The sequence below is a fragment of the Bombina bombina genome, chromosome 6 (genome assembly GCF_027579735.1).
Source record: "Bombina bombina isolate aBomBom1 chromosome 6, aBomBom1.pri, whole genome shotgun sequence".
In the NCBI taxonomy this organism is placed as follows: domain Eukaryota; kingdom Metazoa; phylum Chordata; class Amphibia; order Anura; family Bombinatoridae; genus Bombina; species Bombina bombina.
Window position 1 is genome coordinate 514,514,233 of NC_069504.1, and position 72,089 is coordinate 514,586,321.

The following is a 72,089-nucleotide window of genomic DNA, read 5'->3' on the forward strand; positions in this document are numbered from 1 at the left end:
TAGCTACAGGAAATGCATAGGTAGAAATTATTCTTAAAACCCATTTTAATTATCAATGTGGTGCAGTTACGTTATACATTATATATACTGTATATATATGTATATATAAACGCACACACACACATATATATATATACTATATGTATGTATGTATATGTATATATATAAGCCCTATATGTATGTATGTATATATATATATATATATATATATATATATATATATATATATATATATATATATATATATATATATATATATATATATATATATATATATATATATATATATGTTTGTGTGTGTGTGTGTGTATCATTACCATTATGGAGTAATGCTATTACTTTGAAAATCCATTGAGTGCAGTCTCTCTTTTGCTTCATATTCTAATGTTTTTGGTTCTGGAGGAGCTGTATATATACACAAATATTAAGCAGCAGCTCCTTTTGACAACCAGTCCAAAAATATCCAGTCCTTAGCAGCAATGAATAGGACAAAAGAGACTTATTCCACAGTGTAAATCTGCCATTTAAAACTGCAAATACTCAGTCCGGGCTTGTTAGCTCTCCCCAGCTGACTGGCCTCTGGCTGTACTGCAGGGATTAAACTATTCCCAGACACACTTTATTCTCTGTTACAAATCCATAATGGCCACACTGCTGGAGGGGGAACAGACTACATGTGCACCACACTGTGGCAGCGGTGGAACAAAACCGCATATGATGCATATAAACAAAAATATAAATTGCTGCACTCTAAAATAAAAAATCAAAGCTTTATTCTTACAATTAAAAATACATGGAGCGTTTGCCAATATCTTGTGACTGTTGCACACTCATGGATTAAACCATCACGTCCAGATCAGGTTGAGAATATGAAGATAGACAGTTGCCAAGTGGTATAAAAGGCTAATATTCCTTTTTTTTCAATTGCATTAAACAATAATATTGCTGTATTTGCTCAGATATTTATGTGTTGCACTTTTGCACTATAAAATCTGGGGTTGTAATTGGCTGAATGCCACTGGCTGTGGCCATTTTCGGCATTAATTTCTATAATGATCTGTATTAGAGATGTGCATTTCTTTTTGTATGAATGCACATTCATTACAAAAATCGGATTTTCATTTAATTTAAACAAAATGAATGCACAACGAAAATTAAAGAAAATGAAAAAATACTGACAAAAATCTTTGATACTGCACATAGCAAAACATGTTCTATTTATTCTTAAAGATGTATTTAAATATGCATCTCCAATGCCAGGGGATTTAAAAAATCTCATTAGGAATTAGAGGGGGCAAGTTAGAACAAGCTCTACTTAGGGCTGAGTGTAGGTGGGTATACCTATTAGATTGTGTCCACCCTAAAGGGCTCAATTAGCAAAATAACTACTATTGCTTCTTATGAACAATTGTATATCTAATTTTTATATATAAATATATCACACAATGGAATGGTACAAACCAGTCCCTAGACGATTTATTATTTACTTACTACAAGGGATGCTAGATAATTATTGCACGCATATTCATGCCCTATGGACTTTAGCCACTCTAACATTAGAGTATCACCTTTACCTTAATCCCAAGTGTTTTATTTCAATTGTCTCTCCACCCCCCTCCCTTCACCCTTTCACCCCATCAACCCCTCTTTTTTTCCCCCATTCTATTTTTGGTCATATTCACATGTTTCATCACAATTAGATCACGATTTTAGTATCGCTTTAATCCAACTGGTCGTTATTTTGTATGCCAATATATAATTCAGTTTTCTATACTTCACTTACCTTGTATTATTCAATTTTAATAATAGATATTGATATGACATTGCATATCTGAGCACTGTCGAACACATTACTTCAAATCACCTCTACCCTTAGCGGGCTCGTGTTAGAGTATACCAGTCTGATGTCCTAGGACAATATCAATCCAGCACATAAGAGTGTATAAATATATTCATTTTTTGCCCCTTTTAACAACTAGTTATATTTCTGTTTATCCATTCCGTTATACCCTATAATACTTTCATATAAATTGCCTTCATTGTCCCCTCATTTCTTTTTCCTAATCAGGAATTTCCTCACCGGTCAAATATTTTAATTGATCATATTCTACACAAACGAAACCTCTGAATGAACATAAATACAATTAAACTTCCGTTTGCTAAGCAACCTACAAATGTGTAGCATTTTCTGTTCAGTACTATCTGGCATTCACCCCCCCCAAGGGGACCTATAAGCAACCGTTCTTCCTAGGACCAATCAGCATCCTCACATGCAGGGCGAAACATGTCAGGGAGAATGGGGACGTTGTAGTCTCTCTCTTGTGTATTTTTATTATTATGTGCACATAATTATTAATAATTTGCTTATCGCTTTACTCTATTATTGGCAGACAAATGGTGTCGCCGTAATCTAAATAAATATAACTTGGTTTTAGTAATACCCCTTCTGGGAAGCTGGTATGCTCTTTGTAAGCAGGTATAACAGTGTGCACTTCTGACACTGTTGATTTGTAAGGAACCCCACTATTAACTATACATTGTTATGGTAGAAATTACAATTGGCTGACAAATTGTGTCGCCTAGATACTTTAGTTAAATATATTAACAGTATAACTATAGTCATATTGTGGAGCCTGGAAAGTGTCTAATAGATATTTTTAGTACCTCTGTTACCTGTAGGATGTTGTTATGCTCTGTACAGTGGGTCCAACAGTGTACATTGCAGACACCCTCCTCATTTACAGACTCCTACTACATTAACCCTTACTGTTACTGATATAATTATTAGGGGCCAATTATTTATTGTAACTGATACAATTATTATTGGATGACAAATTGTGTTGCCTAGATATTTAAGTCACAATATTAAAAATACAATCATAAGCTTAGTGTGGAGTTTGGAGAGTGTCTAACTGTAAGTCCAGTACTTTATTCACCTGTGGGACGTTATTACCCTTTCCATAGCAGGTTTAAAGTGTATACTTTAGACACCTCTTATGGTTTTCTATTATACATATGACTCACTGTAACTTATGTAATTAGCACTGGTTGACGAATTGTGTCACCTAGATATTTATGTTATGATATAACCATCAATACTCCAGTCACATTGTGCAATTGGGCTGGTGCCCAATAGGAACTTTAGTACCACATTTATCTTTAGTATATACCAGCTGGCCATTACCATATGTGGAGTTGTCACCTTATGTTCTAACTTCCTGTGCTAATCATTACAGCACCACACTACTATATTATAGCTACAATTCCATTTGAAATTTGAAACAAAAAAAGAAAGGGCGCCTCCTAGTGTAGCCAATTTTTGTAAGTAGATAATATATATTAGCAGATTTTGTACTCACATGTAGTGAAGGCAACGATAATGCCTAGGTAGATGGTCTGGAAACTTATCAGTGTCCCAGTTGACTGTGCACCATGAGAAGGGCTGCTCCTCTTGAATGGAAAAGATCTGGAAAACTGGAAAAATATACAGAGGGCGACTCCTAGTGCAAATCAGTTGATACAGTTGTAAGCCCCAAATGATCCCTTTAGAGAGATACTCACATATTATGGAGCACACTATAGTGCTAATGAGGCAAGCTGGGTATATTATGGTGGCCCAGCGCACATAACACTCTGGCAAGCAGTGGATCAATGTAGCAAATAAAAGATAGGAGACTCCAGAAGTATATCAAAAATGAGTTTTATAAAAATAAATAAATGCACATAAAAACAATCAGTAAAACATGCTACGTGTTTCTCAGAGCTCACCACTCTGTTTCCTCAGGCAAGTTCTACTGAAATATGACTGAAGTCTCCTATTTAAACCCAAAAGAACTAATTGGGATGTCGGTTACACCCATTACACACCCTTTTAATTAGCTCTTGCTACTATTACCATAGCAACTCTGCTGACTCCACCTAACATTCCTTAAATGGCATATACAACATGTTTTATATATTTACTACAGAGATCTGATAAAGATAACTTCGTATGTTATTCAACATTGGTTAAATTCTTAGTGCAATGTAACAGATCATCCTATAAAACTAAGGAACACTTACATTTGTATAGATAAATCTATCAACCAAAAACCTATATTTATCACAATATAGAGTGACTGTATTTATTTGTAGTTTATATACTTTCCAAATAAAAATAAGTATATGGTACTTAGCTTTATCTTCTTGTTTTTTGTTTGCAGTGCTAGAACCATCTTGTGTTGCAGTATGTGTGAGATATAGCTAATCGATGTATGTAGTTTTTCGCTCGACTTTTGTTTCCTTGTGTTGTCTTATGCAATTGACGGGATTTTCTTATGTTTACTCTTAAAATTCGCTGCGCTCTCTGCCGGAAGTGGTCATGAGCAGTTGCGATCTAGACCAATGTTATTGTATAATTACAGTGTTGTGCACTAAATGTCCAATGAAATATAGAGGTGTGTGCCAGTCATCCAATCAGTGATTTTCTAGAATGGGCCAATCAGTGTAAGTCTGTCGTTCTCTATGTTTGAAATTAGTGCTGATCTTTACCTGTATAGCCTTTAGCTTATATAGCTGTCACCGAACAGACTGAATATCCGGCTATATTGTTACTAGTTTTGATCCTTAAGTTCCTTACTATATATAGAAAAATACCCTTATCTATTAAGTCAAATTAATTTTTGATTGCAAATCATGAACTGAATAAAGGACAATTGTGCCGTAATCTCAATGTTGATGCTGAACTAAAAAAATGTTTTTCTTCACCCCCCATATAGTGGTGTGTCCGTATGAACCAATGATCTTTTATGGATGTTAATAACACTTGTATATATAGATTTAATGTGCTCACGGGCTGATCTTATGACATTAGCTAAACTTTACTTTTATGGATGTTAATAACACTTATATATATAGATTAAATGTGCTCACGAGCTGATATTATGACGTTAACTAAACTTTACTACCAATGGAGTGTCCGTTAGATTTCTATAAGGCTGCATTAAAAGTGTGATGTGAACTATTAACTTTTATGAAATTAATATATAAATTACTTTTAAGATGGAGCTAACCAAGTAATAGAATATTAGCTGTTCTAGTTCATAACTACTCACAGTGGGCACCAACATTTGATGTTGATGTCTATAAGCTATAATGTGTATTTATGAATATATGTGTGTATACAGTTTATTGATATATGACAAACTATTATAGTGACCCCATGTATAATAATTACCCTATTATAATGTGCTTGTGTATTATAAGTTGTTAACTAACTGTGAATTATTAATAAAGAATGAATATATGTGTGTATACAGTTTATTGATATATGACAAACTATTATAGTGACCCCATGTATAATAATTACCCTATTATAATGTGCTTGTGTATTATAAGTTGTTGCCTAACTGTGAATTATTAATAAAGAGATCATATAATATATATACTAATTATATGTGTGATGGTAGAAGGATATTCCACCTCTGTTTAAATAAACCTATAACGTGTATATCTGTGATATAATAATGTGATTAATAAAAATATTAATAAACAAAAAAAAAAAAAAAAAAAACATTGTTCTACCTATATAAACTAATTAAAATTACATGTGATGAATGAAATATTAATAAAATAAGTGTTCTACCTATATGAACAAATTGAAATTTAAGGACAAATTCCTCTAATGTGTATGTATATAAACATGGTATTTATTATATAAGATAATACTTGAATGTCACTAACAGTGTTGATATATGTATTAAAATGCTGCTGTGTCTATAACTTCATTAAGACCTTCTGGATATAGAGTCGAAAATTTATGAAGTTATAGACACAGCAGCATTTTAATACATATATCAACACTGTTAGTGACATTCAAGTATTATCTTATATAATAAATACCATGTTTATATACATACACATTAGAGGAATTTGTCCTTAAATTTCAATTTGTTCATATAGGTAGAACACTTATTGTATTAATATTTCATTCATCACATGTAATTTTAATTAGTTTATATAGGTAGAACAATGTTTTTTTTTTATTTATTTTTTTTTTTATTTTTTTATTAATATTTTTTTTATTAATATTTTTATTAATCACATTATTATATCACAGATATACACGTTATAGGTTTATTTAAACAGAGGTGGAATATCCTTCTACCATCACACATATAATTAGTATATATATTATATGATCTCTTTATTAATAATTCACAGTTAGGCAACAACTTATAATACACAAGCACATTATAATAGGGTAATTATTATACATGGGGTCACTATAATAGTTTGTCATATATCAATAAACTGTATACACACATATATTCATTCTTTATTAATAATTCACAGTTAGTTAACAACTTATAATACACAAGCACATTATAATAGGGTAATTATTATACATGGGGTCACTATAATAGTTTGTCATATATCAATAAACTGTATACACACATATATTCATAAATACACATTATAGCTTATAGACATCAACATCAAATGTTGGTGCCCACTGTGAGTAGTTATGAACTAGAACAGCTAATATTCTATTACTTGGTTAGCTCCATCTTAAAAGTAATTTATATATTAATTTCATAAAAGTTAATAGTTCACATCACACTTTTAATGCAGCCTTATAGAAATCTAACGGACACTCCATTGGTAGTAAAGTTTAGTTAACGTCATAATATCAGCTCGTGAGCACATTTAATCTATATATATAAGTGTTATTAACATCCATAAAAGTAAAGTTTAGCTAATGTCATAAGATCAGCCCGTGAGCACATTAAATCTATATATACAAGTGTTATTAACATCCATAAAAGATCATTGGTTCATACGGACACACCACTATATGGGGGGTGAAGAAAAACATTTTTTTAGTTCAGCATCAACATTGAGATTACGGCACAATTGTCCTTTATTCAGTTCATGATTTGCAATCAAAAATTAATTTGACTTAATAGATAAGGGTATTTTTCTATATATAGTAAGGAACTTAAGGATCAAAACTAGTAACAATATAGCCGGATATTCAGTCTGTTCGGTGACAGCTATATAAGCTAAAGGCTATACAGGTAAAGATCAGCACTAATTTCAAACATAGAGAACGACAGACTTACACTGATTGGCCCATTCTAGAAAATCACTGATTGGATGACTGGCACACACCTCTATATTTCATTGGACATTTAGTGCACAACACTGTAATTATACAATAACATTGGTCTAGATCGCAACTGCTCATGACCACTTCCGGCAGAGAGCGCAGCGAATTTTAAGAGTAAACATAAGAAAATCCCGTCAATTGCATAAGACAACACAAGGAAACAAAAGTCGAGCGAAAAACTACATACATCGATTAGCTATATCTCACACATACTGCAACACAAGATGGTTCTAGCACTGCAAACAAAAAACAAGAAGATAAAGCTAAGTACCATATACTTATTTTTATTTGGAAAGTATATAAACTACAAATAAATACAGTCACTCTATATTGTGATAAATATAGGTTTTTGGTTGATAGATTTATCTATACAAATGTAAGTGTTCCTTAGTTTTATAGGATGATCTGTTACATTGCACTAAGAATTTAACCAATGTTGAATAACATACGAAGTTATCTTTATCAGATCTCTGTAGTAAATATATAAAACATGTTGTATATGCCATTTAAGGAATGTTAGGTGGAGTCAGCAGAGTTGCTATGGTAATAGTAGCAAGAGCTAATTAAAAGGGTGTGTAATGGGTGTAACCGACATCCCAATTAGTTCTTTTGGGTTTAAATAGGAGACTTCAGTCATATTTCAGTAGAACTTGCCTGAGGAAACAGAGTGGTGAGCTCTGAGAAACGCGTAGCATGTTTTACTGATTGTTTTTATGTGCATTTATTTATTTTTATAAAACTCATTTTTGATATACTTCTGGAGTCTCCTATCTTTTATTTGCTACATTGATCCACTGCTTGCCAGAGTGTTATGTGCGCTGGGCCACCATAATATACCCAGCTTGCCTCATTAGCACTATAGTGTGCTCCATAATATGTGAGTATCTCTCTAAAGGGATCATTTGGGGCTTACAACTGTATCAACTGATTTGCACTAGGAGTCGCCCTCTGTATATTTTTCCAGTTTTCCATTTGAAATTTACCTCAGTATCCACATTTGTGGACCAACATAACAGGGTTGAATATTTGTCATAAATTTTATTTTGCATATTTGATGACATGTGTAATTGACTAGATCTTATACCCTGTAATCTACTAGAATCAGGTGCTATGATTGCATTTTGCTTATTCACAGTTACATTTTAACACTGATGGTTTATTGGGGTATTCCCATACCAAGGGGATACAGTAATTTCTATTTTTGTCGCATTGATATTACCACTCTGTGTTTTTATTTTATATTTCTTTTTTATCATTTATAGATTAATAAAACTAAGTTTTAACCGCTTCTTCCGGAGAATGATATTTTTTCCTCCACGTATTTATCTACCTTTAACTTACATCCAGTGTTGTAGAGTGCTATTCAGGTACATACTTTGCCAATGTTACATTGGTACTCCCTGAAGTATTTAAATAAATAGCTGATGGATTTTGCAAAAATATACAGGGAGTGCAGAATTATTAGGTAAGTTGTATTTTTGAGGATTAATTTTATTATTGACAACAACCATGTTCTCAATGAACCCAAAAAACTCATTAATATCAAAGTTGAATAGTTTTGGAAGTAGTTTTTAGTTTGTTTTTAGTTATAGCTATTTTAGGGGGATATCTGTGTGTGCAGGTGACTATTACTGTGCATAATTATTAGGCAACTTAACAAAAAACAAATATATACCCATTTCAATTATTTATTTTTACCAGTGAAACCAATATAACATCTCAACATTCACAAATATACATTTCTGACATTCAAAAACAAAACAAAAACAAATCAGTGACCAATATAGCCACCTTTCTTTGCAAGGACACTCAAAAGCCTGCCATCCATGGATTCTGTCAGTGTTTTGATCTGTTCACCATCAACATTGCGTGCAGCAGCAACCACAGCCTCCCAGACACTGTTCAGAGAGGTGTACTGTTTTCCCTCCTTGTAAATCTCACATTTGATGATGGACCACAGGTTCTCAATGGGGTTCAGATCAGGTGAACAAGGAGGCCATGTCATTAGATTTTCTTCTTTTATACCCTTTCTTGCCAGCCACGCTGTGGAGTACTTGGACGCGTGTGATGGAGCATTGTCCTGCATGAAAATCATGTTTTTCTTGAAGGATGCAGACTTCTTCCTGTACCACTGCTTGAAGAAGGTGTCTTCCAGAAAATGGCAGTAGGACTGGGAGTTGAGCTTGACTCCATCCTCAACCCGAAAAGGCCCCACAAGCTCATCTTTGATGATACCAGCCCAAACCAGTACTCCACCTCCACCTTGCTGGCGTTTGAGTCGGACTGGAGCTCCCTGCCCTTTACCAATCCAGCCACGGGCCCATCCGCCTGGCCCATCAAGACTCACTCTCATTTCATCAGTCCATAAAACCTTAGAAAAATCAGTCTTGAGATATTTCTTGGCCCAGTCTTGACGTTTCAGCTTGTGTGTCTTGTTCAGTGGTGGTCGTCTTTCAGCCTTTCTTACCTTGGCCATGTCTCTGAGTATTGCACACCTTGTGCTTTTGGGCACTCCAGTGATGTTGCAGCTCTGAAATATGTCCAAACTGGTGGCAAGTGGCATCTTGGCAGCTGCACGCTTGACTTTTCTCAGTTCATGGGCAGTTATTTTGCGCCTTGGTTTTTCCACACGCTTCTTGCGACCCTGTTGACTATTTTGAATGAAACGCTTGATTGTTCGATGATCACGCTTCAGAAGCTTTGCAATTTTAAGAGTGCTGCATCCCTCTGCAAGATATCTCACTATTTTTGACTTTTCTGAGCCTGTCAAGTCCTTCTTTTGACCCATTTTGCCAAAGGAAAGGAAGTTGCCTAATAATTATGCACACCTGATATAGGGTGTTGATTTTATTAGACCACACCCCTTCTCATTACAGAGATGCACATAACCTAATATGCTTAATTGGTAGTAGGCTTTCGAGCCTATACAGCTTGGAGTAAGACAACATACATAAAGAGGATGATGTGGTCAAAATACTCATTTGCCTAATAATTCTGCACTCCCTGTATATCTATACATATATTTAAACATGATTATATATAGGTATAGATATATACAGATATATATATGTAACTATCAATATAAAAAGACATAGAACATATTATGTGCTGAACATTGGAATGCAAAATACTTACTGCAAATACACAGTATAGCACTTTATTAAATATGAATATTGCATAAATATGATTTTACATGTTTTCATTGACTTGACTGCAAAGGGCTCTAATGCACTTTATATGACTATATATGTATACATAGATGTGCTTATATGTGTATGTAAATACATAAATACATATGTACACACATATAAACATATATATATATATTTATATATAAATAAAGTAGAAGCGCACTCTCTGGTTGATTCGTCATCCACCAGGATGCTAGCAGGAACAATTAGGTCTGAGAAAGGGGTGAAGACCCCTTAACTTAACATTCTTTTTTGATTAAACACTTTGAAAAAATCCAGTGAGTGCAAGCTGCTGTGTTGGAGATATATATATATATACACACAGATACATATTTAGACATGCATATGTATGTATCTAAATGTTAAAATCCTTTGTAGTCCTTTTTTCTTACACCTGAGACATCATATCTTTGAGCCCTTAAAACTTTTTTATGCAATTTTTTGTTTAATCATTTTTATTAGAAAGTGTTATTATGACTGTAACTATACTTTTAAATCTATTTTTTATGTGTTTTGTAACACTTTTTATTCGAGTGTAACAGTTAAGCAGAGCTCTGAGGTTGCGGGAATCATTCTAGGTTAAATAGTGATTGCGCTCACGCATTCACATTTACTTTTAACTTGCAATATGAGCGGAATTTAATTTGCATTCAAACAGCTGTGAAAACCCCTATATCGTTCACGCACAAATGATAGTGCTCCACTCGTAATCTAGCCCTCTATGTATAACATACAAATATTACATAAATATAATTAAAAAAAAAGATGTATTAAAAAACTACAATACAATAAGACTCCTATACCAGTAAAACCCAGTTAATAAATTTAAAATATGTTAGTATTACCATTACCAAATATTCAGCAGATTTCAGAAATATTCATTGGGCTAACACTATTTTAACCCCTGGTACGTTTTCTATTAGCACACCTTGGGGTCAATTTATTAATGTGCGAGCGGACATGATACGATGTAGCTTATCATGTCAGCCGCACATCGATAAATGCCGACAGCATACGCTGTCAGCATTTATCATTGCACCAGCAGTTCTTGTGAACTGCTGGTGCAATGCTGTCCCCTGCAGATTTGCGGCCAATCGGCCCGCTAGCAGGGGGTGTAAATCAACCTGATCGTATTCGATCAAGTTAATTTCTGTCTGCCGCCTCAAAGCAGGCGGATAGGTTATGGAGCAGCGGTCTTTAGACCGCCGGAAATAAGGGGCATCAAGCTCCATACGTAGCTTGATAAATTGACCCCCTTGTGTCTGTTGTCTTCTATTAGCACACCTGGTTTCCTTGCTTTAATTGGCTGCTGTCCCAATATACCAGTTAATCATACATTTTACCAACAAACATATAAAGTAAAAGCAAGCCTACTTGATAAAATTAAAAATTTCACATTTTTCAAAGACAATTGGTTTAAGTATCCAAACCCACTTCTCTGAAATCTTCTCATAGCATGTAAAGATATTGCACATTTAATTTATAAAGCAATTTTCTAGAATTAGCGTGCAGTGCTTTTACATATCATGAGATTTCATATATTTTACCCCAAAGAAAACTCACAGGATGTGAAATCAATGGTACCTATTTATATTTGTTCCTGAGTTTCTTATATATAGACAGTTTCTAGCATATTATACCAGGAATATCCCATGTAAAACTTATTGGTATCCCAAAATGTATATGGAAAGTTCTAATCTAAATAATATAAACATATACAGTGTCATTTAAGAAGATCTGGGCAAGCACGGTTCCCTGGAAACTATCTTGTGTGATCCCACTGTCTGCTCTCATGAAACCAATCCCATGAGAGCAGGGGGTAATATCAATCACCATGATTGGATCAGTCAGGGGTGATTTTGATTTACTACCTCAGAGGTCAGGAAGCAGCCATCTTAAAAGCAAGCCTGTACCACAATGACTGTAAAGCTTAATTTGCAGCTTCATAAATGGAGTTCTAATACATACTTACATAATGTGCATTTACAATATATATATATACACACACACATACATATATTTATATATATATACATGGAGTGCAGAATTATTAGGCAAGTTGTATTTTTGAGGATTAATTTTATTATTGAACAACAACCATGTTCTCAATGAACCCAAAAAACTCATTAATATCAAAGCTGAATAGTTTTGGAAGTAGTTTTTAGTTTGTTTTTAGTTATAGCTATTTTAGAGGGCTATCTGTGTGTGCAGGTGACTATTACTGTGCATAATTATTAGGCAACTTAACAAAAAACAAATATATACCCATTTCAATTATTTATTTTTACCAGTGAAACCAATATAACATCTCAACATTCACAAATATACATTTCTGACATTCAAAAACAAAACAAAAACAAATCAGTGACCAATATAGCCACCTTTCTTTGCAAGGACAATCAAAAGCCTGCCATCCATGGATTCTTTCAGTGTTTTGATCTGTTCACCATCAACATTGCGTGCAGCAGCAACCACAGCCTCCCAGACACTGTTCAGAGAGGTGTACTGTTTTCGCTCCTTGTAAATCTCACATTTGATGATGGACCACAGGTTCTCAATGGGGTTCAGATCAGGTGAACAAGGAGGCCATGTCATTAGATTTTCTTCTTTTATACCCTTTCTTGCCAGCCACGCTGTGGAGTACTTGGACGCGTGTGATGGAGCATTGTCCTGCATGAAAATCATGTTTTTCTTGAAGGATGCAGACTTCTTCCTGTACCACTGCTTGAAGAAGGTGTCTTCCAGAAACTGGCAGTAGGACTGGGAGTTGAGCTTGACTCCATCCTCAACCCGAAAAGGCCCCACAAGCTCATCTTTGATGATACCAGCCCAAACCAGTACTCCACCTCCACCTTGCTGGCGTCTGAGTCAGACTGGAGCTCTCTGCCCTTTACCAATCCAGCCACGTGCCCATCCATCTGGCCCATCAAGACTCACTCTCATTTCATCAGTCCATAAAACCTTAGAAAAATCAGTCTTGAGATATTTCTTGGCCCAGTCTTGACGTTTCAGCTTGTGTGTCTTGTTCAGTGGTGGTCGTCTTTCAGCCTTTCTTACCTTGGCCATGTCTCTGAGTATTGCACACCTTGTGCTTTTGGGCACTCCAGTGATGTTGCAGCTCTGAAATATGGCCAAACTGGTGGCAAGTGGCATCTTGGCAGCTGCACGCTTGACTTTTCTCAGTTCATGGGCAGTTATTTTGCGCCTTGGTTTTTCCACACGCTTCTTGCGACCCTGTTGACTATTTTGAATGAAACGCTTGATTGTTCGATGATCACGCTTCAGAAGCTTTGCAATTTTAAGAGTGCTGCATCCCTCTGCAAGATATCTCACTATTTTTGACTTTTCTGAGCCTGTCAAGTCCTTCTTTTGACCCATTTTGCCAAAGGAAAGGAAGTTGCCTAATAATTATGCACACCTGATATAGGGTGTTGATTTTATTAGACCACACCCCTTCTCATTACAGAGATGCACATCACCTAATATGCTTAATTGGTAGTAGGCTTTCGAGCCTATACAGCTTGGAGTAAGACAACATGCATAAAGAGGATGATGTGGTCAAAATACTCATTTGCCTAATAATTCTGCACTCCCTGTACACACAGTAAAGACCAGCACTCCAGACTCACTGTTCAAATGCCAGGGGTGCAACAGAAAAAGTACATAAACCGGAACAGAGAGTGCACTCACCAGGACTTTTTACTTGAAATTAATAAAACTTGTAAAAAGTCCTGGTGCGTGCACTCTCTGTTCCAGTTTATATATATATATATATATATATATATATATATATATATATATATATATATATATATATTCATTCATTCATTCATTCTATGGCAATGCGGCAGTGTTGCCATAGTTTAAGTTGAGGACGGAGTGGAATGACATATCTTGCTGAAATTTAGCAGTTTGAGCCAGGAATCACTACAAAAGTACAAACTTTCAAATGATTTGGTTAAGTAGTTTTTGAAATATTTGAGATTGACAAGACAGGGGTATGAGTTAAAATCCCATAGACTTAACATTGGAGATTTACGTTTATCTGACAATCGGCTGCATGGATTTGTTTGAAACTTGGCATTTGACTTGAATAAATTGTGTGTCGACGGTCTGCCGTTACATTGGGGAAAAATTTGTGTGATTAGTAGTTTTTCAGATATTTTGTGTTACTTTAAACTGAAATTTAAGATGGAGCCATAAGCACATTGTTGTGTGTGCATGTTTAATTGCTTTTGTAAACATTGATTCTTAAGGTGAGAGTGGATTTGTATTAGAAATTCGAGTTTTGAAATGCTCATATCTTTGGAGTGGAATGACATAGATGGCTGAAATTTGGCAGTTAGATAAGGACGACTGTGAATCACTAGAAAACTGGAAGATGTGATGTGATTTTGTTAAGTAGATTTTTAAATATTTGAGATTGAAAAAATGGGGTATGGGTTGAAAATCCCATAGACTTAATATTGGAGATACAGAATAGTTTATCTAAGAAACAGATGCATGGATTTGTTTGAAACTTAAAATCTCAGTATAGTAAACCAAAGTAACAAGCAACTATAAAGAAGGGCTTGAGTTATTGCAGAGCACACTTCCTCTTTTAGGCTATCCTTACCAATAGTTCATAATAATCTTCTATTATAAAGAAGTAGCATCATTGTAAGTAGTGCACAACCTAGGAAATGATAGAATTTACACAATTTATTATATCACTTAAAAAAACAATAGTGAAGAGAAATGTTAATTGGCTACATAAAGCAAGAAATACACTTAATCAAAGCTAATTAACTTTACTAATACATTTAATTTATCTTATTCTAAACATAACTGGTCAAATCAAATTTTAAATATCCAAATACATTACAAATTGTAAAATTATGAAAAGATTTACATTTATGCACATTAAACAATATCTCAGAGGGATTTTCAAAGCAATATTCGCATATAAATCTCAAGATAGCTAGACATATATATATATTCATATATATATATCGTTATAAATAGCTATATCTGTCCAAAAATGACCACATATATAGATAAATATTTATTTATAAATAAATAGAACATATTCCGTTACAAAAACAGTTTTGCAATATGAAATATTTGCATTTTCATGTACACTTTTCAAGGAGAATACGCCAAGGACTTTGCACAACATATTAGGGGTTTTGTGTGGTTTTTTTTTCTATTTGTCTTCTCCATTGTCTTCTATGGGGAATACGTAAACGCGTGAATGCGATTTGGCCATGTAGATTACGCGGCTTAACGGGTGCGCAAAATAAGTTGCTTTGCAACTTGTAATAGCTGTGAAACCCCAAATGTGAAAAAGCCATAATGCACGCAGTGTTTTAACAACTGATTTGCTGCACGGCTTGTAATCTTGCCCTTCATGTCCCAGTTTTCATAAAAAGATTCTGGGACCAACCAAACCTCACTGAGGAATGCCCAATCCATACTACTAGTACACATAGCCCATTCTGTACTGTATATTTGTTCCAACTCAACCTACACAATGCATCCTCAAATAATGTAATAGTATAAGTCCTACTGTATTCAGTAGTAATAAGAACATTCACCAAACAATCTCATTAAATTAGAAAATACATATCATTATATATTATGTTCTTAACATCCCTATAGAATGAATCTATAGCAAAATCAAATAGAGAGTTTGCATAAAATGGCACAAGCTGTATTACAATTTGAGTCTCTGGGAGATTTAAGTTTATAAATAAACCCTTTAAGACAAATTAATTCTGCTATTGGCTAGAAAGACAAAATAAAAAAAATATAATATGAAATATTTCATAGATAAAAAGGCAGCTGTTGGAAAAGCACACAAATGCAACATAAGTACAAAGAAGCTTACATCTTTTTTATTTCACAGAATTCCAGTAGCCTGTTATCTCTGAGGAAACAGGAACAAATGTTGCCATGGGATTGATGCAAAAGTTCTTTGATGAATTAAATATATCTGGAAAAAGTGCACATCACAGTTATGGCAAGTGACAAGATATCTGTCATAGATGTAATAATCAGGGTACTAAAGTTCACTGTAAATATCATTAAAAAATATTTTTTTTTCACTTTAACATGTCATAGTTTATATAATTCAATTACCCTTTCAGATATTCAATACCATTATATAACGACTGTAATTGTGTCCATTATTGTTGCACAAAAAAAGATGACTGTAAAAACCTTTACATGTTTCAGAAATAAAATATGTAAACAAATTGAAATAGCCAAAATATTCACAGTTTGCTGCAGGCATGTTGAAACATGAAAGTTAATATTCCTCAGTAGTCCATGAAATGTCATGGGCCAATTGTAAATCAGTAAGTTTTCCTAATATTTTCAACCAAAGCTTATCTTCTTTAATGCCAAGATTTCTAATGGAAAAACAAATCTAATGACATTATTTGACATAGGCAAAATTCCTTTTATGGCACAACACAATTACTTAGTACAGAAAGAGGGAGCTCCAAAAAAGGCTAAAGTCTCACTCTATTCAACTTAACACTCTATTGAAATTCTAAAATACAATTGCGTATTAAAAATCAACATTTATTAGAATAAAAATAGGGTACCCTATGTGGGACAAAATTATAAACAAAGTGAAATAACAATAACCTCAATGTCTCTGATGAGAAATGGCCAGTAGAAGAAGTGAAAATAAAATTAGTGATTATCTTCTATAATAGTGTCCAATAGGTGTAAAAGTTCCAAGTGAGTAGTGTCTAGGAAATCCAAACTGAAGTTCTTGAAGACAATGTTGGAAGAAAAAAGACAAAAAATGTGTAGAAAAATAAAGGTAAATAGAAAAATAGAAAAAATATAATAAAAATGGTAATGCAAAAATGAAGCAAAAATATATAGATAATCCCAAAGTGTCCAATGGTGTCAGAACCTGTGTAAAAAAGATCACATAGTGCAATAATGTAATAGATGCGGATAAAGACCTACTAAAACCAGGCTATTTGCCTTCATCGTTACTCCATTTCCTTTGTTGTTTGGGATTTTAGAATTAATGATTAGAAGGTATTGTGTAACTATAATTGTATCTCTATTCATATTGTGAGTTTGTCTGTTCCCACTCAACTCATTTCTACTGTTGGTTCTTAACTTACTTTCAGCTAGATTACAAGTCTGTGCGTTCGTCTTTTTTTTAAGACTGAAAATATGGTATTTTCAGAGTTAAATCAGCACCGCAAGCAAGTCTTTTAGCCTGTAACGCAACGTCAGTACCGCACTCTTAAAAATGACGTATTTTCATGGGATTTCTATAGCGCTGGTATTATGAATCTTGCTTTCTGGCTAAAAAAACGGCGTTCTAGCCTAAAACGACAAGATCGGTAACGCAATCTAAAAGTAGTAGTTATGAGTTTTGCGCTACAAATCTGTAACATAAAACTCATAACTAAACTGCTACAAAGTAAACTAAACACCCATACACTACCTATTAACCCCTAAACCGAGGCCCTCCCGAATCGCAAATACTATATTAAACTTATTAACCCCTAATCTGCCGCTCCCGACATCGTCACTACTAAAAAAAATATTAACCCCTATGCTGCTCCCACGACATCGTCACCACTATATTAAACTTATTAACCTCTAAACTGCCAGCCTCCTGCATCACAAACACTATTTAAATATTATTAACCCCTAATCTGCCGTCCCGCCCACATAGCCTCCACTATACTAAAAGTTATTAAGCCCTACACTGCAGCCACTATAATAAACCGGCGACCGTATGAAGAGGATGCTCTACACCGGATGTCTTCAGGATGGACCCGCTTGACGCCACCGGGATCAATATAGAAGATGCCACCTGGATGAAGATTGAAGAGGCTACCTGGATGAAGAATTCTCGCAGCCTGGATGAAGATCGTTCAAGCGGGACTTCAAAAACTGTAAGTGGATCATCTTGGGTTAGTATTAGGCTTTTTTAAAGTTTTTTTTGGGTGAGTTTTTATTTTAGATTAGGGTTTGGGCTTGTAAAAGAGCTAAATGCCCTTTTCAGAGCAATGGGTAGCTTAGGTTTTTTTAGATAGTATTTTTTATTTTATTTTTTTATTTTGTGGGTTGGGGGGGGTTTGTAAAAAAAATTCAGAAAAAAAGCTGATATCTTTAGGGCAATGCCCTACAAAAGACTCTTTTAAGGGCCATTGGTAGTTTATTCTAGATTATTTTTTTTTATTTTGGGGTGGGTTTATTTTAAATGAATATTAGAATAGGATAGGGGTATTTGTTTGTTTTTTGTAGCAAAAGAGATATTAACTTTAGGACAATGCCCTACAAAAGGCCCTTTTAAGGGCCCTTGGTAGTTTGGGGATGGAGGTTTGTATACTGTTAGGGGGTATTTGTTTGTTTTTTTGTAGCAAAAGAGATATTAACTTTAGGACAATGCCCTACAAAAGGCCCTTTTAAGGGACCTTGGTAGTTTGGAGGGTGGGGGTTTGTATACTGTTAGGGGGTGTTTGTTTTCTTTTGTAGCAAAAGAGCTGTTAACTTTAGGACAATGCCCTACAAAAGACCCCTTTTAAGGGCCCTTGGTATAAATAGGTATTATTTAGTTAATAATTGTAAGTTTAATTTAGCTCTATTTTAATTATGTTAAAGTTAGGGGGAGTTAGGGTTAGGGTTACGTTAGGGTTAGGTTTAGGGGTTAATATAGTTTAAATTATGTTTTTGCGATGTGGGAGGCTGGCGGTTTAGGGGTTAATAGGTTTATTTAGTGGTAGTGATGAGGGAGGGCAGAGTTTTAGGGGTTAACAGCTTTATTTAGTGGCGGCGATGTCGGGGAGCGGCGGAATAGGGGTTAATAGATTTATTTTAGTGTAGGCGAAATCGGGAGCAGCAGATTAGGGATTAATAGTTTTATTTAGGTGGCGGCGATATCGGGGGTGGCAGATTAGGGGTTAATAACATTATGTAGGTGTTGGCGGTGTCGGGGGCAGTAGATTAGGGGTGTTAGATTTAAACTGTATTTTTTCTTTCCCCATAGACATCAATTGTGCTGCGTTAAGGAGCTTTTCTTTCCGCGATCGCACGAGTACGTCAAAAAAACGCTTGCGGTATGAAGCTTAAAAGCACCATATTGCCTGTACAAGCCACGTTTTTTAAAACTTGTAATGGCTGCGATATAGGGGATTAAATAACGCCACTTTTGTTGCGTTCATTAATTTCCCTATAGCGCGCATAACTCATAATCTAGGTGTTTGTTTTTTATGGCTTACAGTCTTCCAGCTTTGGTTTTCATTTATCTCTATTGGTTCATTAGAATTTGAACCCATAATAGTAGTATCAACCCCTATTTGTACCTCCTTAGTATTTGGGTTTAAGATTTTGTTTATTTTCTTTGATTTTTTAAGAATAACATCATCTTTTATCTTTTTAATATAGTTGGTCTTGTTTCAATTTGTATATATTAGTGTGTTTTAGAGGTTTAACTTTACTCACCTTTTCTTTAATTTCTAGGTTGATACTTGCTAATATTTGGTATTAATACTCTATTATAATTTTCATTAATTTATAAGAAGTCACAAGGATAGTCTGATTCCATTTTTGTAAACTATCCGAGTTCTCTAGACAGAAAGCACGTTGTTTGTCAATCATAAGACCTTTAGGTACTATACCCAGTTCAAGGAATTTTTTTAGAAATTAAACCTCTGCTTTATATTTAACTTCCGTTATTAAAAGTTTTTCCAAATTTTTAAAAATACCCTCCATATTGGTAGGTTGATTGTTTCTTCTCCAGTTTGGAAAAGGGCTTCTTTTATAGCCAGTCCCATATCTGCTCTCAGGGCACTAATGGAAGGTAAAACATCTTCCATATTAGATATATTCCTTTTGGAAAACTGGGTATAGTACAGACAGTTATTAAAATAACCTATTGGTAAAACTACATTTCCCATAGACATTAGCGGGAAAACCGGACATGACTACTCGAAGCCGAAAGTGGCAAAACCCGGACTTGACGTCATTACCGGAAGTGACGTAACTGCATAACTGGAAGTGACATAGCACACCGGTAGTAGTATCGCAAGGTCTCTATAGTCACTCACTCATGAGCCTTATACCACCATTTATATTAAGGGCAAATCCACTGTTATGTCTGAAGTAAAGACTACATGTAAGGGCATTTTCTTTTCTATAAATACACCCTTCACCACACCCACAAATCAGTTTTACAAACTTTGCCTCCTATGGAGGTGGTGAAGTAAGTTTGTGCTAGATTCTACATTGATATGCGCTCCGCAGCAGGTTGGAGCCCGGTTTTCCTCTCAGCGTGCAGTGAATGTCAGAGGGATGTGAGGAGAGTATTGCCTATTTGAATTCAATGATCTCCTTCTACGGGGTCTATTTCATAGGTTCTCTGTTATCGGTCGTAGAGATTCATCTCTTACCTCCCTTTTCAGATCGACGATATACTCTTATATATACCATTACCTCTACTGATTCTCGTTTCAGTACTGGTTTGGCTTTCTACTATTTGTAGATGAGTGTCCTGGGGTAAGTAAGTCTTATTTTCTGTGACACTCTAAGCTATGGTTGGGCACTTTTATATAAAGTTCTAAATATATGTGTTCAAACATTTATTTGCCTTGACTCAGGATGTTCAACATTCCTTATTTCAAACAGTCAGTTTCATATTTGGGATAATGCATATGAATTAATCAATTTTTTTCTTACCTTAAAATTTGACTTTTTCCCTGTGGGCTATTAGGCTCGCGGGGGCTGAAAATGCATCATTTTATTGCGTCATTCTTGGCGCGGACTTTTTTGGCGCAAATTTTTTTTTCTGTTTCCGGCGTCATACGTGTCGCCGGAAGTTGCGTCATTTTTTTTACTTTTTTTGCGCCAAAAGTGTCGGCGTTCCGGATGTGGCTTCATTTTTGGCGCCAAAAGCATTTAGGCGCCAAATAATGTGGGCATCTTTTTTGGCGCTAAAAAATATGGGCGTCACTATTGTCTCCACATTATTTAAGTCTCATTATTTATTGCTTCTGGTTGCTAGAAGCTTGTTCACTGGCATTTTTTTCCCATTCCTGAAACTGTCATTTAAGGAATTTGATCAATTTTGTTTTATATGTTGTTATATGTTGTTTTTTCTATTACATATTGCAAGATGTCTCCGTTTGTCAGAAGTCACTTCTGGAAAAATGCTTAACTGAGTTTCAGTTCTACCAAAGCTAAGTTCATTTATTTTAAATGTTATAAATGTTTATCTCTAGCTATGGTTTGTAATAAGTTATTATGATATACTTTTACATGCAGATTCCATTAGTATTTATGCTTTATACATTTCCATTCTTAAGTGCAAGAAATGTTTAGAAGATTTATAAGAAATATTTTTTCTGATTAAGGCTATGTCTGACTTCGTGCCTTCTAATACGATTTTTAGGTCTTTTTCACTTCTTTTTTAATTATTGAAGTTTCAAATGACCAACAACATACTGATTTATCCTTCTCTGATGATGTTTTTTTCTCTTTCAGAAATTCTCTTCATCAGATATTGACACTTACAAATCTACTTTTTTATATATTTTTTTTATTATTAAAGTACATTTGTTCTTTGTTGAAGAGGTGTTGATTATTTTGGATATTAAGGTAACTAGTTCTTTAAGACTAGCTGACACTATTTCTGCCTTTTTATTTCTTCTGTGATTTCAGAGGTTTTCTTTCCAATTCCCCATACTAGGGAATGGAATAGGCTGAGAATTGTCTTTTATTTGTAAACTATATTCTTTGTCAGCAGTTAAATTCAATTTGGAGGGTTCTCCAATTTATTGGAGCTATCTCTACTCCTACTAATTATGCTATTGTTTTTATAGCAAAATAGTATATATTTTCCTTTATATAGTTGTATCTTATTTTTGGAAAATTATTTAGTTTCAGGTACTTTTCTTGGTCCTGTGATATTGCAATTGCTTCATTTTTTCTGTTTACTTTAAGATCAAGTATCAGATCATGATTTATTTTAGCATTGTTAAGGGACAACATTTACTATCTTTGTCTCTATCAGACAAGGGACAATTTGTATTGGGTTCCGTCTGTCGGTACCTTTAGTCTCTATTATTTCCTTCAGTTGCTATATATGCATAGACGTTTTAACAGCATTTGATTCAATTCCCTTTGCTCATTTTCAATGGAAAGATCCTTTCCAGCTTTTTATGAGTGTTGTTTCTTCAAGAACATGGTTGGAGGATCAATTAACCAATCAGTTTGTTGATTCCTCAGACAAGAGTAACCTTTTTTAGATTTCCGGATAGATTCAGTGTCCATGACTCTGTCTCTGTTGGTCATCAGACGTCAGAAATTGGTTTCAGCTTATCGAAACCTTCAGTCTCAATCATTCCCTTCGGTAGCCTTATGCATGGAAATTCTAGGTTCTTATGACTGCTGCATTGGACGTGTTCCCCTTTGCTCATTTTCACATGCAACCTCTTCAGCTCTGTATGCTGAACCAGTGGTGCCGGGATTATACAAAGATATCTCATTTAATATCTTTAAAACTGATTGTTCGACACCCTCTGACGTGGTACAGACCACCATCGTTTAGTTCAGGGGGCTTCTTTTTTTCTTCCAACCTGGACTGTGATCTCAACAGGTGCAAGTCTGACAGGTTGGGGAGCTGTATGGGGGTTTCTGACAGCACAAGGGGTTTGGGAAATCTCAGGAGGTGAGATTACCAATCAATATTTTTGAACTCCGTGCAATTTTTAGAAGCTCTTCAGTCATGGCCTCTTCTAAAGAGAGAATCGTTAATTTGTTTTCAGACAGACAATGTCACAACTGTGGCATATGTCAATCATCAAGGAGGGACTCACAGTCCTCTGGCTATGAAAGAAGTATCTCGAATAGTGGTATGGGCGGAATCCAGCTCCTGTCTAATCTCTGCGGTTCATATCCCAGGTATTGACAATTGGAAAGCGGATTATCTCAGTTGCCAAACGTTACATCCGGGCGAATGGTCTCTTCACCCAGAGGTGTTTCTTCATATTGTTCAAATGTGGGGACTTACAGAAATAGATCTGATGGCTTCTCATCTAAACAAGAAACTTCCCAGGTATCTGTCCAGATCCAGGGATCCTCAGGCTGAAGCAGTGGATGCATTGTCACTTCCTTGGAAGTATCATCCTGCCTATATCTTTCCGCCTCTAGTTCTTCTTCCAAGAGTAGTCTCCAAGATTCTGAAGGAATGCTCGTTTTTTCTGCTGGTGGCTCCAGCATGGTCTCACAGGTTTTGGTATACGGATCTTGTCCGCATGGCTTCTTGCCAACCGTGGAGTCTTCCGTTAAGACCAGTCCTTCTGTCACAAGGTCCTTTTTTACCATCAGGATCTCAAATCCTTAAATTTAAAGGTATGGAGATTGAACGCTTGATTCTTAGTCAAAGAGGTTTCTCTGACTCTGTGATTAATACTATGTTACAGGCTCGTAGATCTGTATCTAGGAAGATATATTATCGAGTCTGGAAGACTTACATTTCTTGGTGTCTTTCTCATCATTTTTCCTGGCATTCTTTTAGAATTCCGAGAATTTTTCAGTTTCTTCAGAATGGTTTGGATAAAGGTTTGTCTGCAAGTTCCTTGAAAGGACAAATCTCTGCTCTTTCTGTTCTTTTTCACAGAAGGATTGCTATTCTTCCTGATATTCATTGTTTTGTACAAGCTTTGGTTCGTATAAAACCTTTTATTAAGTCAATTTCTCCTCCTTGGAGTTTGAATTTGGTTCTGGGGGCTCTTCAAGCTCTTCCGTTTGAACCTATGCATTCACTGGACATTAAATTACTTTCTTGGAAAGTTTTGTTTTCTTTTGGCCATCTCTTCTGCTAGAAGAGTTTCTGAATTATCTGCTCTTTCTTGTGAATCTCCTTTTCTGATTTTCCATCAGGATAAGGCGGTGTTGCGAACTTCTTTTCAATTTTTATCTAAGGTTGTGAATTCTAACAACATTAGTAGAGAAATTGTGGTCCCTTCATTATGTCCTAATCCTAAGAATTCTAAGGAGAGATCATTGCATTCTTTGGATGTAGTTAGAGCTTTGAAATATTATGTTGAAGCTACTAAGAATTTCCGAAAGACTTCTAGTCTATTTGTTATCTTTTCCGGTTCTAGGAAAGGTCAGAAGGCCTCTGCCATTTCTTTGGCATCTTGGTTGAAATCTTTAATTCATCATGCTTATGTCGAGTCGGGTAAATCTCCGCCTCAAAGGATTACAGCTCATTCTACTAGGTCAGTTTCTACTTCCTGGGCGTTTAGGAATGAAGCTTCGATTGATCAGATTTGCAAAGCAGCAACTTGGTCTTCTTTGCATACTTTTACTAAATTCTACCATTTTGATGTGTATTCTTCTTCTGAAGCAGTTTTTGGTAGAAAAATACTTCAGACAGCTGTTTCAGTTTGATTCTTCTGCTTATAATTTCAGTTTTCTTCATTATAAGATTTAAACTTTATTTTGGCTGTGGATTATTTTTCAGCGAAATTGGCTGTCTTTATTTTATCCCTCCCTCTCTAGTGACTCTTGCGTGGAAGATCCACATCTTGGGTAGTCATTATCCCATACGTCACTAGCTCATGGACTCTTGCTAATTACATGAAAGAAAACATAATTTATGTAAGAACTTACCTGATAAATTCATTTCTTTCATATTAGCAAGAGTCCATGAGGCCCACCCTTTTTTGTGGTGGTTATGATTTTTTTGTATAAAGCACAATTATTCCAATTCCTTGTTTTTTATGCTTTCGCACTTTTTTCTTATCACCCCACTTCTTGGCTATTCATTAAACTGATTTGTGGGTGTGGTGAGGGGTGTATTTATAGGCATTTTGAGGTTTGGGAAACTTTGCTCCTCCTGGTAGGAATGTATATCCCATACGTCACTAGCTCATGGACTCTTGCTAATATGAAAGAAATGAATTTATCAGGTAAGTTCTTACATAAATTATGTTTTTTTGGCGGGAAAAGGTTTACTCAGTGATTGGCTGATAATGGCTATTTAAGTCTCAATAACACTAGCAGTTTACATTTTTGAAAAAGGCCCACGCCAGGGCCGAAACACGTCAATAGAAGTCACTGCTCAAGTCTTATACATATGGTAAGCCTGGTTTTAGTAGGTCTTTATCCACATCTATTACATTATTGCACTATGGGATCTTTTTCCACAGGATCCAAAACCATTGGACACTTTTGGATTATCTATATATTTTTGGTTCATTTTTGCATTACCATTTTTATTATATTTTTTCTATTTTTATTTTTACCTTTATTTTTCTACACATGTTTTGCCTTTTTTCATCCAACACTGTCTTCATGAACTTCAGTTTGGATTTCCTAGACACTACTCACTTGGAACTTTTACAACTATTGGACACTATTATAGAAGATAATCACACTAATTTTATTTTCACTTCTTCTACTAGCCATTTCTCATCAGAGACATTGAGATCACTGTTATTTCACTTTGCTTATATTTTTTTCCTACATAGGGTACCCTATTTTTATTCTAATAAGTTGAATAGCGTGACACTTTAGCCTTTTTTGGCATTCCCTCTTTCTGTACTATTATAACTAACTTTTGAGTTTATTAGGGATCTTATTTTGGAAGCGTGTATCATTTTTTGTAGGCGCTGTGTGTATATAAACCTTCTACAACACAATTACTTACAGAATAGTTTTGATTAGGTCTTAGGTCATCTTAACTATTCTCAAAAACAAGAAGTATGCTCAGTACTCATACTGCTGTTTAATACAGGAAAGCTGATTTTCTAAAGAGACTCAATGCTACCAGATCTCAAGTCCCTTAAGGTTAGTAATATGCATTTGTTTAGTTACAAATGTTCAACAAGTATTCAGTATTATTTAAAACGAATACTGAATAGCATGGGAAACAAATATTTGGAAACCTAAGTTTTTTAAATATTTATTCAGAAAGATTCAGACAAGACAACTTTTTCGCCATTGCACAACTTTATTAATGAGTTTTAAAAGCAAGCATCAGACTCTCCCAGATTCAACTCTTCTCTATTAAACAACAATTGAATGCAGCTAAACTGACCTTGATTACAGAGAGCAATATGCTTTAACCATAACTGTGAATCACACTGAATCTGGTAAGAATATGTCACAGACGGATCACTTTCCTTGTTGCTCACTACCAATTCCTATACAATCCCCTATTTGTAGGTCACTAAATATTAGAGGCTCCTCACTGCTGGACACAATGGGCAGAACTTAAGGATCCTCACTAGTAAGGCTTTATTTGCCTATCTTTTATAGCATTTCATTAGTGGCCATTCCTGGGAGTAAAATATAGAGTTAAATGAATTGTCACAATACAAGATACCTTGTTCAGTAAATAATAACTGATAGCACTGTGGAAAAGGTGGTAATTACAACCACAACATTTAGAGAATATGCTTGCAGGCTTTGTAATTGTTCATAATTGTAAAATATTCACTTCTGTTTTATTAGGGTAAAGTAATCTTCCCGGATAGAACAAGAGGCATCTTGAAACCTTAGATGTGAACAAGGGACAGGCTGTAGGAGATCCGGGGCATTGTATAGGTGTGCTCCAATACAAAACAACAATCCCAGACCGGCTCAATCACAGGATAAAATCAAACTTTATTAAATACTCACATATAAAAAGTCAAATGTAGTGGAGATAAAAGTATAAAAAGTTCAAAAGTAAAGATCCATTAAACTAGGGGGCGCCCCCCAGATACCTGACACCTTTTGGGAAACCCATAATCATAGATCATTTCCGGGAAATGGAGCCATATTCATTATAATTACTGTTCAAGTGACACTCACTGGACAAACATCAAAGGCCAATGAACAATGAAAATCTAAGTAACATGTGCCAATATGTAGCCAAATAAGATACAACGTAAAATAAGTAAAAAAACAATTACAATTGCAAAAAAACAGGTGCAATTAGAAATAACATACAGAAACGCATAAGAGTAAGGGTGACAGGCTATGTACAAAATTCATGTAGAAATATGAGCCTAAATAGACAGACAGGACTTATGCAAAGCTGCGGAATGGGTAGTAACGACGTGATCTATATTTTTAAACAATACAATTTTTTAAGTGGCGTGTCCTTTTAAGTGCTTCCTTATTCTAGATCTCGCCTCCCTAGTGGTGAGACCTAAATATTGTATCTTGCACTCCACACAGGATACCAAAATGACCACATATTCTGTGGAACAATTTATACACTAAGTAGTTTGAAAAAACCTTCTAGCACAAAGGTTGCCCCCATAGCTGTCCAGCATCTCTGTAGGTAAAAATCCCATCAAATTAAAAAAAAGTTATGTTCTAATAGAAAATGAATGACAGACAAGACAAATTCACTCTTATATGCAGAGAATTAAACATCATTTGAGCCTGTCCCCTACCCGTGTCAGTGTCTTAACCTATTTAATGGCTTGTCATTTAAATGATTCCACTCACTGTTTATGATGGTGTAAAAAAATGTTTTGCTAAAGCTGAGCATTCATGGTCACATTTGATACTACTTAAAGGGACAGTCTACTCCAAAATTATGATTGCTTAAAAAGATAAATAATCACTTTATTACCCATTCCCTAGTTTTGTATAACTATCACAGTTATATTAATATACTTGTTACCTCTGAAATTACCTTGTATCTAAGCATCAGCAGAATGGCCCCTTATATCAGGGCTTTTTACGACAGGCATTTTAGCCAATCAGTGCATTCTTATTTGTAACTCCTCAAGAGTGAGCACAGTGTTATCTATATGGTACACATTAGCTAGCTCTGTCTTGCAGTGAAAAGCTTATAAAATGGATTGAGGGGCGTAAAACAGGCAGAGACAGTTTTAGATGTTATACAGTATATTCATATAACAATATTGGTTATGCAAAGCTGGGGAATGGGTAGAAAAGATGTACTCTATCTTTTTAAACAATAATTTTTTTTTAAAAAAAAGTAGAGTGTACCTTTAAGTGTTCCCTTAGATCTTGCCTCCCTAGTGGGGAGACCTACATATTATATTTTGCACTCCACACTGGATACCAAATAGACCACATATTCTGTTGAACAATTTATACTCTGAGTAGTTTAAAAAGACCTTCTAGCACAAAGTCTGCCCCCATAGCTGTCCAGCATCTCTGGAGGTAGAAATCCCCATCAAATTTAAAAAAGTTATGTTCCAATAAAAAATTAATGACAGACAAGACAAATTCACTCTTATCTGCAGAAAACTCAGTATCATTGTTAAGAAAATAATAGATTGTATCAATACCTCTCTCATGGAGAATAGATGTGTAGAGGGACACTACATCAATTGTCAACCAACCATATTCTTCTTTCCAGGTTGTCTGTGCTTTTAACATTAAAAGGTGTTTAGTGTCCCTCAAATAGCTCCAAAGGACAGCAGCCTTAGATTGTAGTATATGGTCTAACCACTCAGACAAGGGTTCAAGAAGGGACCCTATACCAGAAACTATGGGCTCGATTTATCATTCATTTGTTGAATACTCCTTTCAGTTCTCCTATAAATTCTCCACAGCTTGCCCTTGGAGAGGCGCACATGTGCGCCAGTATTTATCATTAAATTGGTCATATTTTCACGCTATTTTCCGAAGGCGACCTGCAGCGTATTAATGATAAATCTCTCTATTAGGAGTAATTTTGCACATTGTGTAATACAATAATTTTAATAGTTTAATAAATAATTTGTATTGTCAACTAAGAATAATCTTCTATTTGAATCACTGGATTATAAATCAATGAAAAAAAATCCTGTTTTCTATAAACTCATGTTCTATTTTTTTTATTTTATTTTTTTAAATTACACTTTCTACAGCAAGATTAATAAAACATGCTTTACTGAGCAGTAATACATTAATCTTCTTGCACACCCTACTGAACTGATGAGTCTAAATCGTAATGCAAATATGTGAGAGGTGTCAAACAAGCTTATAGGAAGTCTAGACATTAGCTAATACATGTATACCTGTTTAACTAGGTTGATAATATATTTATTTTTATAAGAATACACAGAGACCAATCATTTTTAATTTCAATAATAAATGTATTAAAAAAAAATATATATATATATATATATATGTTATGTTCACATTCATTGATTCAAAATAAAATAAGACGATTTACATTTTCAATTAAAAGACTGATATTTTAGTCTTAGAGTTCTCACACTTGAGTAGGTCCTTATTAAAGTCGTTTCTGCTTTAAGCAGGGCATCAGGGGCGCGATCCGATAAAGATCGTAGTTTGCGGCGCAAGCGAGGGAACCCCCGCCGCCCGTAGTTTCAGCTCGCAACTCGAGCTATCCTATATACGGCGCCGTCAGATGCTAAAGTGCCGTAAGTCTGATAAACCAGCGATGTCCAGAAATCTGCGTAAGTACAAATTTCTGGAGTCGCCAGTGACTTACGGCACATTAGAAACTGCCGGCGCCTACAAAACCTGACTAAGTTATTAAATCTCCTGTACTGTCTAACACGCCTCCTAAACATAGCCCGACACGTCTAACCCTCTATCCGCTACCCCCCTCACTATCCTAACAATAAAAAATGTATTAACCCTTAAACCGCTGCTCCTGGACCCCGCCGCAACCTAATAAAGTTATTAAACCTAAACCGCCGCTCCCGGACCCCGCTGCCACCTACATTATCTATATTACCCCCTAATGTGAGCTCCTACCCCGCCACCATCTACATTAGCTACCCCCTAATGTGAGCCCCTTACACCGTCGCCAGCTATATTAAAATTATTAACCCCTAATTTAATCCCCCTAACCCGCCGCCAGCTATATTAAAATTATTAACCCCTAATCTAATCCCCCTACTCCACCGCCAGCTATATTAAAATTATTAAACCCTAATTTAATCCCCCTATACCGCCGCAAGCTATATTAAATACATTAACCCCTAATCTAATCCCTCTATACCGCCGCCAGCTATATTAAATAGATTAACCCCTAATCTAATCCCCTTACACCGCCGTCAGCAATATTAACTATATTAACCCTAATTATATTAGGGTTAATATAGTTATTATATTATATATATTAACTATATTAACCCTAATTATAATAGGGTTAATATAGTTAATATAGTTATTATAATATATATATATTAAGTATAATAACCCTATCTAACTCTAACATCCCTAACTAAATTCTTATTAAAATAAATCTAATTAATATTAAAATATTCCTATTTAAATCTAAATACTTACCTATAAAATAAACCCTAAGATAGCTACAATGTAATTAATAATTACATTGTAGTTATTTTAGGGTTTATATTTATTTTACAGGTAACTTGGTATTTATTTTAACTAGGTACAATAGCTATTAAATAGTTAATAACTATTTAATAGCTACCTAGTTAAAATAATTACCAATTTACCTGTAAAATAAATCCTAACCTAAGTTACAAATACACCTACACGATCAATAAATTAAATAAACTACAAATATCTAAACTAAAATACAATTAAATAAACTAAACTAAATTACAAAAAAAACAAACACTAAATTACAAAAAATAAAAAAAGATTACAAGATTTTTAAGCTAATTACACCTATTCTAAGCCCCCTAATAAAATAATAAAGCCCCCCAAAATAAAAAAATGCCCCTAGCCTATTCTAAAATACAAAAGGTAACAGCTCTATTACCTTACCAGCCCTTAAAAGGGCCTTTTGCGGAGCATGCCCCAAAGAAATCAGCTCTTTTGCCTGTAAAAAAACCCCACAATACCACCCCCCAACATTACAACCCACCACCCACATACCCCTACTCTAACCCAACTCCCCCTTAAATAAACCTAACACTACCACCCTAATGATCTCCCTACCTTGTCTTCACCCAGCCGGCCAGAACTCTTCATCCGATCCGGGCGATGTCTTCAATCAAGCAGCAGAGAAGAAGTCTTCCATCTGGCAATGTCTTCATCCAAGCGGCAAAGAAGTCTTCCATCCGGCGATGTCTTCAATCAAGCGGCAGAGAAGAGGTCCTCCATCGGGACAAAGTTTTCTTCCAAGCGGCATCTTCAATCTTCTTTCTTCGCTCCTCCGACGCGGAACATCCATCCGGCACGACGACAGATTCAAGTTCAATCCGATTGGCTGATTGGTTCAGCCAATCGGATTGAACTTGAATCTGATTGGCTGATTCAATCATCCAATCAGATTTTTCTACCTTAATTCCGATTGGCTGATAGAATCCTATCAGCCAATCGGAATTCGACGGACGCCATCTTGGATGACGTCATTTAAAGGAACCTCATTCGTCGGGAAGTTGTCGTGCCGGATGGATGTTCCGCATAGGAGGAGCGAAGAAAGAAGATTGAAGATGCCGCTTGGAAGAAAACTTCGCCCCGATGGAGGACCTCTTCTCTGCCGCTTGATTGAAGACATCGCCGGATGGAAGACTTCTTCTTTGCCGCTTGGATGAAGACATCGCCAGATGGAAGACTTCTTCTCTACCGCTTGATTGAAGACATCGCCCGGATCGGATTTTTGTAATTTAGTTTAGTTTATTTAATTGTATTTTAGTTTAGATATTTGTAGTTTATTTAATTTATTGATAGTGTAGGTATATTTGTAACTTAGGTTAGGATTTATTTTACAGGTAAATTGGTAATTATTTTAACTAGGTAGCTATTAAATAGTTATTAACTATTTAATAGCTATTGTACCTAGTTAAAATAAATACCAAGTTACCTGTAAAATAAATATAAACCCTAAAATAGCTACAATGTAATTATTAATTACATTGTAGCTATCTTAGGGTTTATTTTATAGGTAAGTATTTATATTTAAATAGGAATATTTTAATTAATAATATTAATATTAATTAGATTTATTTTAATAAGAATTTAGTTAGGGATGTTAGAGTTAGATAGGGTTATTATACTTAATATATATATAATATAATAACGACATTAACTATATTAACCCTAATATAATTAGGGTTAATATAGTTAATTTATATAATATAATAACTATATTAACTATATTAACACTAATATAATTAGGGTTAATATAGTTAATATAGCTGGCGGCAGTGTAGGGGGATTAGATTAGGGGCATCGGAGGAGCGAAGAAAGAAGATTGAAGATGCCGCTTGGAAGAAAACTTCGCCCCGATGGAGGACCTCTTCTCTGCCGCTTGATTGAAGACATCGTCAGATGGAAGACTTCTTCTCTACCGCTTGATTGAAGACATCGCCCGGATCGGATGAAGAGTTCTGCCCGGCTGGGTGAAGACAAGGTAGGGAGATCTTCAGGGGGGTAGAGTTAGGTTTATTTAAGGGGGGTTTGGGCTAGAGTAGGGGTATGTGGGTGGTGGGTTGTAATGTTGGGGGGTGGTATTGTGTTTTTTTTTACAGGCAAAAGAGCTGATTTCTTTGGGGCATGCCCCACAAAAGGCCCTTTTAAGGGCTGGTAAGGTAATAGAGCTGTTAACTTTTGTATTTTAGAATAGGGTAGGGACATTTTTTTTATTTTGGGGGGCTTTATTATTTTATTAGGGGTCTTAGAATAGGTGTAATTAGCTTAAAAATCTTGTAATCTTTTTTTATTTTTTGTAATTTAGTGGGGTTTTTTTTGTAATTTAGTTTAGTTTATTTAATTGTATTTTAGTTTGGATATTTGTAGTTTATTTAATTTATTGATAGTGTAGGTATATTTGTAACTTAGGTTAGGATTTATTTTACAGGTAAATTGGTAATTATTTTAACTAGGTAGCTATTAAATAGTTATTAACTATTTAATAGCTATTGTACCTAGTTAAAATAAATACCAAGTTACCTGTAAAATAAATATAAACCCTAAAATAGCTACAATGTAATTATTAATTACATTGTAGCTATCTTAGGGTTTATTTTATAGGTAAGTATATTTAAATAGGAATATTTTAATTAATAATATTAATATTAATTAGATTTATTTTAATAAGAATTTAGTTAGGGATGTTAGAGTTAGATAGGGTTATTATACTTAATATATATATAATATAATAACGACATTAACTATATTAACCCTAATATAATTAGGGTTAATATAGTTAATTTATATAATATAATAACTATATTAACTATATTAACACTAATATAATTAGGGTTAATATAGTTAATATAGCTGGCGGCAGTGTAGGGGGATTAGATTAGGGGCTAATCTATTTAATATAGCTGGCGGTGGTGTAGGGGGAAGCTGGCGGCGGGGTAGGAGCTCACATTAGGGGGTAGGTAATATAGCTGGCGGCGGGGTAGGAACTCACATTAGGGGGTAGTTAATGTAGGTGGCGGTGGTGTAGGGGGCTCACATTAGGGGGTAGGTAATGTAGGCGGCGGCGGTGTAAGGGGCTCACATTAGGGGGTAGGTAATGTAGCTGGCGACGGTGTAGGGGGAACATATTAGGGGGTTATACTTTTAATGTAGGTGGCGGCGGGGTCCGGGAGCGGCGGTTTAGGGGTTAAATACTTTATTAGGGATTGCGGCGGGGGATCGCTGTTGACAGGTAGATAGACATTGCACATGCGTTAGGTTTTATTTAGCAGATTGCGGATGACAGGTAGATAGACATTGTGCATGCGTTTGGTGTTAGGTTTTATTTAGCAGCTAGTTTAGGGAGTTACGGGGCTCCAATAGACAGTGTAAGGCTTACTACGGCTGCATTTTGTGGCGAGGTTAAAATGGAGTAAGATTTCTCCATTTTCGCCAGGTAAGTCCTTACGCTGTATATTGGATACTTGCCTATGGCCCAAAAAACTATGGGCGACGGCAGAAATATACTAGCGTAACTTCTAGGTTACGCCGTATATAGGATACCAAACCCGCCCAAAATTCGGCATCACCGGCTTTTGCGGGCGACGCTGCATATCGGATCGAGCCCCTAATATTTCTTTTTTGTTAAAGTGAAGGTCCATTTTGATGAATTAGTGACCAGTTTTTAATAAACCTTTTAAAAACAAGGGCACTTTAATTCATCAAAATTGACATTTCACTGTTTTCTTCAGAAACATACCTTTTAATCCAAAATGCCGCTCCAGCGATTCCCTCGGCCGTCGGAAGCCTCTGCAGATGTCAGAAATTACGAATCAGGCTTCCTCCAATCACAGCTTCCCCCCCCCCCCGGGGGAATCTTGGCCTGATTCAATGCTGTGATTGGAGGAAGCTGGATTCGTCATTTTGGACCCGCGAAGACGGCTTGTGACGGGCGGAGGAAGTGCTGGAGCGGCTGCCAGGATTAAAAGGTACATTTTTGAAGAAAACAGTGAAATGTCAATTTTGATGAATTAAAGTGCCCTTGTTTTTAATAGATTTATTAAAAACCGGGCACTAATTCATCAAAATGAACCTTCACTTTAATGTAAATGTTTTGATCTCCAAGAACAACAATAAAGAAAAATAGGAAAAAAAATGACGTTTATTAAATATACATTTCATTTAAAAGTTTTTGAAGTTTTAAAATGAAAAAACAAATGTACATACTTTTAATTTGGCATATTCTACATGTTTCTAGTAAAGTGCCATTATACACCAAAATATTTCTTAGCATAAATGTTTTGTAGAAGATCCCTTTATATAGCCCATCTGTCAGTGTTTTTGTAACAACGTATAATTTTGCTTATTTGTTAATAACATTGTGCATATTTTCATACTCTGAACCAAGCCCCTCAGTGTCAGAAGTCCCCTCAGTGTCAGAACGGACACGATTTTACAGTCTACTGCTGGCTTCTGTTTCTATAATCTGTCTTTTCATATGCAGGGGAGGTGGGAAGGGGGGTTCAATTTAGTCACTTTCCCTGGGTGTTCCTGGTTATCATTCTAATCCACAGTGCTAACGTTGGAGCATCTAATTAACTTTTTAAAAGGTATTATACTGAATTTTTAGATCAGTATCTGTGCATATTAATCTTTATAGTAGTGTCTATTTCATGCAGTTATATGGAAACAGCTGTATACTGTACCTAAATGGTAAATTTATTTTTGCCTTTTTTGCAAACACCTTGACTAGAATATTTACCTGCATACAGGCATCAGCGTGTTATATAGCTTTCAAAATATATTTAAAAAATATAGTATATGAACATCTTAGAAATTATTCTAGTTCATTAATAGAACAATGTTTGAGTTGCCAACTTGTTTAATTATAATGCCATGACTTATAAATTTATATAACAAAATGAATTTAAATTATATTTAAGTTAATAATTCACCCCAGTCATAGCACTGTGTTGAAGAAGAAGGCATTGGATTGATCGTCATCTTCAAACTTGTTGGTCTCTCCTTCTTCCTGAATTGCTGTAAGACATAAGCAAAATACATTAAAAATATAAATATTGTTTAATTATTTTATTTAATCACTCTTTCTGTCTCATATATATATATATGTATATGTATATATACACATATATATAAATATATATATAAAGTATGTACATATATTGATACATATATATATATATATATATATATATATATATATATATATATATATATATGTACATATATTCAAAGAAAGTTCTAGGCATATGCACTCCCACCAACCGTTCAGCTGCTTTCAAAGAATTCAAACAATGTAACAGGAAAAGCACTCACTGGACTTCGGACTTCAAACGTGGTAACAAAATTAATTAAATGTAACGTTTTGGGACTTAACACGTCCCTTCCTCTGACAATTGAAAACTCCAAACAAACAAACTAATAAAGGCATACAAAACCCACCCCCAACAGTATCTCCAATCACTGGAAACCGTGTGCAAAATTCTATGGTTTCAACCAAACATGTGTGTTCAATAGAAATATATTCACAAATTCAAAGTGAAAAAATAAGCAATTGTTACAACAATGATGAAAATTAATACAAAATGTGATACATGTGTACATACATATGTAAATATAGCCCAAATATTGCCCCAAGTCCTCAAAAAATACCAATATAGTTCATATTAATCAAAGCACCCCTATATCAAAAATGGACTCTCCTCCAACGTCACTAAGGGATTTAACAGCACATAGGGATACTCCCCTTGTACCAATCAATGCCACAAATCACAAATCAAAAGTTCCATAGTTGCTTATAATAGGCGGCACTAATTCCATTCACCTACCGCACCCCCATTCATAGACTGTTAAAAAAAAAAAAAACCAAACAAAAAAAAAAACCCGATTGTTGTCCAAAATATCACTTGATAAACCCATCACGGGTAGTTACGTTACAACACGCCCCCTTGTCTCCCATTGGACCCATCTACACGTTATCCAGGTGACAGGGAAAACAAAGGCGTGCCCCAACAATGGCCAAATGGTAATTTTAGAGTCAGGGAATAAAATATCCGCCCCCTGTGGGCGTGCCTCCTCACATACACATCAAATATTAAATTGATTTAGGATTGGATAGTTAGGGTGTTTTGGGTATTATCACTCTTTGATGGTGATATATTTGTTGTTTTTTGAGAAGGATGTTTTGACAGTACTTAAGTTTCTATTTTTAGTTATATATATGTATATATATTAATTTTTTTCATTGGTTTTTATGGCGTCCTATGTAGAGCTTGGTGGACACTCAGGGGCACCCTATTGACTTGGTACTCTCTGGAAATTCCATATTGCTTTGTTTTATTGAGTGACATTAGTTCTTGATAACACCACTTTGTTTAGGTGAGATGTCACATGCCCGTTGGTGGTATGTGTGGGTACCTATGGGAGGTTAGGAGTTTTGTTATGGGGTGGCTGATTGGATCCTCTGTCATGCACTTTACGTAGCTGTGACTCTATGTGTTTGTTCTTGTTGCTTGTAGCAACCTGAGTGCTTGTTTGGTTCTAGAGGAGGTACGCCCACAGTGGGCGTATGTTGTTATCCCTGATCCAAGCATATTAACATTGTATTGTGGCTGGGGCACGCCTTTGTTGCTTCGGTTTGGATTAGTCACTATGACAGCGGAGTGAGCTGTCCAATAGGAGAAAATGTGGCGTGGTGTGGGGCAACAATCTTATAGAGGTACACTACGCGTACTTGCGGTAGTAATCTCACTAGCCGTGTTGAGTAAAGGTTATGTGAAACATATAGTATTGTCCAGATAAGTCTGATTGGTTTGTTTATTTGCGTATAGTTTATTTATTGTGGACTTAGGTGAGTTGTTACACGCCCGGGGTGGGTGTGATATGAGGACCAATGGGAATATAGGAGTTTTGTGGGGATTCTCTGCCTATTTATTTTTCGTAACAGGTTGCCATAGCAACCTTAGTATTTGATGTGTATGTGAGGAGGCACGCCCACAGGGGGGCGGATATTTTAATCCCTGACTCTAAAATTACCATTTGGCCATTGTTGGGGCACGCCTTTGTTTTCCCTGTCACCTGGACAACGTGTAGATGGGTCCAATGGGAGACAAGGGGGCGTGTTGTAGCGTAAGTACCCGTGATGGGTTTATCAAGTGAGATTTTGGACAACAATCGGGTTTGGTTTTTTTTGTGTTTTTTTAACAGTCTATGAATGGGGGTGTGGTAGGTGAATGGAATTAGTGCTGCCTATTATAAGCTACTATGGAACTTTTGATTTGTGATTTGTGGCATTGATTGGTACAAGGGGAGTATCCCTATGTGCTGTTAAATCCCTTAGTGACGTTGGAGGAGAGTCCATTTTTGATATAGGGGTGCTTTGATTAATATGAACTATATTGGTATTTTTTGTGGACTTGGGGCAATATTTGGGCTATATTTACATATGTATTTACACATGTATCACATTTTATATTAATTTTCATCATTGTTGTAACAATTGCTTATTTTTTCACTTTGAATTTGTGAATATATTTCTATTGAACACACATGTTTGGTTGAAACCATAGAATTTTGCACACGGTTTCCAGTGATTGGAGATACTGTTGGGGGTGGGTTTTGTATGCCTTTATTAGTTTGTTTGTTTGGAGTTTTCAATTGTCAGAGGAAGGGACGTGTTAAGTCCCGAAAAGTAACATTTAATAAATTTTGTTACCACGTTTGAAGTCCGAAGTCCAGTGAGTGCTTTTCCTGTTACATTTTATGTACTGTGACAGGAACACTTTTAACCACGGTCTTCTAGGGCACAAATGCAGCACAGGACAATCCACTGTAGTTTAAAAAGCTTTATTTTTCACAGCAATAACAAACAGGCAGTTCATTTCCAAAAGAGGGAAATCCTTCCTCTGCAGCAAAGTTAAGTGCTTTTAAATGTGTCCCAGCACTTCACAGCATTCCACAAGTGCTTTGTAAAAATAATGTCCTTTTATAGTTCACAGGAACAAAAGTCTTTTACACAGTGTAACAAACACACACACCAGCTTCTGTAGCTGTATATCTCTCTCTCAAGGCCTAAGTGAGGCTGCTATTTAAACCCTCACAACTTATAATTAGCCACACCTGTGATTAGCTGCTGGACAGCTTCACAGCTGTCTGGGATAATGGCCCACCCTCTCTCCAATTATCCCAAACCCCAGGGACCCAGAACACAGTTTATCAACTGCATAATCAAATACACACTCTTTCTCCCTGGGGTTTTAACTGAAAGGAGAAATAGCATGTACAATGCTTGGTCTTAAATATCTTCCATTTATAACCAGGCCTTGCTTTCTGTCACATATCCTCCCCCCCAGCTCACACCCAGTGGGTTGAGCGACCATGGACATCAATGAATGTACCCGAGACAAACCATCAGCATTGCCCTGCAAAAGACCGGCCCTGTGCTCAACAGTAAAATTGAAGGGTTGCAAGCTAAGAAACCACCTAGTAACCCTTGAATTTATTTCCTTATTCTGACTCATCCATGTGAGAGGAGCATGATCTGTTATTAATTTAAATTTTCTTCCCAACAGATAGTACCTAAGGGTCTCTAAAGCCCACTTAATGGCAAGGCATTCTTTCTCCACTATAGAATAGTTCTTTTCCTGTGAAATAAGTTTTCTGCTTAGGAAAAGGACAGGATGCTCTTCTCCCTGACACTCCTGCGAGAGAACTGCTCCTAAACCAACATCAGAGGCATCTGTCTGTACAATAAAATCTTTAGCGAAATTGGGGGTTACCAAAACTGGATGGGCACAAAGGGCATCTTTCAACTGCTTAAAAGCTTGTTCTGCTTCTGGGGACCATTTTATCATAATTGGGGCCCTTGCTTTTGTGAGATCCGTCAAGGGTGCCGCAATTGTAGCAAAATTCGGGATAAACCTTCTATAATAACTAGTTATCCCAATAAATGCTCTTACTTGTTTTTTAGTTAGAGGCTGTGGCCAGTTCTGTATGGCCTCTATTTTTGTTGTCTGAGGTTTAACTAATCCTCTACCAATAGTATAACCCAAGTACTTAGCTTCCTGTAAACCAACAGTACATTTTGCAGGATTGGCAGTTAACCCAGCGGACCATATTGCATCAAGTACTGCTTGAACTTTTGGAAGATGGGATTCCCAATCTGTACTATAAATTATAACATCATCCAAATATGCTGCCGCATAACGAACATGGGGTTTCAGAATTCTATCCATCATCCTCTGGAATGTTGCCGGGGCCCCATGTAAACCAAATGGCAACACCGTATACTGAAATAAGCCCTCTGGGGTTGAAAAAGCTGTCTTTTCCTTTGCTTGACTAGTGAGAGGCACCTGCCAATACCCTTTCGTTAAATCAATTGTAGTGAGATAACGTGCTTTTCCTAGCCTTTCTATTAACTCATCTACTCTAGGCATTGGGTAGGTGTCAAATTTGGAAACACAATTAAGCTTACGAAAGTCATTACAGAACCTTAATGAACCATCCGGCTTTGGAACAAGCACGATTGGACTGTTCCACTCACTTTGTGATTCCTCAATTACCCCAAGCTTTAACATTTTTTCTTCCTCCAGTTTAATAGCCTTTCTACGAGCCTCAGGGACCCTATAGGGTTTAAGGCAGACCTTCTTCCCTGGTTCTGTTATTATGTCATGCTTAATAACATTAGTTTTCCCCGGTACCACAGAAAATACCTCTTTATTTCTTCTAATAAAATCCTTGACCTCTCGCTTCTGATGTACAGATAGGGTTTCTGATATATTTACCTCTGGTTCAGTGACAGGGAGTTCTGTCGGTTTTAAGGCAACTAAAACTTCCCTATCTTTCCAAGGTTTTAACAGATTTATATGATATATTTGCTCAGGTTTCCTTCTCCCTGGCTGACTTACTTTGTAATTAACATCACCCACTTTCTCAATTATCTCATATGGGCCCTGCCAAGTAGCCAAGAATTTATTTTCAACTGTAGGGACCAGAACTAACACCCTATCCCTAGGTTGAAACACCCTGGCTCTAGCATTACGGTTGTAGCTGTACTTTTGTGCTTCCTGTGCTTTTCCCATATGTTCCCTTACAATGGGCATGACAGCTTCCATACGATCCTGCATTTGGGAAATATGTTCAATAATACTTCGATAAGGTGTTGTCTCTTGCTCCCAAGTCTCTTTAACTATATCTAGTAATCCCCTGGGATGCCGCCCATATAACAGTTCAAATGGGGAAAAACCCGTAGAAGCCTGGGGAACCTCCCTGATAGAGAACATTAAATAGGGTAACAGAAGGTCCCAATTTCTCCCATCTGTGTCAATTACCTTTCTTAGCATACTTTTGAGAGTTTTGTTAAACCTTTCTACTAAACCATCAGTCTGAGGGTGATATACTGAGGTCCTTAGTTGTTTTATGCCAAACAACCTATACAATTCTTTTGTAACCCTGGACATAAATGGAGTTCCTTGGTCTGTCAAAATTTCCTTAGGTATCCCGACCCTGCTAAACATTAGCATGAGTTCTTTTGCTATGGACTTTGCAGAGCTGTTACGAAGGGGAACTGCCTCAGGATAGCGTGTAGCATAATCAAGGATTACCAGTATATACTGATGTCCTCTAGCAGATTTAACCAACGGACCCACCAAGTCCATAGCAATTCTTTCAAAAGGCACATCAATTATAGGCAAGGGCACTAAAGGGTTACGAAAATCTTTAGCAGGAGCTGTAAGTTGACACTTAGGGCATGAAGCACAATAATCCTTGATGGCTACAAATATCCCTGGCCAATAAAAGCTTCTAAGAACTCTCTCTTTGGTTTTCTCAACTCCCAAATGCCCCCCTAGAATGTGGTTATGTGCAAGATTTAAAACAGTGTTCCTAAAAGTCTGGGGCACCAAAAGTTGTTTAACAATGTCTGTTCCTTTCTTCTCTACACGATATACCAAATCATTAACTGCTTCAAAATAAGGATAGGGTAATACATTTCCTGGCTGTGTCACAACATCATTTATAACCCTGATATTATTTCTTGCCTCTACTAATGTTGGATCCTCCCATTGGGCTTTTTTAAAATTACCAGGGCCACCAACCAGATCTATCAAATCATCAATATTTTCCGAGCTAGTACTTGGTACTTCATTACTCTGAGAAGGTTGATCACCTACTAATACAGGCATAGGGCAATAAATCTTATTTTTCTCCTTTTCAATGGAACCCCCTTCAAAATCAGTTTCAGAGAAAGGAAATACATAAATATCAGAAGTTTGACATATTTCTGGAGATTCCCATAACTCCAGAAATTTTGGAAAATCTCTCCCTATCACCACCTCATGGGCTAAATTTGGTACTACACCAACACAATATTTTAATTTACCACACTGAGTCTCAATCTCCACCTCAGCTGTAGGATATTCCTGTTTATCTCCATGAACACAGATAATTCCCATTTTTTCCCCATAATCTAATATTGCATCTGGTACTAAAGATTTAGCCACTAGTGTGACCATACTTCCTGAATCAAGCAAAGCCCTAGACACTTTACCATTAACCATCACAGTACACCAATGGGAATCATTATTAACAGAGCTGTTGCTATTAGACAATAGTGAATGTGCAACATTACAGTCCATAAATTCATCTTTATCACAGTCTCTAGCAATATGCCCAACCTCATTACATTTAAAACATCTTACAGGTTGGTTATATTTAAATGTTTCCTTAACTCCTGGGGAAATGTCTCTGGTGTTTTGCCTATACACCTGCTGCTCTCTTATCCCCTTTATCCCCTGAACAGTCTTACCAGTTCTTGTAGAGCTCTGGGACTTGGGATTGTGGGGCTGATCCATTGAAGATTGTTGCAAAACTTCTCCTGAAGCTATAAATCTTTCAACCAATACAATCAACTGATCCGCTGTTTGAGGATCACCTTGATTAACCCACCGCCGCAGGGAAGTAGGTAATCCACGCTGAAACCGGTCCATCACCAGTAGTTCCACTATTTTGGTAGCCGAATTAACCTCTGGTTGCAGCCACTTCCTGGCAAGGTGTATAAGGTCGAACATCTGGGATCTTGCAGCATTATGAGATGAAAACATCCAGGAATGGAATCTTTGTGCACGGACTGCCGAAGTCACCCCCAGGCGTGCAAGGATTTCTGCTTTCAATTTCTCATAGTCACCGGCTTGTGCTGGCTCTAAATCAAAGTAGGCCTTCTGAGGTTCACCACTAAGAAATGGCGCAAGTATACTCGCCCACTCAACTGTCGGCCATTTTTCTCTTTCTGCTGTGCATTCAAATGCCAAAAGATATGCCTCAACATCATCAGCTGCTGTCATTTTTTGAAGATAATGACTAGCCCTTATTACTCTGGAACCTTGGCTGCCACCAACATATTCAGAGTTCAGTCTTTCTGATATGGCTTGAACCTCTCGTTGCAGAGTCTGTGTAGCACTTTGCTGCTCCTCCCGGGTCTTCCTGAATGTCTCAGCTTGCACAGCAGCCATCTGTTGAATCAACAATTCAGTGTTCTCCTTCTGTGATTTAGCCAGCAGCATAGCACTCTCTGACTGGGCCAAGACCAACTGTTGCAGTGCTGCACTATTTTCAGCAGCTTTTCTGTTAGTCTCCTGCTGTATAGCATTAGAATGGATCAAAGCTTTAATGACTTCCTCCATGTTGCTTGCAGATTATTATGCCCACAGACATACAACGTGGTTGCCCGGATTCTCCACCAAGTGTGACAGGAACACTTTTAACCACGGTCTTCTAGGGCACAAATGCAGCACAGGACAATCCACTGTAGTTTAAAAAGCTTTATTTTTCACAGCAATAACAAACAGGCAGTTCATTTCCAAAAGAGGGAAATCCTTCCTCTGCAGCAAAGTTAAGTGCTTTTAAATGTGTCCCAGCACTTCACAGCATTCCACAAGTGCTTTGTAAAAATAATGTCCTTTTATAGTTCACAGGAACAAAAGTCTTTTACACAGTGTAACAAACACACACACCAGCTTCTGTAGCTGTATATCTCTCTCTCAAGGCCTAAGTGAGGCTGCTATTTAAACCCTCACAACTTATAATTAGCCACACCTGTGATTAGCTGCTGGACAGCTTCACAGCTGTCTGGGATAATGGCCCACCCTCTCTCCAATTATCCCAAACCCCAGGGACCCAGAACACAGTTTATCAACTGCATAATCAAATACACACTCTTTCTCCCTGGGGTTTTAACTGAAAGGAGAAATAGCATGTACAATGCTTGGTCTTAAATATCTTCCATTTATAACCAGGCCTTGCTTTCTGTCACAGTACATATATTGATATATATATATATATATATATATATATATATATATATATATATATATATATATATATATATAGTGATGTCGCGAACTTAAAATTTTCCGTTCGCAAATGGCGAACGTGAACTTCCGCAAATGTTCGCGAACGGGCAAACCGCCATTGACTTCAATAGGCAGGCGAATTTTAAAACCCACAGGGACTCTTTCTGGCCACAATAGTGATGGAAAAGTTGTTTCAAGGGTACTAACACCTGGACTGTGGCATGCCGGAGGGGGATCCATGGCAAAACTCCCACGGAAAATTACATAGTTGATGCAGAGTCTGGTTTTAATCCATAAAGGGCATAAATCACCTAACATTCCTAAATTGTTTGGAATAACATGCTTTAAAACATCAGGTATGATGTTGTATCGATCAGGTAGTGTAAGGGTTACGCCCGTTTCACAGTGACAGACCAAACTCCCAGTTTAACTCACCGCAAACAGTCCATTTGCACAACCACAAACTCCCCATTTGCACAAGGTTGGATACCAATCTAGCCACGTCCCGTTCCTTGTCCTCACTGATGTCATTGAAGGTCTCTTCCTCTACCCAGCCACGTACAACACCAAGGGTCCCCGAAAGGTGACAACAAGCCCTCTGGGACGCCTGCTGTGTTTGGTCTTCCACCTCCTCAAAGCCACCTTCCTCCTCTGACTCCTCTTCTTCAGACTCCTCTCTCTGCGTTGCCTCTCTCTGCATTATTATAAGGTGTGTTAAGTAGTACTATTCCTATCGGTTTAATCCCTGTTACGTCCCCTATCAGGGGACGTGTATATGGCATGGATTTTAGGAACAGGGAGATGGAAAAAGATGCTTGGTCGGTCCTCCTACTTCAAATTTGGGGCACTGCGCATGCAATCGTGGCCGGACTTTTAGCCGACGGACATTTGGCAGACGGACATTTGGCCAACGGACATTTGGCCGACAGACATTGGGCCAAAACACAAGTGGCTGTCAGATAACAGTCCAGCCATGAGATAGATAGATTTGATAGATAGATAGATACATAGATTAGATAGATAGATCAAGATCAATAGATGCAATAGATACATTTGATAGATACGATAGATAGATAGATAGATAGATAGATAGATAGATAGATTTGATAGATAAATAGATAGATTTGATAGATAGATAATTTCCCAGACAGAGAATTACAAGACGTGCGTTCTGGGACCCATGGTAAGGTTCTCAGAGGCAGTTGCAGTGCTCGAGACTCTGATTAGAACAGAGCACTCTGGAACGTATCTGCCCTCGGCCGAAATCAGAACATTCTTTAGCTTTCTGTCTCTCGGCCAAATGTCCGTCTGCCAAATGTCCTTCTGCATTTTGTCAGAACACCGCGTGCAATCTACTGTGCCACCAGATATGAGTGGTGTGTTAAGTAGTACTATTCTTATCAGTTTAATCCCTGTTACGTTCCCTATCAGGGGACGTGTATATGACATGGATTTTAGGAACCGGGAGATGGAAAAAGATGCTTGGTCGGTCCTCCTACTTCAAATTTTGGGCACTGCGCGTGCAATCTACTGTGCCACCAGATATGAGTGGTGTGTTAAGTAGTACTATTCCTATCAGTTTAATCCCTGTTACGTGCCTTTTTTTTGGTTTGGTTTTTGAAGCCACAGGGCAGCACCAGAGGCCAGAAAAATTTGGCATGTACACATGCCTGAAAAATTAGGTATTGTTGCAGCCGCTGCTGTAGCAGCGGCCAGAAAAATTGATGTTTGTTTCCCAGGCAGAAAGTGCCCTAAAACATTGCGGCTTGAACCCTAGTTGGTGGCGGATAAGTCACGCAAGTAATCCGGCATTCAGAGATAAAATACAGCAGCTTGTGGACCATTTTTAGCCCAAGGTAGCTCATCTCATCAGGCCTTTTTTACTCGAATGTATCGCACAATGTCAGTCCCTTCGGGATCCATCCCTCATTCATCTTAATAAAGGTGAGGTAATCTAGACTTTTTTGACCTAGGCGACTTCTCTTCTCAGTGACAATACCTCCTGCTGCACTGAAGGTCCTTTCTGAAAGGACACTTGAAGCGGGGCAGGCCAGAAGTTCTATCGCAAATTGGGATAGCTCAGGCCACAGGTCAAGCCTGCACACCCAGTAGTCAAGGGGTTCATCGCTCCTCAGAGTGTCGAGATCTGCAGTTAAGGCTACCTGTCGGTCGAGTCGTTCTCTGAGGGTGGACCCCAAAGGGCTGTGGCGATGCATAGGACTTAAAAAGCTCTGCATGTCCTCCATCAACAACACGTCTGTAAAGCATCCTGTCCTTGCCGGCATGGTCGTGGGAGTCAGAGGATTACTTTCACCTCTTCCCCTGTTAGATTCCCATTGTGCTGTGACATCACCCTTATACGCTGTGCAAAGTATACTTTTTAATTTATTTTGGAACTGCTGCATCCTTTCCGACTTGCGGTAATTCGGGAACATTTCAGGCACTTTATGCTTATACCAGGGGTCTAGTAGCGTGGACACCCAGGACAGGTTGTTCTCCTTCAGGTTTTTTATACGAGGGTCCCTCAACAGGCACAACAGCATAAAAGACCCCATTTGCACAAGGTTGGATGCCGAGCTACTCATGTCTTGTTCCTCATCCTCAGTGATCTCACTGAAGGTATCTTCTTCCCCCCAGCCACATACAACACCACGGGTACCAGATAGGTGACAACGAGCACCCTGGGATGCCTGTTGTGGTTGGTCTTCCTCCTCCTTCTCAAAGCCACATTCCTCCTCTGACTCCTCTTCCTCACAATCCTCTTCCAGCGTTGCCGCTGGTCCAGCAAACAATACTGATACAGCTGTTTCTGGTGGTGATGGTGACCACAACTCTTCCTCTTCATGCTCATCTACGGCCTGATCCAGCACTCTTCACAGGGCACTCTCCAGGAAGAAAACAAATGGTATGATGTCGCTGATGGTGCCTTCGGTGCGACTGACTAGGTTTGTCACCTCCTCAAAAGGACGCATGAGCCCACAGGCATTGCGCATGAGTGTCCAGTAACGTGGCAAAAAAAATCCCAGCCCCGCAGAGGCTGTCCTAGCACCCTGGTCATACAAATACTCGTTAGCGGCTTTTTCTTGTTGGAGCAGGCGGTCGAACATTAGGAGTGTCGAACTCCAATGTGTCGGGCTGTCGCAAATCAACCGCCTCACTGGCATGTTGTTTCGCTGCTGGATATCTGAAAAGTGCGCCATGGCTGTGTAGGAATGCCTCAAATGGCCACACACCTTCCTGGCCTGCTTCAGGATGTCCTGTAAGCCTTGGTACTTATGCACAAAGCGTTGTATGATCATATTACACACATGTGCCATGCACGGCACATGTGTCAACTTGCCCAATTTCAATGCCGCCACCAAATTACTTACGTTGTCTGAAACCACTTTGCCGATCTCTAGTTGGTGCGGACTCAGCCACTGATCCACCAGGGCGGACAGGAGTGTTGGTCTGGTGTGACTCTCTGCTTTCAGGCAAGTCAACCCCAATACGGCGTGACACTGCCGTATCCGGGATGTGGAATAGTACCTGGGGAGCTGGGGGGGGTGCCGTTGATGTGGAGCAAGACGCAGCAGCAGAAGAGGACTCAGCCGAGGAGGTTATGGAAGAGGATTGAGTAGGAGGAGTAGAGGAGGTGGCAGCATGCCTGCCTGCAAGTCGTGGTGGTGTCACCAACTCCTCTGCAGAGCCATGCATTCCATGCTTGGCAGCCGTCAGCAGGTTTACCCAATGTGCAGTGTAGGTGATATACCTGCCCTGACCATGCTTTGCAGACCAGCTATCAGTGGTCAGATGGACCCTTGCCCCAACACTGTGTGCCAGACATGCCATTACTTCCTTTCACACAATCAAGTACAGGTTGGGGATTGCCTTTTGTGCAAAGAAATTTCAGCCGGGTACCTTCCACTGCGGTGTCCCAATAGCTACAAATTTTTTGAACGCCTCAGACTCCACCAGCTTGTATGGTAAAAGCTGGCGGGCTAAGAGTTCAGACAAGCCAGCTGTCAGACGCCGGGCAAGGGGGTGACTTTGTGACATTGGCTTCTTACACTCAAACATGTCCTTGACAGACACCTGACTGTGGGCAGATGAGCAGGAACTGCTCCGGAATAGATACGGAGTGGTGGATGGTTGAGAGGGGGCAAGGAGGACAGCAGTGGTTGACGTGGCTGAAGATGCTGGACCAGGAGGAGGATGGCAGCTTTGAGTTTGTGTGCTGCTTGTACTCATGTGTTGATCCCATAGGCGTTTGTGATGTGCGATCATGTGCCTTCACAAAGCAGTTGTACCTAGGTGGGTGTTGGACTTCCCACGACTCAGTTTCTTTTGGCACAGGTTGGAAATGGCATCGCTGTTGTCAGAGGCAGACACACACAAAAAATGTCACACTGCTGAGCTCTGCAATGACGGCATTCTGGTGATGGCAACAGCATGCGTTGATTGGCGTGCTGTCTGGCTGACCCCGGGTGCCGATGCATGCTGTCTGAATGTGCCACTAGCTCCTTGCGACGACCTCCCCCTGCTTCCAACTCGTCTCCTCCTCCTCCTCTCTGCATCCCCATCTGAATTTTCCCCCTGTTCTTCTTCTCTTCTAGCGGGCACCCACGTGACATCCACGGACGCATCGTCATCATCAACCACTTCACTTGTATCTGACAAATCAACAAAGGAAGCAGCAGCGGGTACAACATCATCATCATCACACCGTACGTCCATGTTTGTAATGCTGCCTGACTGAGACATATCACTGTTATCTACATCCTCTGTCAATGATGGTTGCGCATCACTCATTTCTTCTAACTGATGTGTAAATAACTCCTCTGACAGATCAAGTGAAGTGGTTCTGGTGCTAGTGTTGGTGGTGGTGGCAAGCGGGCAAGTGGTAACTTGAGAGGTGCCCGAAGATAAGCTGGAGGAGGATGGTGCGTCAAGGTTCGGAGCGGAAGCTATAGAAGATTGGGTGTCCTGTGTTAAAAAGTCAACTATGTCCTCAGAACTTTTCGAGTTCATGGTATGTGGCCTCTGAACACTGGGCATTATTCTAGGGCCAAAGGGAATCACAGCACCACGACCACAACAGCACCTGCGGGGTGGCCTGCCTCTGCCTGTCATTTTTTTTTTAAATGTACACTTACACTACTATTAAACAAGATATGAGTGGTGCCACTGGGCAAGTGGGCACAGTATATGCTGTGAGCCTGACACAAAAAAGCAGACTGATGTTTCACAGTCCAAAAAGTTGTGTTTTTTTTTTAAATGTACACTTACATTACTATTAAACAAGATATGAGTGGTGCCACTGGGCAAATGGGCACAGTATACGCTGTGAGCCTGACACAAAAAAGCAGACTGATGTTTCACAGTCCAAAAAGTTTTTTGTTTTTTTAATGTACACTTACACTACTATTAAACAAGATATGAGTGGTGCCACTGGGCAAGTGGGCACAGTATATGCTGTGAGCCTGACACAAAAAAGCAAACTGATGTTTCACAGTCCAAAAAGTTTTTTGTTTCTTTAAATGTACACTTACACTACTATTAAACAAGATATGAGTGGTGGCACTGGGCAAGTGGGCACAGTATATGCTGGGAGCCTGGCACACACGCTGGCAGGCAGGTAACTGCAATTAGATTACACAAGCAGACTGATGTTTCACAGTCAAAAACGTTTTTTTTTTAAATTTACATTACTGTTGCACCAGATATGAGTAGTGGCACTGGGCAAGTGGGCACAGTATATGCTGTGAGCCTGACACACATGCTGGCAGGCAGGCAACTGCAATTAGATTACACTAGCAGACTGATGTTTCACAGTCAAAAAAGTTTTTTTTTTTTTAATTTACACTACTGTTACACCAGATATGAGTGGTGGCACTGGGCAAGTGGGCCTGGCACACACGCTGGCAGGCAGGCAACTGCAATTAGATTACACTAGCAGACTGATGTTTCACAGTCAAAAAAGTTTTAGTTTTTTTAAATTTACACTACTGTTACACCAGATATGAGTGGTGGCACTGGGCAAGTGGGCCTGGCACACACGCTGGCAGGCAGGCAACTGCAATTAGATTACACAAGCAGACTGATGTTTCACAGTCAAAAAAGTTTTTTTTTTTTTAATTTACACTACTGTTACACCAGATATGAGAGGTGGCACTTGGCAAGTGGGCACAGTATACGCTGTGAGCCTGGCACACATGCTGACAGGCAGGCAACTGCAATTAGATTACACAAGCAGACTGATGTTTCACAGTCAAAAAAGTTTTTTTTTTAAATTTACACTACTGTTACACCAGATATGAGTGGTGGCACTGGGCAAGTGGGCACAGTATACGCTGCGAGTCTGGCACACACGCTGGCAGGCAGGCAACTGCAATTAGATTACACTAGCAGACTGATGTTTCACAGTCAAAAAAGTTTTTTTTTTTTAATTTACACTACTGTTACACCAGATATGAGTGGTGGCACTGGGCAAGTGGGCCTGGCACACACACTAGCAGGCAGGCAACTGCAATTAGATTACACAAGCAGACATGGTTCACATTAAAAAAGTTTTTTTTTTAAATTTACACTACTGTTACACCAGATATGAGTGGTGGCACTTGGCAAGTGGGCACAGTATACGCTGTGAGCCTGGGACACACGCTGGCAGGCAGGCAACTGCAATTAGATTACACAAGCAGACTGATGTTTCACTGTCAAAAAAGTTTTTTTTTTAAAATTTACACTACTGTTACACCAGATATGAGTGGTGGCACTGGGCAAGTGGGCACAGTATACGCTGTGAGCCTGGCACACACAATGGCAGGCAAGCAACTGCAATTAGATTACACTAGCAGACTGATGTTTCACAGTCAAAAAAGTTGTTGTTTTTAAAATTTACCCTACTGTTACACCAGATATGAGTGGTGGCACTGGGCAAGTGGGCCTGGCACACACGCTAGCAGGCAGGCAACTGCCATTAGATTACACTAGCAGACTGATGTTTCACAGTCAAAAAAGTTTTTTTTTTTTAAATTTACACTACTGTTACACCAGATATGAGTGGTGGCACTGGGCAAGTGGGCACAGAATACGCTGTGAGCCTGGCACACACGCTGGTAGGCAGGCAACTGCAATTAGATTACACTAGCAGACTGATGTTTCACAGTCAAAAAAGTTGTTGTTTTTAAAATTTACACTACTGTTACACCAGATATGAGTGGTGGCACTGGGCAAGTGGGCCTGGCACACACGCTAGCAGGCAGGCAACTGCCATTAGATTACACTAGCAGACTGATGTTTCACAGTCAAAAAAGTTTTTTTTTTTTAAATTTACACTACTGTTACACCAGATATGAGTGGTGGCACTGGGCAAGTGGGCACAGAATACGCTGTGAGCCTGGCACACACGCTGGTAGGCAGGCAACTGCAATTAGATTACACTAGCAGACTGATGTTTCACAGTCAAAAAAGTTGTTGTTTTTAAAATTTACACTACTGTTACACCAGATATGAGTGGTGGCACTTGGCAAGTGGGCCTGGCACACACGCTAGCAGGCAGGCAACTGCCATTAGATTACACTAGCAGACTGATGTTTCACAGTCAAAAAAGTTTTGTTTTTTTAAATTTACACTACTGTTACACCAGATATGAGTGGTGGCACTGGGCAAGTGGGCACAGAATACGCTGTGAGCCTGGCACACACGCTGGTAGGCAGGCAACTGCAATTAGATTACACTAGCAGACTGATGTTTCACAGTCAAAAAAGTTTTTTTTTTTAAATTTACACTACTGTTACACCAGATATGAGTGGTGGCACTGGGCAAGTGGCTTCGCAGGCAGGCAACTGCAATTAGATTACACAGGGGAAAAAAAACAGACTGATGTTCTAGCCCTAAAAAGAGCTTTTTGGGGTGCTGTCCTTACAGCAGAGATCAGATGAGTCCTTCAGGACTGTAGTGGACACTGAATACACTAGCCTAGCTATCAATTTCCCTATTAAATCAGCAGCAGCTACACTGTCCCTCCTCTCACTAAGGCCTAGATTTGGAGTTCGGCGGTAAATGGGCTGCTAACGCTCCGCGGGCTTTTTTCTGGCCGCACCATAAATTTAACTCTGGTATCGAGAGTTCAAACAAATGCTGCGTTAGGCTCCAAAAAAGGAGCGTAGAGCATTTTTACCGCAAATGCAACTCTCGATACCAGAGTTGCTTACGGACGCGGCCGGCCTCAAAAACGTGCTCGTGCACGATTCCCCCATAGGAAACAATGGGGCTGTTTGAGCTTAAAAAAAAACTAACACCTGCAAAAAAGCAGCGTTCAGCTCCTAACGCAGCCCCATTGTTTCCTATGGGGAAACACTTCCTACGTCTGCACCTAACACTCTAACATGTACCCCGAGTCTAAACACCCCTAGCCTTACACTTATTAACCCCTAATCTGCCGCCCCCGCTATCGCTGACCCCTGCATATTTTTTTAAACCCCTAATCTGCCGCTCCGTAAACCGCCGCAACCTACGTTATCCCTATGTACCCCTAATCTGCTGCCCTAACATCGCCGACCCCTATATTATATTTATTAACCCCTAATCTGCCCCCCTCAACGTCGCCGACACCTGCCTACACTTATTAACCCCTAATCTGCCGAGCGGACCTGAGCGCTACTATAATAAAGTTATTAACCCCTAATCCGCCTCACTAACCCTATCATAAATAGTATTAACCCCTAATCTGCCCTCCCTTATATCGCCGACACCTACCTTCAATTATTAACCCCTAATCTGCCGACCGGAGCTCACCGCTATTCTAATAAATGTATTAACCCCTAAAGCTAAGTCTAACCCTAACACTAACACCCCCCTAAGTTAAATATAATTTTTATCTAACGAAATAAATTAACTCTTATTAAATAAATTATTCCTATTTAAAGCTAAATACTTACCTGTAAAATAAATCCTAATATAGCTACAATATAAATTATAATTATATTATAGCTATTTTAGGATTAATATTTATTTTACAGGCAACTTTGTAATTATTTTAACCAGGTACAATAGCTATTAAATAGTTAAGAACTATTTAATAGTTACCTAGTTAAAATAATAACAAATTTACCTGTAAAATAAATCCTAACCTAAGTTATAATTAAACCTAACACTACCCTATCAATAAAATAATTAAATAAACTACCTACAATTACCTACAATTAACCTAACACTGCACTATCAATAAATTAATTAAACACAATTCCTACAAATAAATACAATTAAATAAACTAGCTAAAGTACAAAAAATAAAAAAGATCTAAGTTACAGAAAATAAAAAAATATTTACAAACATAATAAAAATATTACAACAATTTTAAACTAATTACACCTACTCTAAGCCCCCTAATAAAATAACAAAGCCCCCCAAAATAAAAAATTCCCTACCCTATTCTAAATTAAAAAAGTTACAAGCTCTTTTACCTTACCAGCCCTGAACAGGGCCCTTTGCGGGGCATGCCCCAAGAATTTCAGCTCTTTTGCCTGTAAAAAAAACACATACAATACCCCCCCCCAACATTACAACCCACCACCCACATACCCCTAATCTAACCCAAACCCCCCTTAAATAAACCTAACACTAAGCCCCTGAAGATCTTCCTACCTTGTCTTCACCATACCAGGTTCACCGATCCGTCCTGAAGAGCTCCTCCGATGTCCTGATCCAAGCCCAAGCGGGGGCTGAAGAGGTCCATGATCCGGTCAAAGTCTTCATCCAAGCGGGGCAGAAGAGGATCTTCCATCCGATTGAAGTCATCATCCAGGCGGCATCTTCGATCTTCTTCCATCCGGAGCGAAGCGGCAGGATCCTGAAGACATCCAGCGCGGAACATCCATCCGGACCGACGACTGAACGACGAATGACTGTTCCTTTAAGGGACGTCATCCAAGATGGCGTCCCTCGAATTCCGATTGGCTGATAGGATTCTATCAGCCAATCGGAATTAAGGTAGGAATTTTCTGATTGGCTGATGGAATCAGCCAATCAGAATCTAGTTCAATCCGATTGGCCGATCCAATCAGCCAATCAGATTGAGCTCGCATTCTATTGGCTGATCGGAACAGCCAATAGAATGCGAGCTCAATCTGATTGGCTGATTGGATCAGCCAATCGGATTGAACTTGATTCTGATTGGCTGATTCCATCAGCCAATCAGAAAATTCCTACCTTAATTCCGATTGGCTGATAGAATCCTATCAGCCAATCGGAATTCGAGGGACGCCATCTTGGATGACGTCCCTTAAAGGAACAGTCATTCGTCGTTCAGTCGTCGGTCCGGATGGATGTTCCGCGCTGGATGTCTTCAGGATCCTGCCGCTTCGCTCCGGATGGAAGAAGATCGAAGATGCCGCCTGGATGATGACTTCAATCGGATGGAAGATCCTCTTCTGCCCCGCTTGGATGAAGACTTTGACCGGATCATGGACCTCTTCAGCCCCCGCTTGGGCTTGGATCAGGACATCGGAGGAGCTCTTCAGGACGGATCGGTGAACCTGGTATGGTGAAGACAAGGTAGGAAGATCTTCAGGGGCTTAGTGTTAGGTTTATTTAAGGGGGGTTTGGGTTAGATTAGGGGTATGTGGGTGGTGGGTGGTAATGTTGGGGGGGGGTATTGTATGTGTTTTTTTTACAGGCAAAAGAGCTGAAATTCTTGGGGCATGCCCCGCAAAGGGCCCTGTTCAGGGCTGGTAAGGTAAAAGAGCTTGTAACTTTTTTAATTTAGAATAGGGTAGGGAATTTTTTATTTTGGGGGGCTTTGTTATTTTATTAGGGGGCTTAGAGTAGGTGTAATTAGTTTAAAATTGTTGTAATATTTTTATTATGTTTGTAAATATTTTTTTATTTTCTGTAACTTAGATCTTTTTTATTTTTTGTACTTTAGCTAGTTTATTTAATTGTATTTATTTGTAGGAATTGTGTTTAATTAATTTATTGATAGTGTAGTGTTAGGTTAATTGTAGGTAATTGTAGGTAGTTTATTTAATTATTTTATTGATAGGGTAGTGTTAGGTTTAATTATAACTTAGGTTAGGATTTATTTTACAGGTAAATTTGTTATTATTTTAACTAGGTAACTATTAAATAGTTCTTAACTATTTAATAGCTATTGTACCTGGTTAAAATAATTACAAAGTTGCCTGTAAAATAAATATTAATCCTAAAATAGCTATAATATAATTATAATTTATATTGTAGCTATATTAGGATTTATTTTACAGGTAAGTATTTAGCTTTAAATAGGAATAATTTATTTAATAAGAGTTAATTTATTTCGTTAGATAAAAATTATATTTAACTTAGGGGGGTGTTAGTGTTAGGGTTAGACTTAGCTTTAGGGGTTAATACATTTATTAGAATAGCGGTGAGCTCCGGTCGGCAGATTAGGGGTTAATAATTGAAGGTAGGTGTCGGCGATGTTAGGGAGGGCAGATTAGGGGTTAATACTATTTATGATAGGGTTAGTGAGGCGGGTTAGGGGTTAATAACTTTATTATAGTAGCGCTCAGGTCCGCTCGGCAGATTAGGGGTTAATAAGTGTAGGCAGGTGTCGGCGACGTTGAGGGGGGCAGATTAGGGGTTAATAAATATAATATAGGGGTCGGCGATGTTAGGGGTAGCAGATTAGGGGTACATAGGGATAACGTAGGTGGCGGCGATTTGCGGTCGGAAGATTAGGGGTTAATTATTTTAAGTAGCTGGCGGCGACGTTGTGGGGGGCAAGTTAGGGGTTAATAAATGTAATACAGGGGTCGGCGGGGTTAGGGGCAGCAGATTAGGGGTACATAAATATAACGTAGGTGGCGGTCGGCAGATTAGGGGTTAAAAATTTTAATCGAGTGGCGGCGGTGTGGGGGGAGCTCGGTTTAGGGGTACATAGGTAGTTTATGGGTGTTAGTGTACTTTAGGGTACAGTAGTTAAGAGCTTTATAAACCGGCGTTAGCCAGAAAGCTCTTAACTCCTGCTATTTTCAGGCGGCTGGAATTTTGTCGTTAGAGCTCTAACGCTCACTTCAGAAACGACTCTAAATACCAGCGTTAGAAAGATCCCATTGAAAAGATAGGCTACGCAAATGGCGTAGGGGGATCTGCGGTATGGAAAAGTCGTGGCTGAAAAGTGAGCGTTAGACCCTTTAATCACTGACTCCAAATACCAGCGGGCGGCCAAAACCAGCGTTAGGAGCCTCTAACGCTGGTTTTGACGGCTACCGCCGAACTCCAAATCTAGGCCTAAGAATGCAGCTTCTGAATTAATCTAAAATGGCTGCAGTCCAGGAACTGGGAGGGTCTGGGAGGGAGGGTCTGCTGCTAATTGGCTGGAATGTGTCTGCAGACTGTGAGATACGCGAACAAGCTATGTTTGCTGGGAACTATTCACCGGCGAACAATTTGTGAAATCGCTATATATATATATATATATATATATATATATATATATAAAACGCGAACAAGCTATGTTTTCCGGGAACTATTCACCGGCGAACAATTCGTGACATCGCTATATATATATATATATATATACATATATATATATATATATATATATATATATATCAATATATGTACATATATAATGTTTGTATTTAATTTAACTTTTCTGAAGTGTGAATCAAAAAATAATATTGAATGATGCTACTCCAATAAAAAAAAAAAAAATAAGGGGTTAATTAAAGGGACAGTCTAGTCAAAATTAAATTTTGATGATTCAGATAAGGAATGTAATTTTAAACTACTTTCAAATTCACTTTTATCATCAAATTTGCTTTTCTCTATTGGTATTCTTTATTAAAAGCACAACCTAGGCAGGCTCATATGCTAATTTCTAAATGCAAGTCTGTTAAAAGCACTGGAATATGGGGGTAGTCTGCAAACGGTTAGATATAAGGTAATCACAGAGGTAAAACGTTCATTAATATAAACCTGTTGGTTATGCTAAACAGGGCAATGTGTAATTAAGTTGTTATCTATCATTTAAAAAAATAAGAATTCTGGAGTAGACTGTCCCTTTAAGCTCTTAAACATGAATTATTCTCAAATTTTTAACCTACATCTAGTTTTTTCAACTTCTTCCTCATTCTCGACCGACTCTTCCCTCTCAATATTAACAATTATTTGTTGTTCACCCTCCTCTAACTCTTCACTCTGAGTTACCACAACTCGCAGAGGTTCTTCACGTATGTCTATAAATAAGAATATAGAAATTAAACAACAACCTAAACGGAATCATCATTAACGATAGGCAAGGCCCTTGCACAACGTGGTGGCCTCCGCATATGTCTTTCTGTAAAGACAATTATTCAAAAAGTTTTATTTAAAACATTTTTTTAAAAAATATGTCTTTAATATTCAAAAACGATAAAATCTTTATTAATACCTGTTGGAACAATACCCTCCAAGTCTATGAAAACTGTGGGTAGGGGATCTGATTCACCTCCTGAACTAGAAGAACTGCTGTTTATTGGGCAGAGGTATCTTAGAGCTCTTCTGTATCAGACTTTAAAAAATAAAAAATTATTTTTTTGTTAATATATATTACATATTTATTAAAGTTTATACATTATTTTTAAATGCATTTGTTCAAACATTGCTAATAAGTTATAATCTCTAAATTGATTTAAATTGTTTCAATCAGCAAGAAAATTTTTTGGAACACAGCGTTTTAATATTTCTCTCAGTCTTCCAAACACACTACACCCAATAACAGAACTAATTTTGATTCTAAAGTGCGCAATTTTGAAATATACTACTACAGACTTAACAAAGCGCAATTTTGGGTCGATTATTATGTTAATGTTTACTATAATAATAGTAACAATATATATACTTTGTATTGGCATACTTATGTTAATAAAACAGAAATGTAACATGTATTATACTAAATAAATAAATTATTGATACTTTTTTCAATCTGCGCAACAACATAGACTATTTTTGTGTACAAAATATCATAGTGTAGTTACATGACTTGTTACTTTCAACAGAGATAAAAAAAAATGTTATTTTACTTTAAAAACGATAATAACTTACAGAAAATATATATGTTATATAACATCAAAGGCTAAATGTTCTAAATACTAAAAGATATTGATAATTTAATACTAAAAAATAAAAAAATGTAACCAATCAGAAAAAAGCAAAAAAGGCTTATCCAATAAAATTTGTTATAGCCAATATATTTAAATGTATTACGTATATCTATGAATATAATTTCAAATGCCCCTTTTCTGGAACTTTCTAGATAGACTAGTTTTATTACTATTTTATTTCATAACATGATTTTTTTACTGAGGCAAAACATTATATTATTTTTGTGCTCTTTCATACATCAATATTGAGATGGCTTCTGGACATTCAGAAAAAAACAAAAGTGGAAGAATTATCATGTTTACACATAGCCAACATTGTGTATTGGTGGACTTGGTAATTGATAATTATGTCTAGATTATTGGACATCAGGCCAGATCTGTACACCCCCAAATAAAGAAATCGAGCTTGGAACAAATTAGTCGAAGAAATTGATAATTAGTCGAACAAATTGATAATTATGTCTAGATTATTGGATATCAAGCCAGATCTGTACACCCCCAAAGAAAGAAATCGAGCTTGGAACAAATTAGTCGAGCTGTGTCTGCTGAAGGAAGTTTTACAAAAGATGTAAGGGCCTTTTGGAAGAGGGTTACAGATATTAGAAAAAATATAAAGAAAAAAGTGTGCAGAGAAAAACAATTGACTAAAGGAACGGGTGGAGGCCCCAGATATAGGGCAGAACTGGTAGACTACGAACAGCACTGTATGCCAGGATGGGTGATGCTGTTGTGGTGGGCCTTGATGTTCTATAGGATACCATGGATTTTAGAGGTAATTTCATTGTTTGATTGCATTTAGAATTCTGTCTTTTTAATTTTTTTAAAATATATCCTAATTATTATTTTTTCTTAAAATATATTAGAGCAACATGATGAGGGATGCGAAGAAGATCTAGTACATACCCGGGAGAATCAACCATTTGAGTCGGACTATACTTTTCAGGATACAATAGGGGGAGGGGGTAAGGTGTATGCACTGTTATAAACGAAATATATATATATATATAAGTAGTCCTGAAAACAATTTCTTGTAAGGCCACTGCACAAGTTAGACTGTTTATAAAGAAAAAATGTAGCGGTGTTCCCCAAAACAACCCCCACAATATTATTGATCACAAGGGACCACTCCCAGACATCCGTGTATATATATACAAGATAAAGTTCTTGACTCACCACTCTTCAGTCCCTTGGTGAGGTGTTATTTTCCTCTCAGGTCAGGATGCTGTATCCAATTCTGGTGTGAACAGTTGTGTCTTGTCATCCAGGATAATTACTCTCTGCCCATTTATTTTGTTCTTGGGGCCCTGTAAAAAAGTCCACCTGTGTCCCTTGGATATTGAGACAGTCAGTGCAGTGTGCCTCTAGCTCACCTACCGCAATTAGTATCCAAAACCTGTGCTCACTGTTTGGCCAAATAATTAGCGAAGCATCAGAAAAAGTGTATAACAGGAGCACCAAGTTTATGGATAAAAAATCAAACTTTATTTAGAACATAAAGGGTGTCTTTACCCTTGGGTAAGAACATACATGAATAGTCAAACAGATGAACAAAAAGGCTGACCGGTTTCGGCTGTTGCCTTACTCCTAGCCTGCTTAAAACTGACTGTCAGTTCTCAGTTTAAAAACCCTCATCTGTAATCCTATTGGTCCAAAAATCCACACCCCTCATTTGAAACTCCCTTCAGCTTGAATCAATTAACCTCCTCTTTAGCATAGCTGCATTGATCTATTTACTCAATATTGCAAAGGCTTACATTCCTAATCCCCTGTTTAACATTAATATAAAAAACAACATGAAGGAAACTGTTAACTGTCTATTTACTGTGCATTTTTGTATCACTATGAGAGGAAACTGTCTTGGAGCTAGACCGCTTGTGTAAAGTGATATATATTGACTCTAGTACTGTGTGTTAGTATATAACCAGACTTTATATATACATAGCAGCTCTCAATTCCTTTAATTTCTTTAAATGCATCCTAGATCGCCTGTTGTTGTAGTGGAAAAAACGGTATACTTTACTTAAAATCTGTGCTTTTTTGTACTTATTGTTTCTCAATGGAGGCTACTCCCTTATCCCTATTGGTTGGGTACCATGTGTGCCGGCCAATCTGGTGCGATCTATCAACTCCAGTGCTCTGCAGGAAGTCATGTCAGTATCTATTGGTCCTTGCTAAGTGTGCCCTGATAGGTCAAATATCGTATGTGTGCACCAATCGTAACGTGCCTGTCACATCACACCTCTCTGACAGTCCCTGTTCTCCTAAGCTGTCACTGCTAAAAGGTCAATACTCGTAAATAATGGAATGTATCCATGTACTGTGTGCGTGCATAGCCTGCCAAACCTGACTTTAAAGGATAACATCTCCATTGTGACGCTCCCTTTAGTATCCTATCAAAGAGTAAACACACATTAATTTAAAGGGGGTTTGTTGCGCTCTAGCATATAACTTATCTCCAGTAGAAGTCTCCAATTGGAAGTGAATAATATTTGCTAATAGAGGTATATTTACCCTAGCACTATTCTAATCTAGTGTGCCCAACACCAAAAAAGGGGATTATTAAGCTACTCACTAATGGCGTATATAACCTTTGCTTTTATGTACCCTTGATAACCTAATTCAGTTTTATCCATACATACACATTGAGAACTGCCCATTGCATTATACTCAATTTGTGTACTTGTTATTAGTAAATGTACCATACAAGTGGAGAACCCTTATTTCCTGTTCAAAGTGTATTTAGCTAAATTTATTCAGGTCCATAATATTTAGCTTTAAAATAAAATAAACTGCTAATTAGTAAGGACCTTGGGAGATAGTGCACTAACTATGTATTTAACTTTAGTATTTCTGACAAACCATGTGTGTGTTACTTCCTACCAAGGACCTTATGTATATTGTGCTTTATTTGTGTACTAATATTTTGGTAATTACTCTCTATACATATGAAGGTATTCTCAGTATATAGGTGGAGTTGGGTTTACATGGTAATTATATTGTTGCCTGCAATTTTGATTGTATGAAGAGAGGTAAAATGTATACTACCAAAAATTAATGAGGTCGAATTCCGAATTGAGGCCGTCCGGAATCCTTGTTTTTAGACGAAAGATCCAGAAGGCCTCCCTTTCGCCTAGTTTGCGGGTTCTGTCCCCTCCTTTCATCTGGACTGGTACCTTCTCTATGATGGTCCAGGAAAAGAATGAATTATCTTTGTTGTGTGTAATCGAAAAATGCTTAATTAATGGCGTTGTGAGAACCCCCTCTCTAATATCCGCTAGATGTTCTTTTATCCTAACCCTGGCTTCCCTTGTCGTGAGACCTACATACTGGAGGGCACAGTGGGTGCATGAGATCAAGTACACTACAAAGGTAGACCTGCAGTTGAGACATAAATTCTTCTGGAAGTGTTCCCCCGTGACTAGAGAGCTGAAGGAGTCCCCTATAGTGACTTTCTCGCAAGCTTTACAGGATAAATGGTTACACCTATAGGTCCCATTGAGTCTCAACCATCCACCTCATATGATATTCCAAACAGGGAAGAAAGTGTCAGTAAGTAAATTTCAATTTCATAATATCCTAATTATGTATATTTTGGTTGTAGAGTATATTAATATTAACCTTTTAAATGCTTTATAAAAGGGAAATTAAAAAAAAAAAAAACATTTTAAAATTAGGAAATGATGATAAGTCCTTTCCACATTTCATGATTAGGATAGCGAAACCTCAAAGAATATAGATAAGAAGTGCTCAACCAGGGAGCAATAGAGGACCACAAGACAGATGTATATATAAATATAAAAACAATTTATTTCATAAAAAGAATGGTGATCAGATAACTAAAATTCTAATTAAAATACAATATATAGAAAAAGGGACGTCTCCCTCTAAAAAACTTTAGCCACAACCTACTAAGTGGACAGACATATACAAAACAAATTATACACTAAATCCGTTGGATTTATGTATCCATGATTAACAGTATATTAGTGAATGCTTAAAAACCTTAATGGTACTCTAAATCAATCCCAGACATAATAACCTAGAATTATATGCTCATTAAAACAATTATGGCTAAACATTAGACTCAGTGGATTATTTGATTGTCAAGTTTCCCAAAATCCCTTGGTTCCATTATTTACCTAAGGTCCATAAATCTTTAGTAAATGTGCAAGGTAGACCTATAATTAGTGGTATTAAACACACCTCTGAATGGTTAGATTCACTACTACAGCCTCTTCTATAATCATTGGTATCATACATTAGAGACACTAAACATGTACCTAATTTGATAAGTAAAGTAACATGGGAAGAGATTATTTTCTTGCTAACTATTGATGCAGTATCCCTGTACTCTTCAATACCCCATGACAAGGGTTTGCTAGCATTGAGCTTCTTTCTTTCACATTTTACAGAGTACACCTGTGAATTTCAACAATACATCATCAAGGTGACCAAATTTTTGCTTACCCACAATTTTTTTTAGGTTTGAGGGGGATTTCTTTCTCCAAAGGTGTGGCACGGCAATGGGTGCAACATTTTCTCCTTCATATGCAAATTTATATCTAGGATGGTGGGAGATGGTGCACATCTTTGGGGAGAGAAACCCCTTCAAACCTTATGTGAGGCTGTTTAAGCGTTTTATAGATGATCTTTTGTTAATTTGGTTAGGATCGGAAAATTTGATTGCCAAATTTGTACATTATTTGAACGACAACAATATGGGATTGCGATTCATATTTGAATATCACTCTAAACCCATCAATTTTTGGGATTTAACCCTGAGTGGGGATGAAAGTGGTAACATTTTTTCGAAGGTTTATCGCAAACCAATATCTGGAAATACCCTTCTACATGCCGCCAGTTGCCATCCGGAACATATGACATTCGCTGTGGCCAAAGACCAATTTACATTACTTAAACGTAATTGCAGCGAATATTCTGATTTTGTGACAGCGGCTGGCGACCTACAGAATAGGTTATATGCAAGAAAATATCCAAGACGAGATGTTAAGAGGGCCAGTAAGGAGGTAGACTCTATTGATAGACAACTTTTAATATCTGAGGGTTCACCTGATAAAAGACAAACTCAATTTGAAGGTGTACATTTTGTAACTGGGTACAGTACACAGTATCCACAGATATGTGCCATAGTCAAAAAACATTTTGCACTTTTGGCAGCTGATGACGGTTTACAAGATACTGTCAGGAAAGGTGTCAAATGCTCCTATCGTAAGTGTCGCACCATAGGTTCTATATTTTCTCCGACTCAACTTAAGCCTGTAATAAATCCATCTAGTTGGCTTAAACAAGTAGGAATGTTCAGATGTGGCCATAACAGGTGTAGGCCCTGTGAGTATGTTTGTATTACAAAAACGTTTAGGTCTTATGTTACAGGAGAGACCTTTGACATACAATTGTGCTTGAATTACACTGCAAATTTTGTAATCTATCTTATAGAATGTACACTTTGCTAAGTTCAATATATTGGACTAAAATTTTGGCCAAGAGAGAGATGTACTGGATATTTAGGCTAGGCACACGTATCCCTCAAGGTCTAAATTCCAAGTATGACCTCATAAATGACTGGGAATAAATTATCCCTTATATATGTGTGCATGACCTCTTGTTCTGGTACGTGTCTCTCTCTCTCTCTCTTTCTTTGTTTTGTTTTGATTTATTACACATAATATTTATTTTGGAGTATTACACATAATATTTATGATTCTGTATTGCATGATATATATAAAATATTTTTGTATTGTATATATGTTCATATTAGCTTCTAGGTATCATGTTTTATATACACTATTGTAATTATGTGCATATTATTATAATATACTCTGTTTTCATGTATATAGTGCTATGGGTTGTTATACTCTTTTAAAGGGGAGCATAATATTACAGTGTAACAGTGTTGGTGTATAGTATTTATTTAACAATATGCATTGTGGGTTGGAATAGAAGAACATATGTGTGTATATTGGATATTTACATTGTGATAATGGTATGTTGCGCAATTGATGTGACTGTTACTATATATATATATATATATATATATATATATATATATATATATATATATATATATATATATATATATATATATATACATATATATATATATATATTTCAGCCTCCTGTACTCATGACAATTTTGTCTTCCATTTCATGATTATGCAACTTTTTTTAAATACACAGGTTAGATTTTCTCTCACATAATCTCTTTGTACAATTTTTTTAGTTGTTTTTGATGTATTTGCTTTTCTTATATATACATGTATTGCATAGCGTCTGTATGGTTACCATAGGTACTCATTGATACAACAGGGTAAGGCGTATCGTTTTTTTTTTAGTATTAACCAATAAGGTTTTTTCAGATTGTTTTAAAAGGAAATTGTAAGATCCTAACACCAGTGGCTATGATTACGGCGTAAGCCGAAACGCGTGAGCCAGGTGGTGTTACGCTCTCCCTGAACAGCTGCTGTTGTTCAATTGTCTCCTAATTTTAAGTTGGAATAATAAAGTATTGGATTCTATACGAACTGTCCTATCTTATTTCTTAAACATTAGACTCCACAATGATCGGAATATCTAATCATTGAATCCACAAACCAGGATATATAAATTGGTTAGTGCTGAAAAAGTGCTGGGGAAGTGCTCATAAAGTGCTTAAGTGGTTACATAGCGCTATATCGCTAATAATAACTGGGAATCAATCTAACTAAAGTCGGGAGTTATATAAATATAGATATATAAAAATGTATTTATACAATTTGAAACAAAAAATAAAACTGTGAAACAGATATAAACCTTGATAGTTTGGCTATGTAACAGTACTGAGTTTGTTGAAATATTTTGGAGTGTCTTAAAGTGCCTTTATAATATCCACAGATTTTATGCAGGTGAATTGACCTCAGAATACGATGATTTTAAACAGCTAGAGTCAAGTCTTTAGTATAATATTGTGGTGCAATCGTTATCGGAAAGAGTTCAAGAGATCCCTCACTACCTTTGCAGCTTACCAGGGTATTCTCTATTAGTTAGTGTCTTCTTTAGAGGATGAGAAAGTCTCAGATCTATCAGATGTCAGACGGACCCTCAGCCACAATCGCGGCTTCACTCAGCGTCCTTACTCCGACCGTTAGTTCCAGCACTGACAGTGCTATGACGTCTGACATCTGGCTTTCCTATTAATCAGCAGTTGATCCTGTAGCACGCTTAAAGTTGGAAGCGCGAGAACAAATGTATGAACGGCCATTCAAAGAGGTCTCTCCTAGTCCCAACTACCTCCGTCCAAATATTCCTCAGGTTAGGGAACAAGGTGCAGGTGCTCTAATAGTAGTAAAGTGTTAACGCATTTCACTCTTGAAACAGGCCTTTAGCAAAACATATTCTGGCTCATCCATGTCTGTCCTTTAAATACCCTTCTCTGATATGGTTTTAAGCACTTGATTTTTTAAGGTGGAATTTATTTTTATGGTGGATGTTCCATTTGCGGTACTTAAAAATAGCCACAGTGAGTTCATATAAAAGACACTCATATAAAAGACACTCAATATTTCTGTTACATCGGCTGTATTCAAAAACTTGTTAAATAAAGGACTAAATATGGGATTATATGTACCAGTTATTTTAAATGAAACATATTATCAAAATGATTGCTACAAATTAATATAAAATCATGTCTATCAATATACTTTAATGGCATCTTACAGAAATATAAAATAATACAATAAATGGGAAAAGAAATGTGATGGATGAGAAACTAAAAAGTAGAATATAAATGGAGTAAACTAAAAGGAACTAAAAATGTGTTTATATATATAAAATGTTCATATCATTAAACCCATAATATTATTAAAAACTATTTAAAGAGAAAATATATAAAAGTCTAAAAATACATGAATCCATACATCAAGCCAAAAAATACATATCTAGAAATCTGGTTTAATTCAGTAGCCATCAGGAGACAAGGAATGGGGATATATCTAATTCTGAGTTTAAGCCAAATGGGTGTAGGGTTTTCATATTAAATAAACTCAGCTTACTTTCTCAGGAGGTTTTGCTTGAAATTACCCCCTCTCCAGTCTTCGGTTTGTTTTCGAGATACCCCAAAAGCTAAAATCTTTCAAGTTTTTTTTATGAACCTCACGAATATGAGTGTACAGATGTGTGTCTAATTTTCCTTTCTCAATGCAGTGTAAATGTTCGCGTATCCACTCTCTTAGGGTCCTAGTGGTCTCCCCAATATATTGTTTATGACAAGTGCACTCAATCATATAGACTATACCTTTATCCTGACATCTTATTGTTCCTTTAATTTTATGTACAAATCCATTCTGTCTTGATCTTATTTCTTTATGCTAAATTTACCGGACCTGCAACCAAAACAGGGGAAAAAACATACAGTAAATTCCCCTGTAGGTCACTACCTTTTGTTTGTTTTTTATTTTTAAACTCACTTGGAGCTAATATACTTTTCATATTTCTGGCTTTTCTGTACACAATTTTAGGGGACCTAGATATCTTATCCCCTATAAATGGATCGGTCTGTATTAGATGCCAGTGTTTCTTCATACTTTTTTTTAAAAGATGGTTATCATAATTAAAACCTGTCACTAAGAGTACACTAAGTTCATTTGTGTTATGAGTCTGTTTATCTTGTTTGGTCTTTTAGTGTAGGAGAGTAAACTGTTTCTATCTTTTTATGTACTTGTCTCTAGCTTTTGCTATTATTTTATGATCATATCCCCTTTCGAGGAATTTTCTTTCGAGTATCTGTACTTGGTCTTCATAATCTGAGAGTCTCAAGCAGTTGCGCTTAAATCTCAAACACTGCCCTTTCGGAAAGTTGTCTTTCCATTGGCCAAAAGGTTAGGATAGCAGTCAATGTTATAGGGACAGTATAGACCAGATTTATAAATCTTGTAAAAAGGCATAAATAGCCTTTACTAAACATTTTTCAGTTTGGCATAAAGTACAGAGATATATTAATATAATGTTTATATTTTCATATTATCTAGTTGGTATATAATCCTTTGCCCAAGCCACACGTATTTAAGTTTTTTGAAAGAGTATAATAATTGAGACAATTATTGCAATTTCATTTTTAAATCCACGTGCGTCTTCACAATTTTATATCTATAGCACACAATAAATAGCGACCTCTATTTGTTACTAATACTAATGGTTTATGCATTTAAATAATTGGCGGCCTTAAAAGTGATATTTTTAGAAAAAAAGTATTTCATGAATTAATAGAGTATCAAATTTTAATAAAGTTGTATTATAAAAAAAATGCATAATTTTCTGTATATCTTTTGCTGAAAAGCATATATTGATAGGATCATTTGTTGATGTTTGGTTGATGCACATAGATACCATATTTTATTGGCTCACCCATGTACATTGGTTAATGTAGAAAAAAAGAAACTATAGAGTTATGGAAGTTAGATAATATAACTGAACTGAAATGTGGTTTACAATTGTATTCTCAACATGAACCAAGGAAGATAAATTTGGGGGTTCACTGTTCCTTTAAGGTATAAAACTTTTAAATTTTAGATTTCCTTGCTTTAGTTGTAATAACATAATAGCAAGAGAGTAAAACAAATTTAATGTTTAAAGTTTATTGTAAATGTATTTACTATTACATTACCTATATGAATAATTACAAATTTATTTTCAATAGACTATCTCTTTGAGAGCAATTAGCTATTCTAAATGTTAAATCATTAATTTGATATATAAAACAATTAGTTTTATGAAATTACATAAAAACATAAATGAAATATGAATGTTAAATATATTAATATTCTATTTATATTTTAATGTATGAATTAATTCTAGATATATATATATATACATTCATATCTGCACAAACACAATATTCTTTGTATAAACTGTATTACATATCCAGTGAGGCACCTAATAGATCATCCTCACTGTGTACATAACATGCAACATGTAAAATAAGAAAACAGGTGTCAAAAAGGTAAGAGACAAACATTTGATTGTAAAAATAGCAAATTTTAGGGGCACATGTCACTTTTTAAAGTCCTGATAATAGGGCTGATATTAAATGAACAATACTTTTTGACTGTTAAATCATGTATATTAGATTTTAGATTTTACACTTTCCAAACTAACGCAGTTAAAGTGACACATTTTATTATACCAAATGTGAAGCCATCCATAATTCTAAAACAAGGATAGAATAGATCACATAGCTGTGTTAATTGCGTATGCACTAATAGACTTGTTTTTGGTATTAATTAATGTGTGATTTCAATGTATTAATTTCTAAAATTCAGCATTTTTAAAAAGGGACAATTAGAAATCTTTATTTGTACCTATTGTTAATAAAGTTTGAAATACATTTTATATTTAAAAATACAAAATTTCTTTATTTTGTGTTTACAGGTGTACAAGCATTACTGCAGACAATGTAGGATTCTTGAATGTCATTATTTGATGGTAAGTTACATTTTTCTTTTTTTCTTTTTTGTTTTGTATTTATATTAATACTAATTATTTTTATATTCAACCATAGAACAAGTATAAATAACCTTGGAACCACTGGTGGAGGACACTATTTGTCAGGAGGAAGGAAGATGACACACAGATAGAGGGACATACTCCACCAGAAATAAATACACCTCAAATATCGAACATTGAATCTGACATTGAGGAAATAAATGAGGATGAAGGACGACCATAACAAGCTCAACAAGCACGAGCTAATGACATTGAGACCCTTACTGACATGGCATTATCTTTTCGGAGAGAACAGAGCTAATTTTTTAGACAAATGGTTGCCTTACAGAAAGAAAGAAATAATATCCTTAAAGAGCAGACTAATTTTCAAAAGGAATATTATTCTAAAAAACTAGAGATACTTAATAGGAGACATCAAGAATAATGAAAAAAGTTAATTAAATTAGCCTAATTTTGCTCTTTTATTTATATTGTTGGGTTTTTTTTTTTTTAGATTTTTGTATCTTAAGTTTGGTTATAATTTATTTTATATTAAAATAGATAAAATAAAAATTATTTTGAAATATTTTGAAATTCTTTTAAGATTGAAACAGGTGTTATGTTAATAAAATATATATAAAATATTATTGTTGTATTACTTTTTTATAGTGTATTATACTATTTTTTACTTCAAGTCTGCTTTTCAGAAGATTCCCTTTACGCCAAAGCAACGCAGTTTACACAGCTTATAAGCTTAGCTAGGGTTAGTGCAGTGATTCATAACCATCCCAGGACAGACTGTTTCGTGGTTTTTGCCACTCATCTGCTGGGAGAAGGTTTGTATAAGACTACCATATTAATTGGCTTTTATACATGCTCCAAGCCTCTTTTCTCTTTATTCATCAGAGAAAATCATCCAATAGACCTGTGCCATCTATCACCATTTTCTATTTATATACAGTCTAAAGGAGAGACTGCAAGAAGGCTGCGGTCTGACTTAAAGGAGAGTATTAGTTCTTAGTTAATTTCTTACAGAATATTGTGTGTTTTTTTCGTCTAACACTTCTGTATATTGTTTGTTTTTTGTATCAGACTTGAAGTAAAAAAATGTGTCATTGTGAACCTCATTTGCATATCTTACCCAGAATCCTTTGCTGCATTGTAAACAATGTAAATCCAGATGTTTTCTGTGGGAAAAACAAGCCTTCTGGCCTGTCTAGATTTGGTAATGAACTACACAATGGGTTATTTTCTCTATATTTTTCTGCGTAGTAGAGGATTTTAAACCCACTTTTTACCTCCCCCTAATTTTAAATGTTGTTGTATTTTATCCTGAAATCCACTTCACCCAGCAGTGATTCAAACCTTTTACCAGCTGATGAGTGGCAAAAACCATGAAACAGTCTGACCTGGGATGATTATGAATCACTGCAATAACCCTAGCTAAGCTTATAAGCTGTGTACGCAATTCGTTATTTTCTCTATATTTTGTGCGTAGTGGAGGATTTTAAACCCACTTTTTCTCTCTCACTCTTTTCAAATGGTATCCACTGCAATCATTTTTGTAATAGAAAAAAAATAAGACATAATTAGAAACAATATCGTCAAATTCTGAAAATGAAAATAACTGAAATGTTTGTATTAACTATACACTTACATGTAAAAAATCTTTCAATTATTTCCATCCAATTTTGAACAACTGCTCTAGTGGTATGTCTTCTTACTATCTCTTGAGGTATATAAACATCATCAGGAACATCTGCAAGACACACCTCCTCTAGGTTACCTTGTGAAAATGCTATATTGTGCAAAATGCATGTAACAAGAATTATGTCATTTAATTTTTCAGGTGAATATTGTAGGTCACCACCAGAACGGTCCAAAACTCTGAAACACATCTTTAATATACCAAATGTTCTCTCAATTGCACTCCTTGTTGTCCTATGAGACTCATTAAATTTGATTTCAGCACGTGTGTGAGGCATTTGGACAGGTGTCAAGAGCCAGGGCCTACATGGATAACCAGTCACCTAAAAAATAGTTAAATACATTAATCATATACTTTTTACATATATTTATACACAAAATGTACATGTAACCAATATAAAATGTTGCATGAATCTGATATAGAATAACCAATATATAACAATGTAATATTTTATTTATATTTTTAATTTATCTACAAATATATACATTTCTAAAAGGTCAATACAGGTAAGCTAAGGAGAATTAAATAAAATAGGTTCAATATTTGGACTTATTGAGGGATCATTGAGCTTTGGTTACATGTTCATTTAAAACATAAACAAAATTAGAAAGGTACACAAATTGAAATTAATAGTAATATTCACCCAATTGCCAACCATGTGGCATGTCTCCACGTTCAAATGCTGCAAATAATGCAGACTGCTTTAAAATGTGAAAATCGTGGCATGACCCTGGAAATCCTGATCGCACAGCCCAAAATTGAAGGTTTCCATCACACACTGCCTGAACATTGAGTGAGTGGAAGTGTTTTCTATTCCTATATTGCTCCTCCCTGGAAGCAGGTGGTCTTAGTGATATATGAGTGCAATCAATTGCACCTTGAACATTTGGAATACCAGCAACTTGGTAAAACGATGCCTTCACTTGGTGCCATTCATAAACATTCCTGAGTACATAAATAAAAGTATTTAGATGCTTTAGAATAGCTTTTAAAACTGTCCTTAAATGTCTGCAAAATGAAGACTGGCTCATGCCCACCACAGCACTGGACATAGCCTGTAATGAACCTGTAGCTAGAAAATGCAACACAGCCAATAATTTTTAAATTTTAGGGATTACCCTTGTTCTTCTTGTGCTAGGCTCTACATTGTTTTGTATAAGAGCATAGAGATTGAGTATGCTCTTCCTATTAATCCGAAATCTTTGTTTAATCTCGTTATCTGACAATGCTTGTAGTCCACAATGGGGTAGAAACACTCTGGGCACTCATTGGCATCTATTTAAGGGCATATTTGCATTGTCTTGATGACTTTCGCGGCCCCTTGCCAATGAAATAACTGCCAAAACTAAGAAATATTCCATCTTCTGTGGCCAAAAAAATGGAGTAAATTCAATGTTCTTAACAGTGGTTATGGAGAACTTTCGTGGACGTATTATTAGGAGAACTTCATGTTCTCCTAAGGTGCAAAATAATGATAAATCGGTATTTTGGCATTTAGTAAGGTGGATTTTTGAAAATACGACCAAAAAAGTGAATTTTTAAGCTGTATTTGGCGCACATTTGCGCCTAGGCGAGAGAGAATAGAGTGGGAGAATTGTGCATTCAGATTAGCTGATTGTTAGGCGTATTTTGCTATGATAAATAGAAGAAAAATTATGACAGCGTAATTATGTAGAAGAATTTCAATGATAAATCGAGCCCTATGAGTCTCCACTTAACTTTGACCAGAGTGTAATGTACTTTGGGGAAATGTTAAAGAGGTTCTAGGGTGATCTACTCTTAAAAATTTGCTGTGTGGGCATTAATATATC